We start from the raw sequence: 72089 nt of genomic DNA, 5'->3' as shown, positions 1-72089 counted from the left end.
AGCTACGCTCCAAATTAAAATTAACGTTGTTAATTTTCATGAGATCAAGGAGGACCGACACATAATATAAATATATTACATCAGGTAGAGAAAGCAACACCACATGCAGATAATTCAATTGCGTCCTCTAATTGGTGAAACGATGGTAAGGCATTATGATGTTAAGGTGTTGACGGTGGATGACAGTATAGAGACACCTTGCAATGTGACGGCGAGCTATGCGACGGCTTTTTTTTCCATGATTGAAGGGACCAGGGCATTGGACCGAAGCTACAAACATAGTGTGTAGAAGAAACACTCTGCTCCTACCATGATTGCTCTTGTTTACGTGTTGCTGCAAAGATCCTAGCAGGATTTGGAATCTTTAAATCGCCATTATGTGAGTTAGGCAGGCCTGGATATCCTAGGACCTTGGGTGTTTTCAGAAGTGAGAGCACTCACAATATAGGATCTTTTAAGGAATTGTTGCTTCATGAATTTACCCTACAACTAGGAGGAAAATGCACATGAGACTTGCGCCTTTCTTATGCAGAAGAAGTTGCATTAGGCTTTGGGTCAGATCGCTTATGTTTAATGATCATCACGATAGACTTGTTAGGCAAGACATTGTCTTCACAAAAAGTGGTTCTAGAAGCAAAATGATTAGATCAAGTACCCTTTTGGAGGTCCCTGCAAGGCGCCTCTTCAAGCTTTATTTTATCCTTAAATTTGCAATTAGGAGGTCTCAAAGAATTAAGAGGTACTTTAGAAGCGAATGTTGCACAAGCTACCGGTGAACTTAAGCGGGATTAGAACTTTTGGTAATTAGTAAATTGGAGCTTTCCACAACCCTTTTACTACCTCTTATAAAAATACCTTGCCGCTTCGCTTTTGTCTTGGACTCCTTCCCTAAAACATTGTCTAAGACCTCATGCATGTCAGCAGATATGTTCACAAATTCAAAAGACAACAAACAAATCCATGAGAGCTAGACATGTTAACCTCTCAATCAATTTAACTTGCTTGTACAAGCACCTGCTAAATCCTCTAAAATGAACTCCGTTTCACTCAAATTTTCCATCATAACTATGACTATCAATTTCTCTCTCAAGCAAAGATATCAAGTTTTCTTCACAAGTATTACCTTCCAAAGGACCACTCTCAATGTGATGCAACCATTTTGAAAAGAGATGATAACCTTCTATGCTTCCATGGTTGATTTTTTCCCTTTTATGGTCTTGTCCATCTAGACAAACCCCAATTTGCACTTGCAAGCTTCCATTAAAGAATGACACTATCTCTAAATTTTTTTGAGTAAAGGAAACTTTAGGAATCAGCTTTTGTCACGGCTGAGTGAAGCAACAACTAAACATCTACCAGTTTCACATGATCCTCATAGAATGGGCCCTTCTCTTATGTTCTTAGCATATCTTAACATGGATTAAGTGTTAGTCAAGTCTGGTAAAAAGTAGTAGACAAATCAAACCTCAAGAATCTCGTTGAGATGGTCATGAGGCAGTTGGGTATGCTTGAGTTCATCATGCATGCATTGGGCATATCACTTCATCGTTGCCACTTCATACACCATCAATGTAGTTACAGCGGGTGCATCCACAACTTGCTACACTCATTTCCTCCACCATTTTAGTGCCGATTCGACAAGGGGAAAGGGAGGGCAGCTCAAGGATACTAGCTACAGTGCAAAGCTCTGTGTGTGTGTGTGTGTGTGTGTGTGTGTGTGTGTGAGAGAGAGAGAGAGAGAGAGAGAGAGAGAGAGAGAGAGAGAGAGAGAGAGAGGGAGAGATGAAAATTTTGATGATATATTCACCCCGAATTATGAATAAGGAATGGGTGCCGTTTTTACCCTTAGGTGGTCTTGCAATAACAAGAGTATTGGTCATGGTTATTATGGTAATTGAAGTAATGGGCCCTATTTGCTGGATTGGGCCTCTGATTGACTATCCATTGTATCCTTATTCATAGTAATTGGCCGGGTAATTATCAATTCAACCACCAGTATGAATTCTTATTTGAAGACTTCTCCCACTGTCTACATTTCCTTCCTCCCTTTCTTTAAATTTTAGAAAATTTCCAAAAAAATTCACGTGCTACTAAAAATTAAGAATCTAAAACAAATTCAGAGGTTCTTCTTCAGATTCTGAATTAATATCGGGACTAGTGTTGTTGGGGCTTCACTAGGTCTGGCATAATGCAATTTGATTTTGACTCCATTGTAGACCCCTGGCAACAATAACCTTGATAAATCTTTCAATCTAATTGTGCCATTTGAGAAAAACCAATTGATCTGAAAACCCAATTGATCTCATAACGACCTGACCAAGCCACTTTCAGATTAGGTTTCTTTGGGCCTAACTTAGACTGATAGAGCAACATTAAGTCCCCCTTCTTGAACTCTTTGACTTTGATCTTTCTGTCATACAAATCCATTGTAGGCTTTTCAATCTAATTGTGCCATTTGAGAAAACATAATTGATCTCATAATGACTTGACCAAGACACTTTTAGATTAGGTTTCTTTGGGCCTAACTTAGACTGATAGAGGAAAATTAAGTTCCCCTTCTTGAACTCCCTGACTTTGATCTTGATGTCATATGAATGCTTCCTTCTCTACTCAACCAGGTCTTGTTCAAGAATATCTCATTGTCTGATCTCATCCAATCTCAGTAAATCATCTTAGCTGCATGCTTGATTGCTAGTCCGAGATTGGGAATGGAGAACTCCATAGATACCACTATCTTTGTGCCATAGACCATCTTGAAAGGTGTTATTCTAGTGATGAACTTATGAACAATCTAATACGCCCATAATTCTATAGATTTTCATCCATTTATGAGGCTCCTTTTGCACAATCTTTGCCCGTATGGTTCTTATGGTTTTTTTGCTGCTTTCAGCTTGCCCATTGCATCAAGGATAACATAGTGTTGATTTCTTGTGCTTGATTGAGAAAATGTCAGTCATAATTTAACTAGCTTAATTAATGAAATGAGTGCCTTGATTTGACACAGACTCTATCATACATCTAAATCTACAAATGACATGTTCATATAAACACCATGTTGTTGACCTTGCCAATTATTGGGTAATGCCTTGGCCTCTACCCACTTGCTGACAAAACATGTGGCCATCATAATATACTTATTATTTCTAGATGTGACTTTCTTAAATGGACCCATGAAGTCTAGTACCCACTTTATAAATACTCTCACTTGATGAATTGGTGTCGATGGAGTCATATCTACTGCTTTTGGCCTTCCCATCCTTTAACAAATATCACAGGTTTTGCAAAATCTCTTACATTGTCCATCATTATCTGCCATGTAAGACCTTCTTGTATGTGATATCATTGGAGGAAAGTCCTCAAGAGCTCCCACTGTGAGCTTGAATAATGGTGTGTATAATACCTTGCATAGGCACACACCTTTGACGAACTCCATCATTTCCAGTTTGTACAAGGTCCTTCCAATGATGGTGAACTTCTTAATTTTCAAGATCAATTCATTTTTGTTATCGTGGGACCAATCCTCTGGAGATCCTCTATATTGAAGGAAATCATAGATGTCCTCCCGCTTGGGATTTGATCCTCTCTCTACTAAATTATAAAATAATTAAGCATCCATTGGATCATCTCTTCACAAATTGTTTGACTACCCTTCAATGCTTCTTGACAAAAAATCTGCACTGTAATGAGTTTTTCTAGGCTTATGAAATATCTTGAATTCAAACTCCATCCAAAACATCATCCACTTGATCTCTTTGTCTTATATAATGACTTTTTTGATAAAAAACAAGAGAGCCTGATGATCGATGTAGAAGTGAAACATCTTGCCCAACATATAATGTCTAAACTTTGTAGCACTAAAAATTATTCCTAGTGCCTCACGTTCTGTAGTGGAATATCTTTGTTCAGCAATGATGAACCGATGACTAGCAAAGTAAGCTAGGTAGTCTATCTTGCCATCAAGTTGGGCCAATATTGCTCCCATTGCCATACCATATGCATGTACATAAAGATGAAAAATCACATCCCAATCTGACTGGCAAGTATTGGCTTCCTGCTGATTGTCACCTTTAGACACTGAAAGCTAGCTTCACATTCTGGGGTCCAAATAAACTTCTTCTCCTTCTACGTCAACTCATTTAGATGAAGTGCTTTCACTGCAAATATGAATAAATTATTGGTAGAAAATGGTGTACCCCAAGAATGAACTCAATTGAGATACATCAGTAGGTGCTACCGTTATATTATTAAAATCATTGATTATACAAATGTTCATGAGGAGCTACATCACTCCTTTTACAATGAATATTTTATGAGGAGCTACATCACTCCTTTTACAATGAATGTTTTATGAGGAGTTACATTACTCCTATCCTATCAAATACAATAATGAATACAAAGGTTGAATGAAGAGGTGTAAAGGCTATCGATTAGCTCGTAATCAGAAGTGTCTCCAAGAATTTGCTATGTACCTGTCATCACTATCGCATCACCAAACATATCTTCATGTTGTTATCAATATGGCATCACCAAACATGTCTTCATAAATCTTTTATTGGCACCAAGTTTTTCTTCATGAAATCAATTCTTTGATCAATCCTACATAGATCATAAACTAAAAAAAAACATAGTCATGAAAATTATTGGCATCGTTAGAAAAATAATTATGTTCACAATGCCATAAGAGATGGTTCGCGACGCCACTCTTTTCACGACATATATACGCACACCAGCATATGGTACATAAAGTATGAACGTAAAAGTACAAGATGAGTGATTACGTGATGCAAATGATATGTGTATATACTACATAAAACAACATTTATCAACATAGTGATCAATGAATATCATCAAAGTATTAAGAAAACATCATCATTATATCAATAAAAATGAATAAATCATCATGGTATCAATGAAAAGCATCATGATATCACCGAGAAAAATCATTGTATCAACAAAACAACATCATTGCATCATCGAGAATAACCATGGTATCAACGAAACAACATCATGGTATCACCGAGAATAACCATGGTATCAACAAAACAACATCATGGTATCACCGAGAATAACCATGGTATGAACGAGACATCATCATGGTATCAACAAAAATCACCATGGAATTAACGAAATATCATCATGGAATCACCGAGAATAACCATGGTATCAAGGAAACATCATCATGGCATCACCGAGAATAACCATGGTATCAATGAAATATCATCATGGTATCAACGGAAATCACCATGACCAAAGTACTAACAAAACATCATCATGGTACCATCAAAATCACTATGGTATTCACGAGAAATTATCAATAAAACGACGTAAAATATATCTCTAAAAGAATAATTATACGAGAATCAATGAACGAGTATATCATATAACAAAAGATCATGTACCAACAGTAGCTCGATAGAATTTGGACGATCATCAACGGCTTGACTGAATCGGAACGATATGTAACTGGCTTCTGCAGCAAAGTTACGTCAGTAAAAAATATATGATTGATGAAGAAAAAATATAACTGTTTTATGTTTTTAATTTTTCTGCTAATTGAAAACGATTTTGCAGAAACTATCCGTGAACGGAACTGTAATCCGTGTGGTCTACAACTTTGCAAAAGGAACTTTTTTTAAATTTTGTACCGATTTTGAGTTATCGTTCACGGAGTGCGTACATACGTGAAAAGAAAGTTTCGTTTTATGTTTTTGATTTTTCTGCTAATTGAAAACGATTTTTCAAAAACTACCCAAGTGAGGAATCGGAATCAATGTGGTCCACAACTTTGCAGATAAAAGTTTTTTCAAATTTTATATCAATTTTGAGTTATCGTTTGCGGACTACGTACATGTCTAAAAAGCAACTTCGCTTTTTGTTTGTTATTTTTCTCCTGATTGAAAACGATTTTGCAGAAACTTGCCGCTGCAGGCATCAGAATCAATGAGAAACTATTTGCTGAAGCCATCGTAATCGATGTGGTCTATAACTTTGCAGAAGAAAGTTTCTCTAAATTCTACACCGATTTTGGGTTATCATCTTGGACTGCGAATATGTTTGAAAAGCAAAATTTTACTTTTTTCTTTTGATTTTTCTCATAATTGAGAACTTCTAAACTATATTTTTCTTCATCAATCATATATTTGTTACTGACGTAACTTTGCTGCAGAAGCCAGTTACATATCGTTCCGATTCAGTCGAGCCGTTGATGATCGTCCAAATTCTATCGAGCTACTGTTGGTACATGATCTTTTGTTATATGATATACTCGTTCATTAATTCTCGTATAATTATTCTTTTAGAGATATATTTTACGTCGTTTTATTGATAATTTCTCATTGATACCATAGTGATTTTGATGGTACCATGATGATGTTTTGTTAATACTTTGGTCATGGTGATTTGCGTTGATACCATGATGATATTTCATTGATACCATGGTTATTCTCAGTGATGCCATGATGATATTTCGTTGATACCATGGTTATTCTCGGTGATTCCATGATGATATTTTGTTGATTCCATGGTGATTTTTGTTGATACCATGATGATATTTCGTTGATACCATGGATATTCTCAGTGATACCATGATGTTGTTTCGTTGATACCATGGTTATTCTCGGTGATACCATGATGTTGTTTCGTTGATACCATGGTTATTCTCGGTGATGCCATGATGTTGTTTCGTTGATACAATGATTATTCTCGGTGATATCATGATTCTTTTCGTTGATACGATGATGATTTATTCATTTTTATTGATACAATGATGATGTTTTGTTAATACTTTGATGGTATTCACTGATCAATATGTTGATAAATGTTGCTTTATGTAGTATATACACATATCATTTGCATCACGTAATCACACATCTTGTACTTTTACGTTCCGACTTTATGTACCATATGTTGTCGTGCGTATATATGTCGTCAAAAGAGTGGCGTCGCGAACCATCTCTTATGGCATTGTGAACGTAATTATTTCACTAACGATGCTAATAATTTTCATGACTATGTTTTTTTGAGTCTATGATCTATGTAGGATTGATCAAAGAATTGATTTTATGAAGACAAACTTGGTGACAATAAAAGATTTATGAAGATATGTTTGGTGATGCCATATTGATGACAACATGAAGACATGTTTGGTGATGGGTGAAAGCATGTTAACCTGTCATGCTTTTTCATGTCCCGGACAATGCTAACTAGCACAATTTTGACATATGCTAGCTAGTACAATAACTTGAGCTACATCTCCAAGATCTATGACATATGATATATCAATAGAAAGCACTTGAATCAAGGAATCCAAATGTACAACCTCCGACAAATTTTGATATTATTTGTAAAAAATTTATCGGACACCCAACTTTTTGAAGATGTGCTAACTTGAAAATGCTAACTAGCACAAAAAGCGCGATAGGTTAACATGCTTTCACCCTGATGCGATATTGATGACAAACTACACAGCAGATTCACAGAGACACTTTTGATTACAAGCTAATCGATAGCCTTTACACCTCTTTATTGAACCTTTGTATTCATTATTGTATTTGATAGGATAGGAGTAATGTAACTCCTCATAAAACATTCATTGTAAAAGGAGTGATGTAGCTCCTCATAAAATATTCATTGTAAAAGGAGTGATGTAGCTCCTCGTGAACATTTGTATATTCAATGATTTTTATAATATAACGGTGGGTGTATATAGAGCTGTGGGTTTTTCCCTTGATCCCCCAAGGGTTTTTTCATCCACAGTTAGGGACCCTTGTTTGAGCGGGGGTGTTGAGATTATATGTGAATCTACTCAATATATGGCCTCTCTATATATGGCCCCCAGGTCCCCTCTCTATATACATCATCTCATGTGTGTATTCTACACACTTTGGGGTTCTATTTCTGTGCTCTCTCCTTCTCTCTCAACAAAGCTGTCCATAAAAATGACACGGAATTTGTGCAAACATTCAGTGAAAATCTCCATCATACAACTGAAAGGTTGCTAGAGCATTACATAATCCAAATAGCATCGTTGGATACATGAATGCTCCTCATTCAGTGATGATGAATGTCATTTTAGCTCAATCTTCTGGTGCAATCCTCAATTGGTTGTAGCCACTAAAACCATCCATAAATCTATACATTTTTTGGCCATCAATCTCATCCAATAACATATGAGTGAATGGAACTAGAAATGGATCCTTAATGATTTGAGCGTTAAGCTTTCAATAATCCACACATACGCACAACTTCCCATTTATTATTCAGAACCACTACTATTAGAGATACCCACTTGATGCTCGCTACTTCAATAATGAATCTTGATTTCCGTAGATTGTTGATTTCCACTTTGAATTTCTTGGGGGTTCATTTTATACCTCTACCTGTCATACTAGTTTGGCATTTGGTTTCAGTGATATCTAGTGTTGCCACACTTTTGGATCTGCTCCTTTTAGATCCATGTGCTCCTAGAAAAATACATCTTTATTTTTTTGAATCAATGCCCTTGACTTTTCTTTGATCTCTGGCTTTAGATGCTTGTTGATTTTTACCATTCTTAGGTGGTCATCTGTGTTGAGATTCTACTCTTTGACTTCTTGATCATCTAGAAGTCACCAGTTTAGACCACCACCTTTGTGCTTAGCCAATGACTCAGCTTCTTTCTTTGTGAGAATATTGGATGCATACTCATTGAATGGATCACCTAGGTCTGCAAGCCCACGTTCCATCCCGACTCTTTCAGTAGCCTAGTGTGGGTCGTCATTGTTGGTCTAACTAGTGGGTGTTGGTGATCTGAACTCAAACTTCTCTTGATTCATCTAGCTTGCTAAGTACTTTCCCTTCTTGAAGTAGTGAATTCTTATGGGAAATTCTTCAAGACATGGTTGTATACTTTACAATATATACATTGACTACATTCGTTTGACTTGTGATCCCTTGTTTTGCACTTTGAACACCAAGTTCCCAATTTTCCCACAAAGGGTATAGTCTACCAATCTAGAATCTATTAAGGAAGAATAATTTGTTGATAATTACAAGAATGGGCCTCCTACCAAGGGAATTGTAGGAAGGGGAATATATCATAAATTCTTTGAAAGAGGCAAAGGGAGAAGATATTTCAGCAGAAGAGACTTCAATTCTTACAATTGTGGCAAGTATGGAAACTTTTTAGCAAAATGTTCAAGAAATATAAAAAATTGAAGTGGATGAAATAAATATGGCCAAACCAGTACCAATGAGAGTGATCAGTAGGAGCTTTGGTCCCATCACGAGAGGAACCTATCTAGTAAACCAAAGCAAGTGAAGATAGTCAGAATTGGGATAAGTAAAGGGTTATTTGAAAGGCCAAGGGGAGCATTAAAGATGTATATGAATGGTAGGACCATAGGGTTTTGGGTACTCGAATCACATAGGATCTAAAGAGAAGGAAGACAAAAAAACCAGAATGCTCGGAGTCTAGGACCATTCAATTTTTTCTTCTCCATGATGTCCCATGATGTCAACAATCCACACAACACAACTCCCAAAGCCTTTAGTCTAGGTATTAGAATGATGAGAAAGAAGTGTTACAAGTCATATTTGACTTGGTTGAAGTTGAAGTACAAGATTTGGAAACACAAAAACTTCAAAAGGACAAATTAATTTTTCATTTAAAGACCCATCAATAAATAAGTAGAAAAGGAGAGCATAAGGATGGCATAGTAACGATAGTTATTCGTAACAAAGATCTTCTAGTTCTTATACTAGCTCTAAGAATTAAAAAAATAATATATACATGATTTTCTATAAGAGAATTTAGAAACTAGCAATATATTGGATGATATAAGGAAGACCATTCCTAAAGCAAAGGAATATATCAAAAAACATAGGAAGAAGGACTCTAAAGCCCTGCTAGTGGACTGGTCCAACACCAAAGATGATGAAGTACCAGTCATAAAAATCAATTACAAGGTAAGAGAAGTAGTGGAATTCATTATTTGGAGTAATATTTGATTGGGGAGTTGGTGTCAATATCTAGGGGGCACACATTAGACAAAAGCTTGGATTTCACAAAATGAAGCCAACATTGTTTTGAATTAGAATGGTTGATCAAAGAATCATGCAAGCCATTGGATTGATAGACAACCTTCAGAACAAGGTAGGATATAAATTTTTTAAAACTTATCATCATGGATGTACAAGGAGCCTATAGCATGCTACTAGGGAGACCTTCGTTAAGGTGTGCTGGAGCCATTCATGGTTATGCAGGTCAGGCACTTACATTTGAGGAACCATATTAAAGAATTCACATCCAAACTAACAACACTAGACCTTGGTAAAAGGCAATGATACCAAAAGAGTTGTGAAAAAAATATGGAACAAAGAGAATAGAAAAAAATGATTACTTCTATGAACATCTTTCCGATAGCCAAATAGACCTACATTCTGTCCTTTTATATCATAATAGGGTTCAAGAACAACAACAATATCTTGAAAGTTTTACATAAATGAACTAGGGAAGAGATAACTTTGCCTCAATGGTAGATCTTCAAAAGGAGCAAAGAATCAAGCACTAGGAACGTCCAGGTTAAACTATGCTAGCAGGGAATCCAAAAGCTAGAATACCCAATCACCAAAGAAAAATGGTCATTTAGTATCAAAATGAAATCATGTACAAGCAAGTTCAAATTCTCTACTCAATGAATATGAAGATGATTTAAGGACAAAAAAAGAGGAGGAGTCATTAGCCAAAAGAAAGGGACAAGGAAGCTCTAACTAGCTACTACCAAGAAGTCGAAGAATGGAATTTGGGAACTAAAGCAAAACCTAAGATCATTAAAGTCAACAAGCATCTGAAACCAATAGTCAAGATAAAATATAAACCATTGAAACCTAATGCTTGACCATTCACACTACAGAGATACATAGGGAATCCCAATTATGAAAGGAAGATGAAAGAAGAAATTGATAACCTTCTGAAAGACATATTAGACTATCCTGTCAAAAGGTTCAACAAGGTTGATTAGGGATACTCTACCACAGAAAGTGAAGCCTTGCAGATGGTTCTCAGTGCAACCAAGTTCAGACATTATGTGCTTGGCAATTTGTTTCATTTATATGTGGATCATCAAGCCTTGCTATATTTGATCAACAAAATAGTCATCCAAGGAAGTTTAATTAGATGTATGATGTTTCGATTGGAGTTTGAATTCAAACTATTGCATAAGCCTAGAAAAACACATTGTGGGGTTGATTTTCTTTTGAGCAGGTAGCACTAAAAGAATCTCATCAACGTCACTAAGGAGGAACCAATGGAAGTTGAATTATTTCAGACATTAACATCAAAACAACCAGATCCTAAATGGACAGAGATTTATGGTTTCTTGAAATAAGGGAGCCTACTAAAAGAGTGGTCTTAGGACAATAAAATGGAACTTATAATCAAAAATCTAATATTCACACTAATTGGAGGATGTCTCTAGAGATTAAGGAACAAATGGTGTGTTAAGGAGATGCATATCAATCCAAGCCAGAGTGTAGACGATCTGTGAAGATCATATTGGGAGCTCTAGAGAATATTTTTCCACTTTAATAATTCATACAAAAACTCTACAAGCTGGACTATGGTGGTGAAGCATCATGGTAGATGTTCAAAAATTTTGCAAAACATGTGCTATTTGCAAAGGATGGGTAGACCATCTGCAATATGTATGACGTCTTTAACTATCATCCATCCCTTAGAACTATCCATGAAGTGGGGATTAGATTTCATGGGATACTTCAAGAAGGAAACACCTGGAAAGAAAAAGTACATAATCATGGAAACATGCTACATGACCACGTGCATTGAAGCCAACACACTTCCAAATAAAACAACTAAATCCATAGTTTTGTTCATTTATGAATGCATCATCTGGCAAAATGGCTATCCTCTAGAAATATTTTCAAATAAAGGTAGTCACTTTATCAACAATCAAACTTTTCACATTTAACATGCATAATGTATGTCTCGTTGGGATGTTAGAGATGCGTAGGATCATGCATTGATTGTATTATCTATGAAGCACACCACTACTCCTCAAATTAGCTCAACCAACATACCAAACATGCTTGGAATATTCTGGCTAGTCTTTATGCAAGTTGCAATGAGGCTAAAACTACATTGCTGCATAGAGAGCTGGAGTCAAAGATTATGAAAGAGGAAGATGACATGGACACTTTCCTTGCTGGTACCGAGGAAATTAATGAGAAACTCATTTTTGTAGGTGAAGTTATATTTTATAGTTCATTTTTTCAGATTGTTCTTGATGTGTTGCTAGACACGTATCACACTTTTGCTAGTACTTTGAGACTTATGACTCAAAGAGACCCTGAAGTTGTCATTTTGGATGCATTATGAACATTTCTCTTTGGAAGTCTGTTAACTCTTATGGACACCCTATCACGTTCGACAGGCCCCTTATCATTATCTGATTGAGTCATGGACCAGGCTTGTCAGTCCAATAGGTGTGTAGGTGATTGCCGATGAGAGGTGCACCACTTATGTCACCATATGTGTGTGGACTATCGAGCACTAAACCATATCACTATCAAAAACAGACTTCCCGTATCTTGGGTCGAAGGTCTATTTAATAAGCTACAAGGTTCTACCTACTTCAGTAGGATTGACCTTAAAAGTGGCTATCATCAAATAAAGATAGTGGATGAAGATATTCTAAAGATCGCGTTTCGTACAAAATTTGGTCTTTATGAATATCTAGTCATGCCTTACTTCATTAATGCACCAGCCATGTTCAATCATCTAATGGAGAAAATATTTAGACCCTACCAAAAATTCACTGGAGTGCTCTTTGATGATATCATCATCTACTCCAAGTCTTTGGAGGAACACAAGGAACATCTCCAAGTGATTTTCCAAGCAATAAGGAAGAGCAAGCTTTTACTCAACCAAAAGAAAAGTGAATTTTTTCTTCAAGAGATTCAATACTTAGGTCATATTATCTCTCAAGATGGTATCCGTATGGATCCATCAAAGTTAGAGGTAGTAAAAGCATGGCTTAATCCAAGGAATCTACATGATCTAAGAGGCTTTATTAATATGTGTGCATACTATAGACGCTTCATAGAAAAATTTTATCAAATAGGAGGACCATTACATGACTTAACAAAGAAGAACGTTATGTATTTATGGACTGTCAAGGAGAAAAATGATTTTGAAAAGCTCAAAGATAAGATTACCTCCCAGCCAGTCCTCATGGTTCCAGATCTCTCAAAGCCATTTGAGGTCCAATGTGATCCTTGTGGTGATTGCCATGGAACAGTCTTGCTTCAACAAGGGCATGCCATAACATATGAGAGCTGAAGGCTCAATACAGATGAAGGAGCCTTAGGAATTTATAAGAAAGGGCTTTTAGTTGTTCTACATGCCTTAGACACATGGAAGCAATATTTATTGGGGTCTACATTTATTCTACAAACTGACCCACCAAAGTCTCAAGTAATTCATGACGCAAACCAAGCTTTCTGACAAACAAATGAGGTGGGAAAATTTTCTTTTGCAATTTAATTTTCATATTTCTCACATTGTAGGTAAGCACAATCAAGTGGATGATGCACTTTCAAGGATGACCAAAAGTTGATGTAGTGTCTATAGATACATATAGTGGTCTGTCTTCTATAATAGGTGAGTATGCTACTGAGCGTGACTATAGAGGCATAATATCAGCCCTTGGTTTGGGGAAGAAAGAGGAACCATTCTCCTTGCAGGATGGTTATCTTCTCCACGGAAATAGGCTCCGTGTTACCATTCCCTTTGTGATAAAGTTATGTATGAATCATATGCTCCTCCCTATGCGGGGCATAGAGGCATTCAACCTACTCTCCAAGGAGTAGAAACGTACTTCTATTGGCCTACCATGAAAGTGGACATACAAGAGGATGTTTCAAAATGTGTAGTGTGCCAAAAGACCAAGTATGATAGAGGGAAGCAACCTGGATTACTCCAGCCATTGTCTATCCCAAATTCACCATGGGAGAGTATATCCATGGATTAATGTGTAGTGTGCCAAAAGACCAAGTATGATAGAGGGAAGCAACCTGGATTACTCCAGCCATTGTCTATCCCAAATTCACCATGGGAGAGTATATCCATGGATTTCATCTTTGGATTTCCCAAGTCTATCCATGGGAATATGGACAATAGTCGACAGGTTTAGCAAGAAAGCACACTTCATTCCTATCAAAAATACTATTAAGGCACACCAAACGGAAACTCTCTTCATATCACAGATTTTCAAACACCATGGATTACCAACATCCATCATGTCAGATAGAGATCCTAGAATTACCAATAATTTTTGCAAAGGTCTCTTTGGAAATTTAGGAACAAGATTGAATTTGTCTTTGGCCTATCACCCAGAAACGGATGGCCAAAGAGAGACAGCCAATCTTACGATACTCTATTTACTAAAGACTTATGTTATCGAAGTAGATCAACGCTCACAATGGGAAAAGTACTTACCTATTGTAGAGTATACGACAATAATACTGTACATACTTCTACAAAAAATCACCTTTTGAAATCATTGAGAGAAGACCCATCAAAGTCCCTTGCTATTTAAAGTACATGGGAAGATCTTCGCTGCCGATGAGCATAGTCATGACCTACAAGAATCTTTTCAAAAGATTAAGGAAGCTATATCCATCTCTCAACAAAGGCAAGAAGCTGCTACCGACAATCACATAAGGGCCTTAACGTTCAAAGAAAATGATTGGGTCTTGCTTAAGTTTCCTAAGGCTCCATTGAGGCAAACAACGGGCAAAATCCTATGGGCCATCAAAAGTATTATGCTAAACTAGCAAAATGATACTATGGTCCTGTCCAAATCTTGAAGCCCATCAATGAGATCGCTTATCAACTCAAATTTCCCAACAATTGGCTCATACACAATGCTTTTCATGTGAGCCTACTTAAGCCCTACAAAGGAGCCACCAAGTGAACCAATTATTGAAGACCCTCCCAAAATTGAAGAACAAGAAGAGGTGCTACAACCCGAAGCTATCCTTTGGCATGAAGACAAGATACTGCGACATGGTAAGATTATCGGATGGTATCTTATTAAGGTCGAAAATTATCCTTTTGAAGATGCTAGATAGATGCAAGGAATACAACTTAAGGATAGTATGCACCTTGTCAATGCTTACAATGCTACATTAGAGTAAGCAAATGTACAAATTTCTTTCAAATGATGAATGTTTTTGTATTTTAAGACTAATTCTCTTTTTATTGTGCACAAATTTAAGTAGTATGCATGCTTAGAATCATGTTTGTGATGACGAAGTCTCTCAGACACCAAGTAGAATCTGTCACTCTACTTTGGGAGAATGAAATGGAGTAACGAGCAGGCATGCTTATGGTAGCTATGTCTCCCAAGCACCAAATGGTAGTCATCCATCTTGGAAAGATGTTGTAGGGTAAAAAGGGATCCTCTACCCACTAAGAAAGGTTGACTAATGACTAAGGATTTATCTCTTCTACCTCATAGTTGAGGACGACTATGATTTCAAGAGAGAGGTAATGTCATAAAAACTAAATCTAACCAACCCCAATGAATTTTTTTGGGGGGTTCCATCGTTGCTTAGCTCCAATGAGACCAACAAAATTATCAATCCGGAGGGATGGGCTACTCGGCTAGGGCATGGAAACACTCACACGATTAGTGAGCTAATCATGACAACACAAATGGTAACTATATGAGGTGAGATTCTCTTCCTATGGAGGAGATCAGCCACAATGATGGGCAATCTCCACATCCACTTCCCTTCACCTCCAATCAACCCAATCACACACACCAACGATTGCAAGATGCACACAACACTAATGCTATCATGCAACACACTTATCACCAGTACACACATAAAGATCTATCAAGCACCACACTCCAATCAAACCTACATGCACACACAAGCAAAAGAGGAAAATCACACAAGATTAGAGAGGGATCAACCATTAATTAGTTAAGATCTAGCTAATCAAAGCATCATAGGCAATCGCAAGAAGTATGAAAGAGGCATAGTGAAATATAATTAAACATTGATTAGCATTAATCAAGTCACATGAGAAAGGAGAAGCTCAAGGACTCCATAGCCACACACCTCATGAGCTCTCATCAAAGAGTGCTCTCAACAAATGAGCTTGAGAACCCTAATTTCTTTTACACACTGCCTTATATACCTAGGGTAAAAATATGCAATGTCCGGGTGCCCAAGGCCTTTAGGGCTCCACCATTTACTGAATCTGAAATCTAAGCACACTAACTGACCTGTTCTTTACAGTTTGGAACTCCCATTGAGCCTGCAACACATTAAAATATGGCTTAAAATAAATTGGGAATTTATAATACATGACCATTTTGGAAAAATAAGAAAAATGTAAATTCCAATCTTTACTGCTTCTTCATGTTGATCTTTGATGTGCATTTGTACGTCTTTGGTCATCAGCATCTTTTGTTAACCAACTTGACCTAGTTAACATTATCCCCTTTCGATTTTAGTGCCCGTTCTTGGGCACTGATGAAAAGTGTCCGTGCAGGCTGTGGAAGATTTTTGATGGTCTGATCGTCTTCATTTGTCGTTGAATTTGTTGATGAGGTTCAATTTTTAGCAGCATCTTGATTGGTTTGAATATGTCTGATGTGAGAGATGATGTTGCATTTGTCCATTGTAATAGCATAATGATGAGACTGCTGTTTATTTATGAAAATTATGTACAAGGGAAGTAGAATGATGAGGTTCTAAATTAGGGTCTACTACTTGGATGACCAAAGGGAAAAAAACCTAGTGGAAAAAAAGTGCCTTTGGGATACGTGCATTATTGGGGTGCTTATTAGCATTGGAAATATTAATAAAGTAACTCAAGGGATTATTTGCTGGTAGATATGGAATTAAACAATGTGATATCCGTGGATGTTTACTGGGCCGAAGCCAAGTTGACAAGGCCAACACCGAGCAATGGGGAGCATTGGGAAGTCACCAAGCCTCCTATTTGCTCGGTGCTGACTCCACGTCGCATGTAATGATTTTAACACCAAGGTCAGCACCAAGCGATAGGGAGCGTTGGCATTCCCCAAGCTTCCTATTTGCCCAGTATTGACTCCACTCTATGACTTGTCTTTCCGTTGTCAGTTATCATGCCCCAAGGTTTTTGCTATCACTTGTAATGGATTTAACACCAAGGTCAACACCAAGCCATAGGGAGCGTTGGGAAGTCCCCAAGCTTCCTATTTGCCCATTATTGACTCCACTGCATGACTTGTCGGTTAGCATGACATTGGTTTGCCTGTTGTAGTCCACTCAAGGTGCATAGGTGGTAGCAAAAAGAGTGTCTAATGCATATGTCCAATAATGGGACATCCTATTTAAGCATACACAAAAATGCATGGGAAACAATATGTTGTGCAAGAAGGATTTAGAGGGATTCTTCAAAAAGATGGTGTAGCTATAAAATCATATGACATGGCTTTGCAAGATGGCACCCCTTTAAGAATGGTTTTTGTTGATGAGGATATGTGATTTACTCTTACTGTGCACTATGCACGAGTGTTGGACTCTACGACACTCCACCAATTGGAAGTTAATAGACTCTGACGCTTATGCTCATCTCATGCAGCATGAGCAACATGATTTAGATATGCTAAACTCTTCTAGCTTGAGCGTAAACCTAATAACTACAACTCTTAGCATAGAGTTTAATATGACTTGAAGCTTTGGGACTAATGCTTTGCTCATTTTATGGCTGGGCAGCCCGACTCTGACTATGCCAAAGAGTGTTTTTTGCACCCTGGAAACTTGACTTTTTACATTATTATGCTTATAACAAACATTTCTTTAGGTAAAAAGTAATCTTGAATCATCAAAAAGAGGATTAGTGAAGGACCAAGTTGGCATTGAAGGTTTCTTTTGCCATACCTATTTTATCATCCTTGAATCTGCATTTGTGTTGGTTGGGTTGTCCTTCTTTGACTGTGAAGACTCCATTATTTGTTTGATTCTCCAATTGGGCCTGTTGATAGTAGTCTTTGATGTTTTTGTAGGCCTCTGTTCACTTTTGTCATTTGAATTTTGACTAGAAGCATTGGAAGACTTGGGAATCCAAATATTTTGAGGACCTTTGTAACTCCTTTGTTGATGTTGTTGAGCTCTAGGTCTTGCTGAGCTCTTGAGATCTTCATGCAAGTTTGGTGTAGTTGCAGTTGGCTTGTGATTGACTGGTAGCCAAACCCTATGTAGAATCCTTGCCTAAGAGGAAAATTCTTTGAGATCCGTCTTTTTTCTGTATCCTCTCCATGAGTTGTGGTATACTTTAGCATCTTTCGATGTTGTTCGGTTGTACACCTGCTTCTTAGGTATCCTAGGATATTATCAATGTTGATACCTTGTGGGATTTATTTCTTGGAAGGGTCTTGATATTTTTCTGTTACCTCTATAGTACTCTTGTTCTTTTAAGCTTCATTGAGGATGCTATCCATCCCATGTGTTTGTCTTTTTGTGTTGATCTCCTGTCTTTAATCCAAACCAAATCATTGACTTTGACTAAACTGCTTGGAACAAACACTTGCTTTACTTTTTTATGATTTCTTGAGTACTTTGGCTGATATATCTTGATCATATGCTTTTGTTGATGTTGGCTCCATTGGCTGTAATATTGCACTTTTTGGTTGCAAGTATTGATAATTTTATGTCTGCATTTGGGTAAACCTTGATCTTATCGATCCATTGTACTTTTTGATAGAATCTTTCTCTTTGGAGGAGATTTTGGTGGTGACCTTTGTATAGCCTCCTGGACTTTAGCTTTCATTGATTTTGAATTTTCTGTCACCTATTCTAGCAGCTTGAGGCTTTGCATCATCTTCAGATACTCTTTGACTTCAGGTTTAGCATCCAAAAGAGTTTGTACAAGGTCATGAACCTGCTAGTATTCATTACCATGTGCATCTTGATATGCATATGTGAGCTTGCTTACATATAACTGTTTGAACACTATTGGATTTGTTAGCTTTTGACTTTGACTTGTGGAGATCAATTGAAACTTTTTTCCCTGATGATCTTCATAGAGGCATTTATCTTTAGACTCTGATGGAATCTAGGTCAATTGGAAATTTCCAACAACCATATGATCTTTCAATGGTTTTTTCTTTGAAGGGGTCTGTTCGATAGAGGCTGTAGGGCTTCTAACTGCTATTGGGGTTTCTGGTACATAAGTTGAGCTTGATGGATTTATAGCTCGCCCCTTACTAGGGTGATCACTATAAACTGCTTCATTGTAAGAGTTCAAAATTGTTTGGCTCTGGTTTAGTCTCACCTTCTGGGACTGTGAAAGTACACTTAGGATAGAACTGTTGATGTTTGGCATTTGTAAACTTTCTGCATAGTTTCCTATGTATCTCCTTGAAACATGAGAAATTATTCCCCAAGTCAAGTTGTAGATAGCATTATCTTTGCCCTGATATTGTCTATCCCATGGGTCTCCTATAATATGAGCCTATGTGGTTTCAAGACTCAAGGCATCATAGATGCTAGACTCCCATCTATATCTACGACTATTTTGGTCAAAGTATATGCTCGTTTTTACAACATCAAATCTTGACTTTTGATAGAGGAGAGTTTGGCTCTAAACAAATTTATGGCTTCACTCGGGTAATATCCTTCAACTCTAGAGAGGATGGCCTATAATAGATTATTTCCTCTGAAATGAACCATCCTTATTTATCTATCACTGGACGCACTTCTATGAGCTTGTATGTGCGTCGTTCGAACACTGGTTGATCCTTTTTGTACAGTTTCCCTTTTTGGTCTACATAGTGTGCATATGAATTATGGGTGCCATACAAAGCTAACATCATTCTGTTTGATGTGTCCATTAGACTCGTGACTAATTGCACACTTGTGGTAGTGGATGCAGAATCATTTGCAAATCTAACAGTCTTTTCAACCTTCAGCAATATCTGGACACCTTGCCCAAAATTCGTGTAGAATTTGTTATTAAAAGTGTCATAATAACTAATATCTAATTCTCCTAAATCATTTTCTCATGTTAAACTGATCATTTAATATGGGGAAGTACCAGGGGAGAAAAAGCTAGAATATTGATTAAGCTGGCAGACCAACCACCACAGTAGGGATCCAAAGGAGGGAAAATAGGGATCCAAAGGGAGGACCATCTGCAAAAGAGCAATGTGCAACAATGGGCTTCAAAGACCCTAAGGTTCATCCCATTAAGACTTCCAAAATGCTAAGGTTCCAATTTTCAATGTAAAGTCCAATGGTCAAACTTTAGGGATATTGGATGCTTTGTAAGTGTACAAAAACATCTTCCTAGATCCCTACATAAGAGGGGGCGATCCCTTTTATTAGGGGATGAGAGCAAAACACACAGACACACACACACACAGAGTCATGCAAGCCCCTTTACACAAAGGGCATAGTGGACACACGTCAGCTCCCTAGCCTAGTTGCCCCCAAGGTGTACTCAAATCCTATAGGATGGCCGTAGAGGTGGACCAATGAGAATTAGGCTAGGGTAAATCTAATTTAATTCACTTAAAAACACTTGATAAAAGAACCGATAAGAATTAAGCTCTCTAGAAGACTATTGGACAGTCTCCCAAGGGGTCCACTGAGCATTCAACAACACATTGGCTTGCCTGCTTCCTATTGGCCAGAAGACAAAGGGGTCCAATGAGAGTTTGGTTGCATTATTTAATTACCTAAAGCTCTCACAAAAGGGGAAAGGGGAACACAAGTCAGAAGGCTATCACTTATGCTTCTTAGTTTTCTTTGGCTAAGCTTTGCACGATCCAATGGGGTGTTAGCATGAGTATTTTGCAGGAGGGGTCAACCAAGAGAGAGAGGGGGTTGAATTTGACAAGGCATTATCACACACACACTCACACAAGCTCATGTGTGCAGCAAGAAGATTCTCATCTCCTTCTCAAGCTTTTATGGAAAGCTTATCACCTACTCCAAGCTCGTGAGAAGGGAGTCCTACACCAACAACTCTTGGCTTTGTGATGCAAATCCAACCAAGAGCCAAGCTTCAATGGATGCTCATCTTCTCTGCCATGCTAATTACTAAGCTATGCTATGATAATATGAGTGATTATGTGAGGAGATATACTTCTTTCTCGTAAGACTACTCCTTCTTCCTCTCAATCTACTCTCATACCCCGCTAGCTCTCACCATCTTCAAAGGTGTGTGAGGTCTTGGGTCTGAGACCGTGAGGGAATTAACGTTTTGTTTTAAAGTGTTTGTTAGTGCTTTAAGCGTCCATATTCATTGCACTAGCTATTGAAGGAACACGAAGAATTGTATTGTAAAATGTCGTCCTGCTTGGCTAGTATAGGATGCTCACATTTAGATCGGTGGGGCATCAAAATGCGAGGGTCTTAGAAATGAAGATTGCATCCTAGTGTATTCAGTAGATGACCACCACTACATAAAGGAACCATTTCTAGAGGAGTTTTTGAACCCCTTGGATGGAAAAAAATATTGGCGACTCTTGATCTGTGTGTAAACAAGGTGATTAATACTACATTCTACGACAAAAATGATTATGATATCACACCCTTTCTAATGGTATCTATTGTCCATGAAACCGAGAACATTTTTGAAACAATTGAGATTGAACAAACAAGTGATTGCAAATGAATTGTGGATGTAGTTTCCATGCGGGACCTTTCACAAGATGACAAGGATGAATACCATGATTTGAGGAGCAATGATTTAAGAAAGGATACGGGAGATGAACTCTCAAGTGGTTCTAAAGACAAAAATTCAAAAGAACAAACAAAGTTAGCTTTTTATGAGTTTCCTAACCAAAAAATGCCATTAGGAAGAGAATGCAGTCTAGGAGGGCCTCTTTATTTGAAATTTAAGGGAGTCAAACCTTTAGTATTAAGAAAGAAATCAAAGGACGGCTTTTTAATTCAAACAAGCAAAACGGCTAGTTTATTTGAATTCAAATTTTCCCCCGAGAATGAAATTTAAAATCTAGTGGGTACAAAAGTATATCATGTATCATATATATGGAAAGAGCTTGGAGTGTAGATTCCAAATGTATTGTCTCCACTCAAATTGGAGATCATATGCAGGAGTTATGGAAGGTTAAAAATCTTAAAATTGTTCATCTCCTTTTTCGGGGAAAAACTGCATCTTTTGACCACACTTACACATGTTGTGCTCAATGCGAAAGCCGATAGCCTCATGAACAAACAAAGCCATGGAGAGGAGCATTTTTAGAGAAGTTTTTTGCTCTCTCTAATGCAATATCATCGAAAAACAAAGAAAAATCCCTCTTGTGGTCCTCAAATGAATAAACTCTAAACTACAAAGTTTTTTGTCTCGTCATTTCTATAGAAAAGCCTTTTCTTTTGAGTTATTCTAAAAATGCTCACCCTAGGTCCAAAAAAAATAATTTTCTATTTCCAGAGCTACTCCTGTCACCTTTATTTTTCATGGGAGACATGTGGACCACATCCCTTATCTCCACATAGTTTTAGGTTGGCAAGTGTGGATAAGAACACATTGGCTCCCATTCCCATCTTTTGGTTATCCTTCTCACTAATATTGGAGGCTTTCAAAATCCATTTTGTAAGTATCTTTTGTACTTGCTAATATACTTTCTTTTCCCCATAAGATCCTCATTGAATCCATATCAAATTTTGTTGGTACTTGTAAAGAATGCATTCAGAGTTTGGAACTCTCTAGTTCACAAACACGTTTCTCTATCCATTGTACATAATTGGCCCTTCTACTAATTTAATTATCTCTCACTAGAATGGCCAAATTCAGCAAGAGAAAATCATTTTAGTAGACATAAAATGAAATTTGGTGGCACTTACTTGTAAAGAAATCCGTCTTCTTATCAATAAGGATGCAATGAAGAAGCAAAACATGGAAGATCCTGACATAGGAAATACCTATTTATTGTTTTTTAATGGCTCTTACATGAAAGATCATGTGAAGCTTGAGAAGATTTTGTAATTTGTGATCCTCAAGGCACGTTGATAACTTAAAGGAGTTTGAAGCTTATAGCACAAAGAAAAAATGCATCTGAGTATGCTACTTTGGAGACATGACTCAACCTTTGCCTTGAGCTTGACATCCATCGTGTGACTGTAAGAGGTGATGCTCTTTTGGTGGTTATGCAAGTACTTGGGGTATGGAAAAGTAAGAGTCGAAGGCTAAAAGTATTTGTTTTCAAGTGAAGAATCTCCTTAAGCATTTTGAAGCTTGGAGTTTAAGGCATGTGGACAAGTTTTAGAATGAAGAAGCACATGGTGCGGCACAAGCTTCAATTGGCCAATTGCATGTGGTAAGTATTGATTCTCCCGTTTATTTAGGAAGGGAATATTTGCAAATGGAAGAAAATATTCTACAATTATGTATGCTTCCATCAAAGTTGGAGAAATCAAATAAGTATGCCTTCCTTTGTTGTGATGAGAAGGGTTCTATAGAAAGAGGAAATTTACAAAATTTTATAGGAGAATCATGATAGTTCTTGTTGTGGTTAGTTTGCTTTAAATATCACTTTGCATAAAATCTTGCAGGAAGGGTACGTGTGGCCAATAATCCAACGAGATGTTCATCATTGGTGCAAGTCTTGTAAAGAGTGCCAAAGCATGTTTTAGAAGTGGATCATTGATGCGATAGGCCCTTTACCTATAATTGTGAGAGGAAAATTCTACATACTTATTGTTGTTATTGACTATCTATTTAGGTGGGTCAAAGCAAAGATGGTAATAAAATCACAAGAAAATATGTTTTCCATTTGGTAAATGAAGACATTTGTTGCAGTTTCAACATGCCATTGGAGCTACTTTCATACAAGGGTCCCAATTTTAGGGAGAGATGGTGGATTATCTATGCAAGAAGCTTCATGTGCATCACACATTTAGTACTTTCTACTATCCCCAAAGTAATGGAATGAATGAGATGTTTAATGGATAGCTCATAATAATTCTTACAAACATGAAAAGAAATAATGTGAAGACTTGGGATATAGAGCTATCTTGTGCTCTATGGGCCTACATGATTTCCATCAAGTCAGGTGGTGGTTTCTCTCCCTTCCACCTATTTTTTGGCAAAGAGGATTTGCTTTGTTTTGAGTTAAAGATACCAAAATTGAGGATGATGTTAATCTCAAAGATGAGCCTAATTATGCACTTGAAGAAGGGCTTCTTTTTTAATGTGAAAAATCGGATAGTTTTCTTGCTTTTGAGCATCATGAACATGTATTGAAGCACAATCCAACAAGGACAAATGAGAAGGTGAAGGACAAAGACATTAAGAAGGGTGACATGGTTCTTCATCACAATGGTTCAACATGCTTGGGTGTGGCAAACTATGTTCTGTGCATTTTGAACACCTCATTTTATGTAAATTTTCACATATGGACATGATACCATGTGTCAAAAGGGCACGTGGATTTATTTTTGTGGGTTTTTAGCTTTGCTTTAGAAAACACATGTATGTGAAGTGCAAGTCACTTGACTAGCACCAGCTGGCGGGTTGTCACAAGTGCCTGTTAGTAGGTTTTTTCAAGTATGACTTGTATATAGCTAAAACTCATGTAAAAACATAAAAAGGTTCATAAAAAAAAAATTTATTTTAGTTTTGAGGCTGTATGGTGCCCTTTGTCTCTGTATTCTTTATTTGTGCACTCACCTTGCCTTCTCTATGTGTACTCGTATCAAAGAAACTCTCTATTTGCACAAAATTTGCACATAGCAGCATTTTAAGAAATGTGGAACAAAATAAGATCTTGTGCAAGGAGAGTAGAGAGATATGATGCAAAGAAAATTATTGGAAAATAAAAAATTTAGATTGGCACTACTACAAACTGACGACATCATCCACACATGCGCTCTCAAGGTAGAGCTTAGATGGTGATATAGGAAACTAGAGCAAGTAGGCAGGAATGCAAGGGGATAATGTGAAATGGTTCAAGGAGAAGGTCTCCCTATATCAAGGAGCCTCTATGGATTTTCCTCTCTTGTGAGAGATAGCCATCCATGTGTAGTCAAGACCACTTAGAAGTCGGCTATCAATGGCTATTAAATGCCACCCACCTACAAACAAAGGCCACGGCCATTAACCTATGGCCTCATTCACCATTTTTTTTATCACTTTCCAACAATATTCTAGCCAGGGTATTTTGGTGAGAAGGCCTATTCTTGAATTTGCTCCATACCATCCACAATCACAAATAAAAACCTCATTAATGTGCAAGTTGAGTCCACCAAATATAAATGCACGATTGGCTTCTCCTCATATGGGGGCCTTACAAACTATACAACATCCATTGTGGTGGGAAAATTTGATAGGTGGGCATTGTAGGTATACTAACATCCCCCTCAATGCATAAACACCCGAAGATGCTTTATGTCGGCCATGCACCAACTCCGAGTTGGTGAAGGTGTTGAAGTAGCTTGTATTTCCCAATCATAATACGCTAGCTCCACAGTCTCATCCTCAAAAATATCTCAAACATAATGATATTGAACCTCAATATGCTTTGTATATGCCACTCTAGTTGTCACATTGAAGTGTTGTTATTGAATCAACAAGAATATCTAGGTCTATGAGAATCTCCTAAGCCAAACTACTTCACAAGCTTCTAAAAAAGGAGATTTATACTCTGCTTTTGTTGAATCAAGAGAAACTATTGGCTACTTCTTGCTAATCCAAGGAAACACTCTAGAACCAAGTGAGAAACAATATCCAAAATTGACTTTCTAGAATGGCAGTCTCCTGCCCAATCACAGTCACAGTACTCACTTAGTATTTTTGTGCCAATGCTAAAGAAAATTTGAGGGCCCATAATACCTCTAATATACTTTGGAACAAGCATGTTTTCCTTGCAATGGCATTCCCTAGGCTGGTTAGAAAACTTGCTCAAAAGACTAACTGCAAAACAAGTGTTTTGTCTATTATTACACAAGAAAATCAAACTTCACACAAGCTTCCTGTACTTCTTTATGTCAACTAAGGGAGAAGAATTCTCTATTCAGAGAGTTTCACATTCACCTCCATTGGAGTGCTCACAAGATTACAATCCATCATCACAAATGCTTTGAGAATTTATGCAGCATACTCTAGTATCCTCGAGGGTCTCTCCACATATCCATCTACGATTGGCAAGTCTTTTCCCATTTCTCCAAATTTTCTTCATAGCAATGGCTAGTCTAGCCCCACAATCAAGTATGGCTACTATTTTTACTCCTTTGTACTCTAGTGGTAAGGTGGTGTTCGTTTCTTCCCCTTTGCAATAGTCACCCACCTTATTCACTGATACAAGCTTTGCTTTTGATCTGTAGGAGTTTTACCCATGTTTTTCTCTAAGCAGGTGTCTAGATGAGGAATCTTCACTCCCATTCTCTCAAATTGTTTTCCATCTGGCCCTATAAATGCGGTCTAATTTTCAACAACTCTAAGAGAGTAATCTTGCATTGTATAGGAGAAGATATCAATGCATGCAAGCTTTTAGTATCCATCATCTTTGGTGTGGCTCTCCACTAGAAAGGTACCACTCTAACCTCAAATTCTGTTTCATGCTCTCTTATAAAACATGGCGAAGTTTGTAGAGAGTGTTATAGATATCGTATATCTCCAAGGTAGAACTCCTGATCCATGTTGATCTTAGGGATAGGTGAGGACTGTAAAGCAGCACTACCATATTTTTGGTTTTTGATTTTTTCCAATAAGGATTGTGGCAAGGACTTGTCTACTTCAAGGATTTGTTGCATCTCATGATACTTTGTGCATCCATAGTATTTGCCACTACCCTCGTACCCAATGGCTTTTCATTCCCCGTTTTGGTTGGTTCATCCATTCTGTTTTCTTTTAGTGTGTTGTTGTCCTTTCTTTCAAGTATAGGCACTACTTGTTCAGGAGCTTGGACTACCTCTATGAGCCTTCTGCACATTTCCATTTGCTTGGTTTTAACTTTTCGATGTGTTTAGCTTCTCATTAACTTTTTCTACCAAGACCGAACCTCTTGATGAAATTTTGGATGATTTTTATTTTTTTTCGTTCCCTATTTTCCTTTTCTTGCGGCAGCTCACTCTCCAAGGCCCTTTTCTACTTCAATATTTTTGCTTTCATTTTTTTTCTTTTTTCTTTCCATGATTTTTTTCCAATTCTCACCGATATGTTCTCAACTTTTGTCTAAATAGGCATTATGTTTTCCTCCTCAATGGGTGTGTTTTTGGTAGCTTCTTGAGCTTGAGCTCTTGTCACCGCATGTACTGGAACTATTGGTTCTTTCTTAGATCTACTTGAAGAAGGCATCACTCTAACAAGGTTCATTAATTCATTTTTTCTTGTTGTTTGGGTGTTTTTGACAATCAAGAATCAGGTGTGTAACAACACATTTTGGACAATATTTCTACGTCTTTTTGCTTGTTGTTTGGGTGTTTTGGACAATCAAGAATTAGGTGTGTAACAACACATTTTGGACAATTTTCTACGTTTTTCGCATGATGGAGACAATTTCTTTGCCAATGATTTTCTCCACACTTGTAGCATGGTCATATTTGTTGCGTAGCTAGTGGTGTAGCCAATGGTTGTTGTTGCATGGTAAGAATGGTCTTTGAACCATACTCTTGATTGTCTATGAATATTAAGGTGTTCTTGTCCATGGAAAACTAATTTTTTGTCGGTTGTGGAACATAAGATGGTTGAGTATAGTTGACTCTACCATCATTCAAAAGAGGTGATTGTTTCCCTAACATACGTTGCAGTCTCAATTGGGTGCTACACCATGGGGTGGGATGATCTCCTCCACATGTGTCACATCTCCTCGATTGTGGTATTTGTACATTCGGGTTTTTTCTATAGATTTGGTGTATTTTCTTACCAATTTATCAATACTTGGCATCGTAGGGGTTTGAACTTCCAGCTTTTTTGTAGGTTAGCTCATTGTGGAAAAGGTGCTTCTCATCGCGTTGTTTGCATCATCCGTCACCTCTACGTAAGCCATACAATTTTCAACTAGATAAAGGGCTTCTCTAGTGACTTTCTCAAACATCGTAAATGCTTTCAAATGTAGGTCCTTTTTGAGATTCTCGTTCTTCAAGCCCTCTATGAAGAGAAATGATAATCACTCATCTTGCGGTAGCTCTCATACAATGAACCTCTCTATGTATTGTTTGAAGCAAAGCAAAGCTTCCTTGATTTGTTTATTCTCTGTTTGTTTGAAAGCGTAGATTTGTGACACTATGTTGTGCTTCGTTACCCTCTTAGAGAAATACTCTATAAATTCATGCAAGAGTCATTCTATGTGTGAAAAAACATCTTTGTTCAGTGATTGGAATCAAGTCAAGGTTGTTCCTTTCAATGTCAACCCAAATCGCTCGTACTGAGTATGGAAATCTACAATTTGTTCAGCTCTCCAAACTTGTTTGAAGAGTGAGACATGAGCATATGGATCCCTCCACCCATTTTACTTTGTCTTCACACATTGGACTACTTGATATAGTCTTAGTCATTGTGGTCCAATCACCAATCTAACCAGTTCATGGTTTCTGGCAAGGACGTCTCTTGCTCTCTCTTCTCGTCTTGGAGAAAATCCTGGTGGAATCATCTCTAATGTGTTTCCTGACATCGCTTTTGGTTGAAAGTAAGTAGAGATTGGAGTACCCTTGTATGTGTATCATTCTAGGTCAATTGGATCGACAAGTTTATAATCTCGTCCATACTTATCTATCATCAATACTTGCATTCCATGGGCATATTATATGCGAATGAATAGAGATTATTATGGTCTGTCAACTCTCTTGCATTGGGTTCTACACACTTGTAGAAGGTATGTGGATCCCCATTTGTGAATATATATAAGCCCTCATGAGTGTAATCCATCATAAGTCTCATGGCTTCATTGGTTTTGATGAATCTCACTTTCCGTTTGTTGATTAGAGGATGCCTCTGCTCCAGGCCTTCTCCAAATCCTATTGTCAAAGTTGTTGTAGTGTTTCTTGCAATTTTCATGTCTCTGAGTGGAGTAGAATACCCTGGTGGTGGTGGATGATTTTTCATGATAAAGGCTCACTCAAAACTCTCAAGATAGTCTTTGACAAGCCCACCTTGGCTTAGTGCAACTTATTCTCCCAAAGGTCAGGTCATTGTGAATCCTAAAATTTTGCAGTTAGGAAAGTTGGAAAAATTTTGCTTCGGTCAAGATGTTTCCTATTGCTTACAAGTTTTCTACTTGGCTATGCTTGACTCAATTTGGAATTGTGTATCAAAATTTAGAGCAACTCTAGTGAATTACACTTGAAGCAGCACTCAAAATAGACTCAAGACTAGGACACAAGAACTTTGGCTTGTATCTTGTCTCTTCAAGGTATTTTTAGTTCAAAATTGAGATTTGAGATATACTCACATATATCTACAAGATCATTGAGTCAAATGCCACCACTATGAAAAGGTACACGGATCACGATCCATGATCCCCTGTCAATTTTTCACTTCAAATTTTGAAAGTAACTAGACAAGGTTATATGCAGACCTTGTGCCAATTTTCATCAAATTCTGGAGGTTGGGGGACATGCATCACGATCCATGTTCAACCACATCTAGACTTGATCTCTTGGAAGCTTGTTACTCACTATGTCCACAAGCCAAATCTCAAATCTTTTTTAATTTGGACTTAGTTTGATAGGTAAAATGCCCAACACACTTCGGGATATGTTTTCTTGTATATGTACTATAGATCTGGAAATTTTCAAGTCAAGATGTCACCATGGATACATGGATTTTGATCCATGTGCGGAGGCCAAATTGACTTTTCTTGGTACCATTAGGTTCAGCATGATTAATAGATGCTATAGTATTAAAAAAAAAATGGATTTGGACCTCCAAGTTGAAATTTAGGTCAAATCTTGTACTTTCTTAGAGTGCTTGACAGTTCTGGGATTTAGACTTGGGTTTTGATGTCCAAGTACAGTTTTGAAAAGATCACTAGGCTCCTTGTGACCTGCTTCAACTATGGTACAAGTTTGGTCTCAGTGTGTGAAAGGGGGACATGCATCGTGATCCGTGTACCCTTGTATCAGAATGCACTAAAACTTGGCACACAACAACTTGTCATTGGTCCCTTGATGCTAGCTATATGGTCTACTCCACTACTTAGTTTTGGATTTGGAAAACTTTTTGTCAGTAAAAAGAAAAAAATTTGTCTCTTTTTTTGTCTCCTGGCAAGTTTTGACCAGTTTTTGATGTTTGGCTATTTTCTTGCAATTTTTTAGCATGGTGCCCTTGAGAAAAGTGCTTCCAAACGGTATCAGCTACCTACTACCTAAATCTCAGCTCCATATGATAAAAGGGGACATGGATCATGATTCATTTTTCACCACACCTAAACATGAAATTTGGTCAGTTGTACGCCTACAATCTGTGGACATCAAATTTTTCTTTATTTGCGGATTTAAATTTCAAAAAGTTAAAAAAGGCTCAAATTTTTGTCAATTTCCAAGTTTTTTGTATCTTTTTGCCCATTTCTTGATTTGAGTGAGTTTTCAGTGTCAATTTCTCACCGAAAAGTATATTCAATGATTTGGAACTACACCAGACTCATGGTATACATGGATCGCGATCCATGTTCCTGCACCAAATTGCATGAAACTTTCTAGATTGACTCTTTGTGGTTTATTTATCCCCTTTTTGCACTTATTTTTGGGTTTAGATCATCTTTTAAGTCTCTACCATCAAATTTTTAGTTGTTCAGAGTTATGGCCGTTTTTACCAAAATGTGTTTTTCATCCTTTTTTTTGCTAATATTTTCAACCCAATTTGATGGTTGTAGTTTCTACTTACCCTATTCCTAGGTACTGAAATAAGACTACCAACAAAAACAAACAAAACAGTACAAAATAAAATCAAAATATAGACAGAGTAGCACTCTGAAAGAAAGGAGAGAAGCGAATAATGAAATTCTTTGGGCTATCTCACTCACAACTCTCTTTACCTCTCAAGAATAGATCTAGCAAGTTTCCGACTTCTAGACTCTATCAAGCACTAACCCGTGTGTCTAGTTGCTTCACTGCTGCTACGCTGTAAATGGAATGGAAAGGTAAATATTTCAAAAAGAATGCCTTAAATACGCACTAGGTCACTCACCATCTAAGGATCATTCCCCTGCTACAATGATGCCAATGTTAGTGGGTTACCGTGATCGAACGTTGATAGACCGCTTTTGGCGTGTACAAAGTAGCTTTTATATGCATGTTCATATGTACAAAAATATGTGAATACATGCATTTGGGAGCTTTGCAAAGTGGTTTCAAGCTCAAAAAAAGATGCAACGTGTACACATTGTGAATAGTCAGGTTCAAAAAAAGATGCAACGTGTACACATTGTGAATAGTCAGGTTCGTGCGCTAGCAGTCGGACACATGTACATGCCCGTATAGGGTATCAGGGACTTGGATATGGTTTTAGGTGGCTTATTTTGGTTCTATATAATTTTTTTGAGTTTTCTAGAATGTAAATAGTGCAAGTGACAAGTGTGGTACTCTCATCCCGCTCGAGAAGTTTGACACATGCGATAACTGTCTATTTGCGGCGCCTGATCTGCGGTGATACGTGCATCGCCCTAGAAGTGGTCAAAAATGGAATGTGGGGATGTGGAAATGTGATTTGGGTATTGAGGATCAATCGTGAGAAATTTGGTGAATTTTGGAGTCCGTTTGGGGTTTTTCTTGCGAAAAATGCCCGTCGGGGGTCAAAACTGGCCAAAACTGGGCCAAAAAAGGTCAAATAAGGTGTGAAATGGCTTCAAATTGCCACATCACTCACGGTGCCGTGAGTGTTCCAGCTGAGGGAGGAATTTTGAAGAGCAATATCAACACTTTCACCCCTCTGTGTGTGGGAGGAAGCACGGTGCCTACAGGTGGTCTAGTGTAGTTCCGTTGCGTTCCCGTCCTGTTTTCGAGTGTGTGGAGGAGTGAATGAGAGCTTTCTCTCTTCAATTTTGCACTTGGGAGAGTCTATGGGAGTTATGAGGTTTCCATGGATGTGTGTGTGCAACGAATTGAGGGAAGAAGGTGCGGCTTTCTGCAAGACTATGTGACCCTGTATCGGTGCCATTAGGGTTGGCGCTACTCCAAAGAGTCCAACAGAGTGGAGTTTGGTGAAGCTTTTGCAATGGTTTGAGAGTGGCCTTTTGTGTCTGGAGTTTTTGGTTTTTGGATGGTTTTTCTTGTATATTTTGGTCAGCATCAAGCATGATTTCAAGTGTTGATCACCTCGACTCACCTTGTAGTGTCTGCGGGCAAGCAAGGGCTTGTAGGTCGAGGCGTTTGGAGTTTGAATTGAGCTTGTGGGTAGAGTTTTTAGGGAGCTTTTAAGAGGTATTGAGTGAGGTGAGGAATTCAAGTAAATTCCTTGTGTTGTGTTGATTTGTCTGGGTGTGTGAGTGTGCACACGACATCTTTTTCTCCATCATCCTTTGGCGATCCCGTTGGAGAGCGGAAATTTGCCGGTTGTGCACCCAGGTGAAGCGGTTTTGCTGTGAAGTTCGAGCTTCATTGAAGGAAAGTGGTGGTTTGGTTAAAGTTCAAGACTTGAAATTTTGTGGAATTACTCACGCAAGGGAGACGGGAGTTCAAAGGGATGGCGTATAGTCGGCCAGTGTTTACAGGGAAGGAGGATGTGAAGGACTGGATTGCGGACTTAGAATGGCATACGCTTGGTATGCACATTGTGAATGATGAAGCAAAGATTCATGTATTTCCTCTTGCACTCAAAGGAGAAGCTCGTGAGTGGTTTGAAGGTTTAGAGGAAGACAAACAGCAAACATGAAAGCAGGTGAAGCTGGCAATTTTTGACAGGTTTGGGAAGAAACTAACCGCAACAGAAGCAACAACAAAATTGAGAGGTTTGCAGCAAGATGTTCATGCTAACTTTAAAGAGTTTTTGAAACACTTCAAAGGGCTTTGGGTTTAATTAGAGACGGCATCCCAAGTACCTCCAGGGGATTTCTTTAAAGTGCATCAGTTTATGGATTGTCTCTATCCAAGTGTAAGGGAGAAGGTCGATCAAGATGAGCCTGCTACATTTTAAAGAGCCTCAGTTTATGGAATGTCTCCATCCAAGTTTATGGATTGTCTCCATCCAAGTGTAAGGGAGAAGGTCGATCAAGATGAGCCTGCTACATTTGAAAGAGCTGTGGAAATTGCCGAGGCCAAGAGTAAGAAGATCAAGAGAAGGTGGGAGCAAGGCCTGACACATACTGAGCCAGTTGTGGTGCAACCAATGGTCCCTGTGACAACAGATGATAGAGTGGAGCGAGTGGTTCAAGGTCCATATCCTGTTACGGCCCGGGTTTTGCATGATCTTGCTGGTCAGTTGCAAGAATTAAGAATTAACATAATAAATAGGAACCAAAGAGAGGAGCGGCCAGCTGGGAGAGGCAAGGGACGAAGGTTACAAGGTAGATGCTACAATTGTGATGAAGAGGGTCATTATGCCCTTGATTTTCCTGAACCACAAAGAGAGAGAGGAGGGATATACCCCCTATATGGACGTGGTCAAGGAAGAATAGAAGAAAATCATCAAGAGCGGGCACTAGAAGCACCGCCGCCACAACAACCACCACAAGTATTGCCTAGAAATGGAGAAGGTAGGGCTATCAACATCATTACCCTTGAGCATCAAGATGTAGATGTTTTGGCAAATAAGAGAGCTAGGAATGATAGGGAGAAAGAGACAGAAGAAGAGAGGGAAGCAAGAGCAAGGAAAGGAAAGGCTAAGGTAGAAGACAAACCAAAAAGTAGCAAGAGGCGGCGAAGAAGGAAAATTGGTCCAGAGGACTACCTCCTTGGCCAAGGTATTGAAGACTATGATATTGTCGATGACATACAAAATCAAAAGGAAAATATATGTTGTGGTCAGTTGGTGGCTTTGAATGCTAAGTTGAGGAGGCAGTGGACCAAGTGTGTGAATACGCGGGCCCCTTCCAAGAAGGAAAAGCGTCAAAGCATGGTGTCATCTTTGAGGGTTGGTCACCCAGCGGATATGGTGCCAATAGTTGAAGCTATTCTGGGAAAGAAGACGGAAGTGCAAGCATATGTGGATGGTGGTGCCCAGGTGTGTGTCATGATCGAGGCTATCATGAAGGAAGCAGGCGTTAAGATGTTAGTGAATGCTTCGAACCGTATGAGGATGGCCAACCACAAAAAGGCAAGGTGTCTTGGAATAGCTGAAGATGTGAAGATAAAAGTCTTGGGGATTGAGTGCTTGGTTGATTTCTACGTGATGCAAGCAGGTGAGAATGCGTATCCAATCATTTTAGGGAGGCCATGGCTTATAACCCTTGGTGCTAAGCAGGATTGGGGCACGGGCTTGATCACCATCCCCGACAAAGAGAAAGGAAGGACCATTGTCTACAACATGAAGACACACAAGAGCCGTACACAGGGGCCTAGTGGAGATGCAAGATATAGATTCGACGGAAACCACATCATACGATAGTGATGCTTCGTCTACATCATCAGAAGAAAGTGTAGAGGAAGGCTTGATGCAATTATGTCCTGATCTTTTTGGGATAAGTGTTGAAAAGGAAGCATCAATGCATGATGTGAAGGTCAAGGAGGAGAAGGATAGTCCAAAAGCAATTGTAGAGCCTGCCAAAGTGAATGTAAGGAGCATGCTAGGAGAGGACTTGACAGAAAAAGAAAAAAAGGAGTATGAAGACATGTTCAAGGAATTTCCAAAGCTATTCGCCACTGAATATACAGAGTTGCAAGGAGCTAAAGGAGTCGATCATAGAATCAATCTAAAAGAAGGTGCCAAGACAAAGGTTCAAAAGATTAGGAGGTTGGGGGTCATTCATGAGAAGGCACTTCATGAAGAGGTGACGAAGCTTTTGGAAGCAGATTTCATCTTTCAAGTGGAGGAGTCCAAGTGGGTCTCTCCAGTTGTTATTGTGCCCAAGAAGAACGGAAGATTTCGGATATGTATCGATTTCAAACCTTTGAATGCTGCCACAAAAAGGAATCATTATCCACTACCCTTTCTAGATGAGATCCTCAATCAGGTTGCAGGTCGTGAACATTACACAATCATGGATGGATTTTGTGGCTACTTTCAGATCTTGATAGCGATTGAAGATCGATTCAAGACGACCTTAATTACTCCTTGGGGTTGTTTTGCCTACAAAAGAATGCCTTTTGGGCTGGTTAATGCATATGCTACCTTCCAAGGATGGATGAATAGAGTGTTTGGTCCCTACTTGGGTAAGTTCATTCGCATTTTCATGGATGACATTGGGTGTTATAGCTCAAGGGTCACACATTTGGAGAAGTTGAGGTTGAGTTTTGAAAGGCTTCAACAAGAGGGTGGGCAACTCAACCCAAAGAAGTGTAAGTTTTCTCATGCCAGAGTACATATTCTAGGACATGTGGTTTCCCAAAATGGAATAGAGGCTGACCCAGAGAAAGTTAAGGCTTTATTGCTTATGGATCCGCCCAGCAACACAAAGGATTTGGCATCATTTGTGCATAAGCTCAGGTACTTGTCACGTTTTTTCTGGATGCTATGTCCACTATGTGTATCCTCTCCAGAAATTGAGTCAAAGAGTTCAAGGGTTTGAATGGAATGAAGACATGCAACAGGCTTTTGATGGCATCAAGGAGGTATTGTGTGGTTTACCAATAGTGAGTCCTCCCGACTTGGAGTCGATTTTCTATGTATCTATTAGTGTGGGGTCAATAGCTTTTGGGTCGGTTCTCTTACAAAATCAAGGAAGTAACTTCAAGCCAGTTTATTTTGAGAGCAAGATGAAGAATGTAAGCAAGTTCTCCTACACGGAAATGGAACAGTGGGTATTCGCCTTGGTTCTTGCTTGTCATAGGTTTAAAACCTATTTGTTGCCCCAAAAGTTCTATGTGCTCACCACATCGAATCTTTTGCCGGATGTAGTACAACATTTGAAGCCTAGCAAGCGCATCTTAAAGTGGAATTTGGAGCTTCAAGAGTATGAGTTTGAGTTTAAAGTGGATCATTCTGTTAAAGCTCACTTGGTAGACATAGTCGTACATAAGGGGGGAGAGCTTCCATCTTACCCAAGGGTTGACAAGGATGATCATGAAGAGGAAGTAGATATTACAGATGCGTATACAATGATGTTTGATGGTGCATACAGGAAAGTTCTTCAAAAGGCAAGTGGCGGGGTAGTCATTAAGAAACCAAAAGGCGATGTAATCTTTTCTAGAGCTTACGATCTTGATGAAGCTGAAAGTAACAATGAGGCCGAGTACCTCACGCTTTTCCTTGGGTTGAAGCAGTGTGTTGAGTTTGGACTGAAGAGGGTCATTGCAAAAGGGGATGCATTGCTAGTCATGAATCAGTTGCTTGGTTTGTGGAATGTTAAGAAAGACAATTTGAAGAAGTGGTTCTATGGCATCAAGAAGCTTTTGCATGAGTTTGAGAAGATACATTTTAAGCATGCTCCTCGTGAGCAGAATAAAGAAGCTGATGAGTTGGCTAGGGACAAGTTGGATGCCTTGGTAGCTCCTTTAAAGGTCAAGGAAGCCTTGTATGCAGGAAGGGAATCATTGCAAGATGTAGAAGTATTTCTTGGTAAAGGGCAATGTCCAAAGGGCATGTCAAAGGTGAGGATCTCATGCTTTATGGCAAGGATATGATTTTTGAGGTAGGTGAGGATCTCATGCTTTATGGCAAGGATAGCATTTTGAGAAAAGTGCCGTACAAAGAAGAGATAGGCTTGATTTTGGAGCACTGCCATGAAGAAATAGGCCATCAAGGCAAGGATCAGGTTGTCTTTCATGTTTTGAGAGCAGGTTACTGTTGGCCCTCTATGATGAGAGATGCTTATTTTTGGTGCAAGTCATGCCATGAATGCCAAGTGTTTGCAAATCGGAAGCTTTTGGCTGAGCCTCAGAAAGCTATAATGTCTTTTGATGCATTTGCAAAATGGGGAGTAGATGCTGTAGGTCCAATGCCAAGGACCAACAATGGTAAAAGATATATCCTTGTGGCTGTGGACTATTTGACAAAATGGGTGGAGGCAAGAGCAGTAAATGATGTAACAGTAGGAAGAGTGGCCTCTTTTTTATATGAACATGTGTGTTGCAGGTTTGGAGCTCCTATGGTTATCATTTCTGATTGTGGACCAGGGTTTAGGGGAAAACTTGTTGCTGCTCTCATGGAGAAATTGAAAATTCAGCATACACGTTCTTCTCCTTACTACCCACAATGCAATGGATTGGTTGAGAACTGCAATGGTCAAATTGTGAGGATGCTATCAAAGTACGCTAGAGAGCATCCTAAAGAGTGGGACTTGGACTTGGAAAAGTGTTTGTGGGCTTATAGAACTGTGTATAGAGTGTCAACAGAGTTTACACCATATGAGCTTGTTTATGGAAAAGAAGCTCTTATGCCCATACAAGTGCAGTTGGATGCCTTGAAGTTGTTGTGCAGAATGCAAGGTGAGCATAGTGACAAGCTGCAAGAAAGAATTCTTTCTCTAGAGTTGTTGCGAATGAATAGAGAGAAAGCCAGTGATTATTATCTTCAACAATCAGAGACAAGGATGGAGAAAATGAATAAGAGGCTGCCAGAGAAAGAAATCAAAGAGGGAGATCTGGTGATGAAGTATGATTCTCGCTTGGATTTTACTTTTCAAAAGAAGTTGAGGGACAAATGGTTGGGTCCATACAGAGTGAAGCATATATTTCCTAATGGGACCTATGAGTTGGAAAAATTATCTGGTGAATGTTTGCACTACAGAATAAATGGGTATCTCTTGAAGAAATATTTTGCGAGGGATGTGGTTCCAGATGCAAATAGTCTCTTGGTTGAGCATAAATGCTCTACCTAGAGGGTGGGCAATGATGATAGACCGCTTTTGGCGTGTACAAAGTAGCTTTTATATGCATGGTCATATGTACAAAAATATTTGAATAAATGCATTTGGGAGCTTTGAAAAGTGGTTTTAAGTTCAAAAAAAGATGCAACGTGTACACATTGTGAATAGTCTGGTTCGTGCGCTAGCAGTCAGACACATGTACATGCCCGTATAGGGTATCGGGGCCTTGGATATGGTTTTAGGTGGCTTATTTTGGTTCTAGATAATGTGTTTGAGTTTTCTAGAATGTAAATAATTCAAGTGACAAGTGTGGTACTCTCATCCCGCTCGAGAAGTTTGACACATGCGGTAATTGTCTATTTGCGGCGCCTGATCTGCGGGGGTGATACGTGCATCACCCTAGAAGTGGTCAAAAATGGAATGTGCAGATGTGGAAATGTGATTTCGGTATTGAGGATCAAGCGTGCAAAATTTGGGGAATTTTGGAGTCCGTTTGGGGTTTTTCCTGCGAAAAATGCCCGCAGGGGGTCAAAACTGGGCCAAAAAAGGTCAAAAAATGGTCAAAAAAGGTGTGAAATGGCTTCCAATTTCCACATCACCCTCTGTGCCATGAGTGTTCCAGCCGAGGGAGGACTTTTGAAGAGCAATATCAACACTTTCACCCCTCTGTGTGTGGGAGGAAGCAGGGTTCCTACAGGCAGGCTAGTGCGTTCCCGTCCTGTTTTCGAGTGTGTGGAGGAGTGAATGAGAGATTTCTCTCTTCAATTTTACACTTGGGAGAGTCTATCATATTTTTGAGGTTTCCATGGATGTGTGTGTGCAAGGAATTGAGGGAAGAAGGTGCGACTTTCTGCAAGACTATGTGACCCTGTATCGGTGCCATTAGGGTTGGCACTACTCCAAAGAGTCCAACAGAGTGGAGATTGGTGAAGCTTTTGAAATGGTTTTAGAGTGGCCTTTTGTGGCTGGAGTTTTTGGTTTTTTTGATGGTTTTTCTTGTATATTTTGGTCACCATCAAGCGTGATTTCAAGTGTTGATCACCTCGACTCACCTTGTAGTGTCTGCGGGAAGGCAAGGGCTTGTAGGTCGAGGCGTTTGGAGTTTGAATTGAGCTTGTGGGTAGAGTTTTTAGGGAGATTTTGAGAGGTAGTGAGTGAGGTGAGACATTCCAGTAAATTCCTTGTGTTGTGTTGAGTTGTCTGGGTGTGTGAGTGTGCGCATGACATCTTTTGCTCCATCAACGTCTACAATATTGCTTTCTAACACTAACATAATGTCAATACTCAGGGAAGCAACTTGGATGGGGCACAAAGACTATTTGAGGTTGCCAATATCAAGAAGTGAATCTAACAAGCAAACACTCCAACTAAACAAGAAAACCACCACTAAATGATAAAAAAATCCACCTATGTCCTTTCTCATCACTCTAGGTCATCGCGCAATTGTGTCACGTACTCAAACAAAATCAAAATGCAATGAGACTTTAGGAGGAGGTCGAAGACACCTAGGGTCACTATCCTACCAATTTTGGTTGCAATACGGAAAGGTATCAAAATCACGGTCCATAATGACCAAGGTCCTAAAAACTACAACAAAACTATCCAGAAAGATCGCCCTATGGTCTAGAAACACTCTCCTATGGTCAAAACATAAAAAAACAGTGATTTAAGAAATTTGAAGATTAATCTCACTAACAAGTAGTTGCAAGTCACAATAGAATTAACAATGATTACACTCAATTGAAAGAGCAAAGAAAGGGAAACACGATGCAAGTCTCGGAATTGAAATTTATTACCCAATCATTAAGTTATGATGATTACAAGTTGGAGCAGCTTGACCGCTTCAGCGTACATACAACAAAGTTCTTTTCTCTTCCAAAGATAAGCCTCCTTTCACATTAAGGTTATTGACTTTTACACCTAGGGCTTACTAAATGGATAGTGGTTGATCCACATGGGCCTTTACAATCATCATGACAAAATTACAACTCAAAGAATTGACCTGCTATTCTGTAATCATGGGCACCCATTCAATTAATCCATCAACACATATATGTTTGAGGGGTTCAAGAGTGTAAGTTTCAAGGAGGAAACCAAAATGGGAGTGGGACAATTACAAACAACACCAAACATGAAGCTTTTACACCTACAATACCAGTTTAAAAATGAACAGGGTGCTAAAATCTACAAAGATGGTAACGATTCATACCATCTATAAAGATGGTATGGGTCGTTGTTGTGTGAAAATTGAGGAGATATATAGTGAGCTCAAGATCATAGTGCAAGTCGATTATAGTGGGGATGAGTAAGGAAACATGTACTTAGTTGTGAACAATGTCTTTATTGTATATAAGTGGGGATTGACAGGCAAAAGGAGAAGGTTGATGTCGAGCTTGAAGAGAAGCCACCAAATCTAGACTTTTGTAATGCAAAGCTTAGGTAATTGAAAGTGGCTACTCACTTCAACACGATACATATGTGATGAACCCAATGTGAGAGAGTTAATGGAGCAGAGATGCTTACATGTGTTCACATACAAAGTAGAGAGATACTCTTGTAATCATGCCGGACAAGTATGGCCAAAGGTATTTAGTGGTAGACCGCAAATATCTTGAGGGATATAAGTACTTCGGAGTGCCACTCTACCAGTGAGGCTCCAGACACAATTTACACTATTAGGGTGCATGAGACAAGAACTGATGATAGAGACGCAAATGAGAAAGTAGCTGGCCAAAACTCTTCAGAATACCTATCAATGGGTATCAGGTGGTAGGTGTTGTAGTAAGAGATCCTAGAATGATGATAATGGTGTCAGAAATGCAAAGAATTCCATTTTGGGTAAGCGTAGATGAAGCTACAAGACCTTCATTTGTGTCTCAAACAGTAGTCCATAAAAGGGACGGGAAAATTGAGCACAAAGGAGATGAAACAAATGATCACACAAGACCCAAGACAGAAACACCATTGGAAAATAGGGTAGTGGCTAACATCACAAATGACTCAAAAGTCATAAGTGATGATGCCAATTCTTGAAGTGGAAGAGCCATGGCCACAAGCCTTATGGAAAATGATACGAAACAAGAAGGATGGAAGTGAAACTCACTAGATCATGAGTTTTACCTAGGAGATATACAATCTCTATATGGTAGTGCATGAATTGAAGCATCCACGGAGAGTAAAATTGAAACAGTAAAGACTTTGTTGTCATTTAGAGGATAATACAAAATTAAATCAAAGGTTACGGTAGTGACCTCACAATGGAAGCCAATTCCAAAGATGATGGACACTAAAAGCCTACATGAACTAATGTCAACTCTTATACATTGTATGATAACTCTCTATGAGGTGTTATAGATTAGACCACATCCATGGGTGAAGTGTGAAAAAACTTAGAGACGATGGGTTGAAAATTCCTCTTCAAGACATTTTGTTAGATAAGCAAATGGGTAAAATGTTACAAAATAGACCAAAGGCAAAACCAATACCTTCTAGAACAAGGTGGTTGATTATTGTGAAGGATAAGAAGGTAATACAGCCTTACCAATGAAACATAAAGGGATAAAAATGATTGCTATACTTGATAGCTGGGCTAGAGTGGCCATTTCCACAAAAGAGATATGGGAAAAGTGGGGAAGACTAGGTCTGAGGAAAACAAGGATGAAGCTACATCTTGCAGATGGTTACATTTAGAGACTTATAGATATGTTGGAACAAATTATAGTGACCTCTTGTGGGTTAGAGTAGGAACACTCTTGTGGGTTAGTGGATTTTGGCAAGAGAAACAACTTTGATGTCAATTTAGGGAGACCATTTATGCGTCAACTTAAAATGGTACAAGATTGGGGCTACGACCACATCTACTTGATGCAAAAAGAGATTACTACAAGGATCCGTGTAAAAGGCCATAGCTACATAGATGTTAGTCAAGCTCTTGTAGAGGAATTCAACTCAAGAAAGGTCAATGGGCAAGAGACACCTACATGGTTAAAGACTAAAGCACATCTATGGATGTGTGCATCTTTTGAGTGTGAGAGCTTGGAAAGAGAAGATTTTATCCTAAAGAGACCAGCAAAGGATAAGAACTAAATTTTGAAAGCATTTCCTGAGGAATTGTTTGAAACTTTTGGATGGAATTAGACACTGGCTATTCTAGACGTATGTGTGAATGAGGTAACCCCAACAAAGTTTTTTGATGAAGAGGTCTATGATATAGTACCCTTCCAAGTGGTGAGTGTTATCTTGGAACCAAGGTCAATGACGGAGCACGTAGATACATAGGATTTATTGTTGATGTATTAGTGATTGCAGGTTCAAGTAATATCATTTTCCACTAACCATTGAAATGCTGGAAAAGATCCACAAATTACTTGAAAGGAAGAAGAAATCCCAAGCTAATAAAGGCTTGGGAGGAAGCTAAGTTGCAGATTCTAAAGTGCAAAGAACACGAAAACAATGCACAATTGCCGCCACAACCAACAATGTCACCTACTCATATTGAAGCAATTTAGATGAATCATAAATGGTTTGGAGGGGTGGATGTATGCATCAACATACAACTTCCAAATGGATCAACAAAGCAATCTTGTGGACATATGAGCTAGAGCCAATGCCATCAAATATTCTATGTATCTAAAGATGATAGATGTACCACTATTGACAAATCAAATAGAGATAAAGGTTGCAAATCAAGGAAAGATTATAAGCTCAAGATAAGCCAATTTGTGAATCAATGTCGACAGCTATCAATGCCCACATCAATTTCATGTTATGCCAGATACAAATTCCAACAAAAGAGTCATTTTTGGTGCTCCTTGGATGAAAACATACAAAGCAGTTCCACATTGGCAAGATGATGCATTAACACTAGACTTGTAATGAGCCACAAAACTGGCTGAAGCCACAAAAATGGCTCACATCAAGATTCTAGTAAATGAAACATAACTTTTGTATATGAGATCAAAATTTATGAAGCTTCTTAATTACGGGTTCAAGATATAAAAAAGGTTTCTAAATACAAAATTTACATGAAAAGCTCAAAAATAATTAAAAAATACTTTTCTCAAATTACTAAATTTTACGTAAAACTCACTTCAACACTTAACTTGTAGAAGTAAAAAATGTTGGCAGTCTTTGTCTATGGGTTAAAAAATCTTGATACATCTATCACATACCTATTGAGGGATTTCTCAAAGAAGTTTGGGCCTGCTTAACAATGATTTGATTTACTTTCAAAAGAAAATAGAAAAATTTTGTCCATCCGCACAAATTAGTTGTAGAAGATGGCAATGGAAAAACACCTTTAGACCTTCAATTAGCACTGTACTATTTTTTATCAACTCATATTGAGTGCTGGTCATAATTCCCTGAAACCATTTTCTATTTAGATAACTAACATAGTGTTGATATTTTTTTTACAAAAGTCTGAAAAAGCCACAAAAGTGGCTGATTTTTTACAGGACTAGTGTTAATGTTTATACTTAACAATATCTCTTATGTCACTCCACTAGATAAGAGTGATCATATGTGGGAAGTACAACCCATTGTTACAGCTTCACGATAACTGATGACACCTAAACCTATATGATGCTCCAAGGATCAACCAACTTAGATACGTATGGGTAAAAAAGTCACTCATGGCTAACAATTGTAAGGAAATATGGATACTCAAGGCAAAAATTCACAAGGTGACAACAACGAAATAGCATAGTACTCCTACAAATCTCGAAAATCAAATTCCATCGCAAGCCCATCCAAGTATCAATGGATTCCCAAGAAACCTCAAGCCCAATCCCAACTGGTGAAAATAACTTGGCAATGGAGACCAAATCTACCGACTCGACACCCGACTCAATAGTTCCCACAAACTACAACCAAGTACAAGTGGATACAAAAGAAGCCACAGAAGATGGAAATCACAACACAAGTACTTCAAAAGCCCACTATCAAAGAAAGAGTGTGACATCTTCAAACATTTTTGTTCGGACAACATAGTATAGATGGAGCCCCAACAACAAAAACCACTGAAAAAATAGTTTAGTACCCACATCTTGCATAGCATATCGTTACCCCATGTATTTCTTCCATTGCAATAATAGGGCCACATTACATGGACATAGCATTGTCACCCATGCACATTACACAACCTTTCGTTCGAGATGACTCAGAATGGGAAGAAATTATTAGCATACAACAACTGCAAGATGAGAATAATTCATGTGTCTAGTGGATAATAAAGAGTTTTTTATTGCTTGATTTCCTTTACTTGCTTTTTTTTTTTAGTTTGGTTTTTACCTCTTACTAGGCATATTAATGAGCCATACTGAAAATTTTTTGATAGTCATGATCCATCAAGTGAAAGTATGTATATATAAATGTGAGGAATAATTTCCGCTAATTTTTGGCTAAGTAATAATAATTTTTAGTCAGTTTCTTTCATTTTTAGCTAATAAAGATAAGAAAAAAATAAAATGACCTAGGAGACCTGAAAATGAGTTTTGAGTGCAAACCCCAAATTAGTAGAGCGAGAGCTTCAAGAATAATAAGTTTCAAAAGGTTTGGTACAAGCTGAATTTTTGGTCAACTTACGACTGATGAAATATGCAAAATCGAGGGCAAATAGTGACAAGATGCCCAAAGAAAAAGCCGTCTGAGCCGCAGGTAATGTGGAGTGAGCAATCAAGGCAAAGGAGGTAAAAATATGCTTGGGGTTCCCAGTAAGTCGGATACATATATCCAAGTAGGGAAAAATAGGCCTCATTTGCATTTGTGTGTGTGTGTGTGTGTGTGTGTGTGTGAGAGAGAGAGAGAGAGAGAGAGAGAGAGAGAGAGAGAGAGTTGCAACATGGATCATCATCCATGTCCCGGCTCTCTCAGAATTGGATCGGAAGTTGGAGCAATTACATCATAGCCTTGGGAGACCATTCCTAAAATTTGAGTCAATTTGGACACAATTTGTCCTAAAAACCCAAAATTCTCAGAAAATCAAACTCCAGATGGTCGTTTTGACCTAGGCCAAGGATGATTGGTGCAAAACCCCAAAAGTTGGTGATGAATCACTATAGAAACATGGAAAAATGCTATCATACAGATCTTGTATGATTTGCCTTCCAGACATGGATTGCAATCCATATCCCCTAGAGGCCGACATAGCCAGTATTGGTCCATAGGTGTCTTGGAGTGTCAGAGGCATCAAGAGAGTGAGGAAACTCTAAAATCTTGGACAAAATTCAAGACTTAGTACATTCAGAGCCTCTAAGTGCCAGGAGTTAGGGTCTTTGGGAGAAACCCTTAAATTGAGAATATAGAAAGGTTTTGCGTGTTCAAAAAGTCAACTTGTAACCAGATAATTCTTAGAAGGAGCAAAAAAATTGACAGCAAGGAGAAAAGGACCCATCAGAGTCAGATTGAGGTGAAACCTGAATGACAAGTGGACATTGAGGTGTTATTAATCATCAAAGCAACCAATCATGGAAAACTCTCACCTACTAACCACAAGATTGTAGCAAAGACAATAAAACAAGGCCATAAATTAGAATATTGGGTTAACTTAGTAAATGTACGTCTGAATTCAAAAAGACTACATCAGTGTGCTATGATTAGTTACTAGGACACACTCCCAAAGTGTTAGCCCAATTTGTGACAAAAAATGGATAGCAATCCATGTACCTATCCCATTTTTTTGAACCAATCCCTAGCCATCTTAACTACATGCCATTTGTAGTATAATCCCAGATTTTCAAGTCATTTGAAAACCAAAATCCTTGCGAGAATCCCAAATTTCTCCAAGTCTGTGAAAAAAAAGTAAAAGTTGACTTGATGTACCAACCAATGATCCAAATCAAAAATATTATTACCATAGCATCCCTTAATCATGTTGAATTAGGTGGTACCAAGAAAAACTAATTTGGTTACTAAACATGGATTGCAATCCATTTACCTCTAGCCCAAAATTGACCTGAATCAGCTTTTCCTAGTGCTTATAGTTTTCTTAGACACAATGGTGAAGCTAGTTTAGTCAAATTTGGACCTCATTTGCTTAAGTTATGCGCGTTTTTTAGTTTATGGTCAAGTTTGTGCTAAGGCGTATTTTTCTACAAGTTTTTGACCAAATTATTGGCACTAAAATGATAAATTTTGTTAGCACAATGCCTCACAAATGTGCACCAAATACGTGGGGAGCTAGTATGTTTGAAGTTGTCGACATCTCATCCAATGAGAAGGTCCATTTCATAGATGAGGATTTGGAACAAATTCCTACAAACATATCAATTGGGAAGTTCTAAGTTGTAGATGGAACTAAAGTGAAGGCAACCATTTTCCCTAAAGAAGTAATTGTGGACACTACATCAGAGGTCTAAATTGATGGATAGTGCCAAGTGCTTGTAGCTCGAGATCTTTTTCCACCTACCACCATGGAACAATTATTCCAGAGAGCACGCAAGCTTATGTCAAGCATTCAGTACAATGGAAATCCATTCTCACCGACAAGGATGGGGCTTTAGTGCAAGTCAAAATCACCAGTGAAATTATTTTCCAAGCACTCCACTTGTCGGTTGTCCATCACAACGTGCTACTCATGACATAAGAAGTTGATAACAACAAGGCCTTCATCGAGCAGCAGGGCCATAATCTTACATTCAAAAAAAATTATCCACTCAAAGAAACAACTCCCTATCCGATTGATCTTGCAGCACCGCAAAGTGCTGGAGCCACCCAAATACACCAAGCCACGATTACACTTGGCAATGGTCATGTCTATCTACTTGTCAAAGCACCACATCATCAAGTTTGCATCGGCAACTACATTTTAGAGAACTTGGTTGAAGAAAATATAAAGAGAAAGGAAAAGAACAAAAGCTATATGAATGTTAGATTGATGCTCGCATGCATATATCTTAATAGGCTTTGGGAATGATTGATGAGCTTCCAAAAGGAGAGTCTTAATTGGATCTTCTATACAAATCAAAGCATAGTGTAAAGGCAGTGGGGAGTACTTTGACAACACCAACAAAGAGAAAAACACATCGATCAAGTTCTCAAGTACCCACCCTAGATAGTGAATCAACGAAGTCTAATATAGAGATCCATGGGGAGATCAAGAGGAAAGAGGACATCCCATCAGAATACGAGACAATTAAAGAGGAAGAAAAGATAGAAATCCCTCTTATCGGAAAAAAGACAAAATGGGAGGAGCATATTTTGTGAATAAAGTGCAAAGGTCGATGAAATCTCTACAGAGGTTGAGAGAGGAATGGATGGCAAAGAAAGTTGAAGAAAAAAAGAAATACATTAAAGGACAACAAGTTTTCTCCTCAGATTCTGATGACTCGCACCTAGATGCCATGCTCCAATTGCTACAAGATAGAGGATTCATAACTAGTTGAATCATAAAGTAGATTAAAGGGAGGAGGAGTCCAAGAGACATCCACTTAGAGAAATCAGACGACAGAGCTAGATTCAATTTTATTTCTCCTCGCAGCCCACCTACACAACATGAAGATACTGTTCTTGAAGTTGAAACCAGTGCCGATGTAGTAGAGGGAACAAGGGAGACAACCTCTCCAAGATCACCTTCTCCACCTTGTACCAATGTGCCTAAAGAAGGAAAGCATCTACTAAGTCTCTCTCTCAAGCTAAAGTCATATTTCAACAAAAAAAATTGTAATCTCAGAATGAACAAAGGATGCAAGGTCAACTTGATGTAGAGATGCTACATCTATAAGAGAAACACCAAACACAAGACGAAGCCACCAACACACAAAGGGCTCTTTCACTAATTGAAGGGGACAAAGATACATCATAGAAAAAGAAAGAGATAATGACAAGAGATGTTCCCTCTCTACATTCAACATATGAGAAAGTGGCTATGCAAATAGTGGACAAGTTTCATCTCCATGAGACATGATAGAAATTCAATTTAATTTTCACAAGATGGTGATTGGCATTTGGATCAACTAAGTGGAAGAGGCTAAAGATGCTACATCACGAGCAATTTAGGAGATAGAACATGTAAAATAGTTAGTGGGAAATCTACAAAAGGACAAAGAGAAGCTACAGAGAGATGCGGACAAGACCAAGAAAGATGAAAAAAGTACCTACAAAGATCTCAAAAGAGAAAGCAAGGTAATAATCAGTTGTAGGTGAAGTAGCAAGCATTAGAAGAGGGTCGGAAAAGAGAGAAGAAGTTAAAAGAGGGTCTGAAAAGAGAGAAAAATAATTACTCAAAGATTTGTGATTCCTATGATGCGCTCAAGCACACTCTCTCAACCCTCCTTGCCAATCAAGACTCAACACAACTAGCCTCAACCTCTCAACCTTCAACAACAAATTCAAAGGAGGTCAAATCACTAAACGCTAAGGTGGAGTGAGAGAAACTGCAAAGACAAATCTTGATGGTTGGCATGTTCACAATTAATGATCAAAAGGAGGAATGAATTAAAGAACTGCAAGAACAAATTGCTAAAGAAAAAGCAAATTTGATTGCCCAAGTTGAAATGCATGCTATAGAGGTAAAGGAAAAAGTTTTAGGCTTGGGTGGCATTTCACAGAAACCTGCACAAGTACCAGTCACCCAGACCACATACATAGAATTTGAAAGTGGTGCTGATCAATTGCCCTTAATAGACCTACTCGGTACTTCAACCATGGGAGGCATTTAAGATGTAGAAGAATACCGACAAGAAGTGGATGCTCGAGCGGAGCTAAAATAGTGGATAACAGACATGCCAAAGGGGGTAACTAAATAATATATGACATCTCAACTCAAAGTTTTGGAGTCTACAGTATTTCTCATGATACAACCAAATGAGTAGAAGAAGAACTTTGGCCACAAAATGTTGGCACCACCCCTAATGAAGCAAAAGGCCATCTTATGGAAAAAAAAGGTGCTTCCTGATTTAGAGCTCAATGCACAGTGAAAGTACGAGGGGGTTGCAATTACCAAAGAACGAGTACTACTCATCCTTGAGAGCTAGCCTTTATGGAAAAAGAAATAGTTTGACAAGTGGCCTCAAGATGAGACTATCCACATAAATGCACCCTATCATTTGAGGATTGACCTCACTTATAGTCCTATCCCAATAAGGAAATCGTGGGAAACATATGTATTGTGGAAGAGTAGGAGACTAATGGTGTTGAATTACCCTATTCTTGACAAACCAGCTGAATCTTATATGCTACACACTCTCATGGCTACAATAAAAATGTTGAAGGATGTGCTAGATTTGACATGCCATATGACCTGCAAGATAGCCAAAATGCTAATCACTTGCATAGAGGCTTTTGATGACATTGATAGAGTCGAGCATCCATGGGAAGTATTCCTAGAAGGAACCAATGGAGTTAATGGACCTGCAAATAGAAGCACCATCGACAAGTGTCATCATGAGTATGTATATTCCATAGTCATGTTACTGCCTTTGCATTACATGCAAACATTTTTGAAATGGATTCTAACATCTTCAACCCAATGACAAAGGAGTTGCAAGCACTCCATATTGCTTACCAAAGCACGTTACTCAGCAATCCACTTGGAGTTTTATAAATCAAGGCAAAAATCATGACAAGAGAAGCCAAGTTCAATAAAGTCCTCAAGTCCTTATAGAATTGACAATTTGATTATTGATGATATTTTGCAACATGTACAAGGACATACATCTGTTAGGAAAAGAGGAGTGTTTTCCAGTCTAGATTACGGTCATCCTCCTAGTCGAACACACATGTAAAAGGCAAATCTTGATGTATTGTATTTTATTTCTTTGGGAACATTCTACATGAGCCATGTAAATTTTGATCCATGAGCTACAAACTTCTGAGATGTAATGTCTAATTATGTACTCAAGGCCCAGAGTAGCCGACCATTGGTCAATTTTGAAAGCCTTAGGTATAAAAGTCAAAAGCATTAGTTTGGAAGGAGGATTCTTTTGGATAAAGAAAGAATCTTTGTTGTACATACTATGAATTAGCTTTTCAGCTCAGAACTCTAATCAAATCTTCTCATGATTGGGTAATCCTATCACGATTCCAAGTGTAAGCATTTCAAGTCCTATCATGGTTTGTGACTTCATGCTCTCGTGATGCGACACGTACATAGTGGGAAGGCATGCTACAAGAGTTATCTTGTATCTTGTTAGATACATAATAATATTTCCTATAATGTACATATGCATATTTAAGCATAATAATATGCTTTCTATCTCATCCTAGCTATTATGTATCTCAAGGGTAATGTATTCTTACGTTACCGTCGTCAAAAAGTACTATGGGAAAAGCGTCAATAGCTCCGTCTCTTTAACTTGGGGCAAAAATCATTGATTTTTTCTTTCTACTATCTCATTATTATCTCACACCCTAGCTAGATCCTATATCTAGGGTAACTTCCAATATATATATATATTCTATGTATTTTTCATATTTTTCTTATATTTCTTTTTAAATAGCTACTAGGAGGGAATCAAATCCTAGTGGGACACTAGGTGGCATGATTTCAAAGATACAATTATTTTAATGCATTATTGCAAGCATGATTACAAAACTTTGTCAATGAGAAATGCCATGCTTTCATATGGCATGAGGTGTCCATTGGAATGAAATAAAAGTCTAGGCTAAGGGGACCACAAGAAGAATTTTGCTGCCAAAAATGTATCCTATTTTGATGATTTTTTTACACAAGGTTCCAATCCGAATTAGAAAAGTATATAAAATGGGAGTCGTAGCTAATGAGCTGAATTTTTTGCCCATATTTTTACTTGTTTATTTGAAGCCATGGTTGAGGAGATATGATCAAAATGCTGGACCCCAGTCTGCCCACATCATACAGGGACAACTCATTTCCAACTTTTCCAATTTCTGTTCACACTGGCTCTTCTCTTTTTGTGTAAACCCTTGGGGGTTCTCTTCACCTATAAAAGGGTACCTCTTCTTCCTTGAAAATTATGGAAGCATTCAAGCCATTCAAGCCATTGATGAGAGGAATTCATGAGGGAATGAGTAGTAATGCTTAATTGTACTTAGCCATTAACATAAGCCTAAGCCTACACTTTCTTCTAGAGGAAGACTAGCCATTCTTGTAATCTATCCTTGGGAGATCAACTCTAATCGAAGGAGGTCTTGGATTTGGTGTATCAATCAAAGTTGAATTCTTTCTTCTTCTTCTTTCTCCATTAAAAATGGGGCCGAAGTGTTTGACAAGTAAGAGGTGTTCTACATTGATATTTTGTTAATCTCTTGTTGTTCTCTTTTTGATCTCTAATCCAACATATATATATCTAATCTCATATCCTTAACCAAACCTATCTCTCTCACTCTTAGAAATTCATCCTCTCTACAAATTCTAGGTTCTTCATGCTACAGGTACATCTCTCCCCGCAGTATCCTTATTGCCTAACGGGCAAGAATAGGGCTTTGTAGGGAAACTTCTCATCTCTTCACTTCTCTCATATCTACATTTCTTACATACTATCCTAGATGAATAATCCACATGATGAGAATTTCTATCGCTTCCACTCTGTGTGATATATTAGAATTAACATATGGATTAGCCGTAAAATACACTTTCAACAACGTATAGTGTTTCTCTTTGGCCCAAAAAGGCTGAATGAAATACTTCTTTCACCAGATCCCATCATACTACCTTTTATAGACTATAGCTTTTCTTTTGACGTAAGTGTAGTTATCTTGCTATGAACCAAGAGAACTTGTACACACAATTAATCCCAATCACTAAGCAAAATATATATATTATGGTAAACACAAAACTACAATTCCAAAGAACAATTCGTAGCCTTTTTGGTCGGCAAAGATTAAACGCCATTAACTCATCTATTAACCCTTTCATATTACCTATGATACATTATGACCATAGCCTTGATGTTTTCATTTTTGTGTTGTTTTGATATTCTCTTGTGTGTTCTTTCTTTGTGTGTGTGAGTACAAGAGAGAAATAATGAAGCTTTGATTGCACTTCCTTTCAAACCCTATACTTCATGGCATCTATGGCTTAACTCCTTCATATAGGTTTTTGGAGTTGTCTCACAAACTCTCACATCCAAAATCTCGGTGCTTTCCTGGCAAGACCGCAAATTTCTCGACAACGTATGTGAGTCTTATCTTCAATTTTGAGTTCTTAAATCATTGTTTTTAATATTTTGACCGTTGGAGAGTGTTATTATACCTTAGGGTGACATGTTTGAACTATTTTGTTGCAGCTTTTATGACCTGGTAAATGATGGATTGTGATTTGGATACCTCATCAAATGCTTCCTGATGCTACCAAACTTTGTACACATGTCCCCTTAGACCTAATAACTCTTCTCTTAGATTTTTGTGGCTATCCAATTTCATTTAGTCATTGAAATGGCGTGATGACACGGAGTGGTGAGATAAGACTAGGCAGCTTTTTGAATTTGAGAGTTGGTGATTTGGTTATTAAGTTTGATATGTTTGCTTGTTAAGTTCACTTCTTGAGGATTGACACCCTCATAGAGTCTCTATGCCCCATTTGGGTCACTTCCCGTAGTATTTGTATGAGTATGTTAGTGCCAAATAGTTATGCTATGGACATTCCTCACGGTGACCCGCTAACATCTACCTATCAAGAGGGAAGGCCATTTATATTGACACCTTATTGACCATTGTACTTGGTTCCTATTATGTTGTACTTCCCACTTACGGTTTGTGGGACTTATTATCATTTTGAATGTGTAGAAGAAGAAGAATCTTCCAGCTAGCATTTCGATTATGTGCTTTCTTGGTTGTGTGTATGTGTGTGCTTGGAAAGCTCAAGCTCTCTCCTTCTCACCTCTTTACACCACTTCACTAGGTCAATCAAAGATTTTCGTATTGTGTTGTAATGATGCTTTGTGTTCATTCTTTTAATTCTAAAACCCACATGTTGAGCCACCTATCAAATATGTCCATTGTGATATTATTGAAATGGCTACACAAAGCACGGGAGCCTTGAGGGGTGTTTAGAGGTCGCCTTTCTTGTTGCCCGCCCTAGACCGCCTCAATTTTGGTGCCCCCACGGAGGAACAGGCTTGTGTATGTTTTGTGAAGGCTCAACCTTTAGCATAATCAAGTAGCTTGCATGAATCACGAGAATTTGTATGATCCCTTCATTCCCATTGCAAGGCAAAAGGTACACATAATTGTCAGTACTAAGTTGCAATTTCAGCGAGTAATTCGTAGAATTTTAGGTCCTCTTAGGTTGGTAGAGATAAACGCATCAGTAAATCCTTTTATTTTGCCTCTCATTAGGTACGACCTTAGTTTGGATGTCTATATTTTTGTTTTGTTTTAAGAATTAGGTCATGCATAGACCATGGATAATGGCCCAGGAATACAGGTTTTTCCCTTTCATTTCACTCCACACATTAGAGTAAACATTGCAATTAGTAGAAAAATCCATTTTCAACAACGTATGGTATTCATGTTTGGTGCCCAAAGAGTAGGAGAAATTCTCGCGTCATCAAACCCTGTCATCCTACCTCTCATTGATTATCATAGGTCATTTGATGTGAATATTTTTATTTTGTTGTAGAATAGATTGCAATTTAGAGAATATTATTGTGTAGATCTTTTAAAGAAAGAAAAAACAAAAACGCGTCATTTTGAAATCAATTCAATGGAGAACCAACGCCAAATGTCTGGATATCCTCTTTTCTTTGGAGAGCCTGGAGAGGATGCAGAATTATTTTTGGCAAATTTCAAGATGTCTTGTCGTATCAAGAGGATAGTAACTGATCAAGAACGTGTAGAAATGTTTGAGGTAGTCCTTAGGAAAGATGCTAGCCCTTGGTTTGACTCTTTGCCTGAGGAAGTTAAAGAAAATTACATGGAAGTTGTCAATCATTTCAAGAGATACTTCTTTGATTCCCAAAACACTCAAAAGCTATGGCAAGACATTGTTTCTCATAAGCAAAAAGACTTAGATGACTACTACTTGTACAAGCAAGAGTTTCTACGTCTTTGGGCTGTATGGGTGAGAAATGTTGCTAACCCTGGTGATGGTGCAGAGTTCCTAAATAAGGAGAGGTTCATAGCCGGACTCTTTCCTGACCTTAAGGTAAAAGTTGAGGCGGCTGCACCTGCTACCTTTGATGCAGCTGAAACTAGGGCTGCTGAGAAATATAGAAAACTCAAGTGCTTAAGGGGAGAGGTTCCAATAGAAGGTCTGAAACCCAAAGGTAAGTCACAAACATCAACATCTAGGGAGCTTCCTGAGGTAATGGCGGAAGTGATTGAGAAGTTAAATGAATCCTTAAGCAGCCTGTCAATTCACCTTGCACAAGCTGTAGGTCCAAAGGGACAAGCAAATAAGTCAGAAGAGCGAGATCCACCACGACCTAGGAGAGTCTTGCAATGCTGGAATTGCGAAGAGTCTGGACATGGGATGTATAATTGTCCTTGGCTCCGTGGGGAGCCAGGCAGACCTAACTTGAATTACCCAGTGATGAATGCAGGTGAAGGAACTAGTGAGCAACCACGGCTTCTACAAAGGCCAAACGAAGCAAGACCACCTCCACAAGGAGTGGAAGGAGTTCCACCTTTGCCAGACCCAAACGTGCATGTGGTAGAGGTGACAAATTCAAGAGAGGTTGACATGGAAGCAAATGGCATTAAGCATGGCCGAGGGAAAGGTAAGGAGAAAGAAGGAGTTACATCACAAAGTGACCATGGACGAGAAAAGAAGGCAAAGGAGACCAAGGAAGCTAAGAGGACTCGACGTCGTATCAACCTCCAAGACTTTCCTCTTGGACATGGAATGGCTCCATACAACCTGTTGGAAGACATGAGAGGTAAGGGTCCTGATATCTCATGGCCTCAATTTCTTGCATTATGTCCACAAGTTAGGAGGGATTTAACAAGGGCAGTTAGCACTAGGAGAAAGGTAAAAGAGAGTGTGCCTGTTGTAAAAATTGCACAAGCTAAAATGAATGAGGACATTACACCTGTGCTAGATTGTTACATAAAAGGGAGATTGGTTAGGAAAGGTCTAGTGGATGGGGGTGCACAAATTTGCATCATGATAGAGGGACTCATGCAAAAACTAGGCATGCACATCCATGAGACACCTGAAATTAAGGTCAAGATGGCAAACAATAGCAAGGCTAGGTGCGTAGGCATTTGTAAAAATGTTTTTGTGGAGGCCTTTGGCATTAAGAAGGCAGTGGATTTCTATGTCATGTCTACCAAAGGAGCAGGCTTTACTCAAGGAGGTAAGAAAGCTTCTAGCAGCAGGTTTCGAATTCATTTATCTAGTGGAGAATTCAAAGTGGGTCTCTCCCGTTGTTGTCACTCCTAAGAAAAACGGAAAGTGGAGGGTGTGTGTGGATTACCGTCCACTCAATGAGGCAACAAAAAGAGATCACTTTCCCCTCCCATTTCAAGATGAGATACTAAATGAGGTAGCTGGTCATGACAAGTACACTGTGTGTGATGGCTACTCAGGCTACTTTCAAATAGGTATCGCATTGGAAGATCAATTGAAAACAACCTTTATCACTCCTTGGGGTTGTTATGCTTTTAGAGTCATGCCATTTGGTCTGACAAATGCTCCTGCAACATTCCAACGTTTCATGAACATGGTGTTTCAAGCATTCTTTGGAAAGTCAATTAGGGTGTTCATTGATGATTTCTGCTTTTATAGCTCAAAATCATTGCATCTACAAAGGGTAGAAGAAGGTTTAAAGAAGCTCTACGACATGGGAGGTCAACTCAACCCCGACAAGTGCCACATAGGTGAGGATAAAGTGATCTTGCTCGGTCACAAGGTTTCCTATAAAGGCATTGAGGTGGATCCTTCAAAGGCAAAGGCTCTTATTGAGCTCCCATCACCGAAGAGTCTTAAGGAGGTCATCTCTTTCATTCAGAAGGTGAAGTATATGTCACACTTCATTCACTTAGCCTCGGAGTTGCTTCATCCTTTGCAAAAGTTGACACAACAAGTAGAATTTGCATGGTCTGATGAGCTTGAAGAGTATTTTTGTAACATTAAAGTCATTTTGTCAGAGCTACCAACACTCATGCCTCCTTGTTGGGAGTACACATTCTTTGTTAGCTCTAGTGTTGGAAGGGAAACAATTGGTGCTGTGTTGCTACAACAAGATCCCCACAGTACAAGGATGCGACCCATCTACTTTGCTAGTAGGGTCATGAATGCTTTGGAGAGAGACTACACAGAAGCAGAACTCATGATGCTTTCTCTCATGTTTGCGGTGAGAAAGTTTAGATCCTACCTGCTACCAAAACCTTTTGTAATTCTCACTGCAGAAAATTTGTTCCGTTGGGTGTCATCTCAAATGAATCTTAGTACTAGGATCTCAAAGTGGATTATGGAGTTTCAAGAGTTCCAATACTCTTTCAAGGTAGAAGATAGTGTGCGTGCACAATTGGGAGGGATTCTCACTTATAGGGTACATGAGAAGGAAATTAAGGTGCCTCAAGTAAAGACCCTACCATTGCCATCACCAAAAAGTATTCCTAATGCTTTTACCTTGTTCTTTGATGGAGCTTTTCGTCGAGCCACAGGAAAAGCAGGGGGAGGGCTAGTGTTGCTCAACCCAAGTGGAGTGGTGGTCATGAAAGAGAAGGTCAATCTACCAGGTTCAACTAGCAACAATGAAGCAGAATACGACACACTACTTCATGGTTTGAAGATGTGCATTGGCCAAGGGATAAAACGTCTCATGGTAAAGGGAGATGCACTTCTCATTGTTAAACAGATTTTAGGCATTTGGGCATGCAAGAATGAAAGCTTAAGGACAAAAGTTCATGCCATTCGTAGGATGTTTAATCAGTTTGAAGAAGTGCAACTATATCATATTCCGAGGAAACAAAATGAAGATGCCTATTTACTTGCACAACAAGCAGTTACATGTGTTGAGAGAGAAGTGCAGGTCATCATGGTGGCAGCAGCTGCCAAGCAACCGAGATACCAGGGATTGGAGTCATTGGCTCCCATTATTGGCTACATTTTGGAGGGTGAGTTTCCACAAGACTTCACGAAGGCTCATAAGAGGAGACTCATGAAGAAGGCAAGTTTCTATCTCTTCCTAGAAGGCTCCCTCTATCAAAGAGGGAAGGATCAAGTGTGCAGAAGAGTACCAACTATCGAGGAAATTCCAGCCATTCTAAAAAGTTTGCATGAAGAGGCATGTGGTGGTCATTTTTCCCAAGAATCAACTGTGAAGAAGATTTTGCTTGCGGGGTATGTTTGGCCAAGCTTGCATGTGGATGTTCAACATTGGTGTAAAAGATGCCACAATTGTCAGATAAATGGAAATAGAAGGTTGGTGCATGGCCCGAGGCAAATTGTGCTTACAAATGGACCCTTTGAAAAGTGGGGCATTGATGCTATGGGTCCTCTGCCTAGGACAAAAAATGGTAAACTCTACATTCTAGTGGCTGTAGACTATATGACTAGGTGGATGGAAGAACAACGTATGGCAAAGGTAAATGAGAGGACAATGAGCAAATTCGTCTACACTCACATTTGTTGTAGATTTAGCACACCTTTGTAGATTGTTTCTGATAATGGTCCAGGGTTTAGAAAGGGATTGCTCACAGAAGTCTGTGAAGAACTTCACATTCTACATCGTCATAGCACACCATACTACCCACAGTCAAATGGTTTGGTGGAGAAGGCTAATGGTGTCATTGCAGGAATCATTAGAAAGATGGTGCAAAACAAGACAAAATTATGGGATGACTTCTTGGATGGTGCCTTGTGGGCATATCGAACCACATATAGGGAAGCCACGGAGTTCACACCATTTCACTTGGTCTATGGTCAAGAGGCTTTGCAGCCTATCGAGCTCAACATTCCAACAATGTGACTTCATGGCAAAGGAGCACAAGATGATCAAGAGGTATGGATGGATCGACTTCTTACGTTAGTGGAGCTTGAGTGGAAAAGAGAAGCAGCATATGAGTGCTATAAGAGGAAAGCCAGACAGACAAAGGAGAAGCTTGACAAGAAACTGAAGGAAAAAGGCATCAATGAAGGAGATCTTGTGCTAAGGTATGACAATCGACTCGATAATCATTTTGATGCCAAATTTGAAACAAGATGGCAGGGGCCATACATAGTCAAGAAGGCTTTCAATTCTAATTACTATCAGCTTATGGACTTGAATGGTAAAGAGCACTCCAGGAAGGTAAACGGGTATCCCTTGAAGACCTATTTGATTCGCCTTCTACCAAAGGATCTACCAAAGATCTGTCCAAAGGCCGCTGTCTCATGTAAGTATTGTTACATGAAGCATGAGTGTAACTCCAGCCAAAATTCTGAGGGGCCAAACAATGAAGATCTCGTCAAGGACTCTGAAGCACTCTCGTTGGAAAAGATTCTCTATGATGGTACATGAATATACCATCATCCTGGGGGAGGGCTAATGATAGCCGTTTTTTGGCTCTCCATAATTGCCATAGTTAGTTACTCCACCCTACCAAATTCACCCAAACGCTATGGCTATCCCTACCATTTCACTGTACATAGGCGTGTGTGAGTAAGGGGGCTTTTCCCATATCTTCTTAAAAACCCTCAGCTAGCTAGTCACTGGGCTAGTTGAGCCAAAAAAAAAAAAAAAAAAAGAAGAAGTATATTATGGCCTCTTTGTGTGTAAATATTTCATTGTATATATGGCCTAAATATAGGGATTTTTTATAATTATTTTGGTATTTTATTTAAATATTCTACTTAGGTGTGTATTTTATTAAACCTATGTACACCTTCTTTCATTCTCTTACACCATAATTATATTTTTTTCCAATATTGTACATACTCTAACCTCATATTTTTCCTTTATACAAATCACTCCCACATTTTCACCCTCACCCTCGTGAAAACAAAAAATTGATTTCTACTCATTGGTTACTTTTATTATATTATTTACTTGCATACCTTTTCTTCTTTCACCCAAAATAATTCAAGGAGGGACCATATCATATGATTCCAATATCTTTCCATATCCATAACTCCATATTTTTATTATTATTTTTACTCATTATTCTAACACCATGTGCTCATTGAGGTAAAGTCCATGAATAGTCCATACACTAGTCCCACCATGTATATATTTCTTTATTCACCAATAATCCTCCTCCATGCATGGGTCAATGGCAACTTGGATGCTTTGTATGACAAAGGAGGGGCTCACTCTTGGATGCATTGTACAAATTCAACAAAGGAGGGGGACACTAAAAGACTTTTGCAAGCATAGAAAATAGGCTTTTTGGTGAGAATTTTGGCACCTATCTTCACTCCGATTTTGGAGCGGTGATCAAAAGAGAAAATGTAGCCCACGCTCTAAATAATCACCTCAAATTTTTTCATGATTTTTGGAGCTACTAGCGGTGAGCTATGATTTTTTGAGTGGTCCCCAGTTTGCTCACTTTTCTCACAAGTAGCTTTTAGTCTTCTCTCACCCTTCCACACACCTACTCACTCTTACACATCCCTCCCTCTCCTTCCCTCACTCAAACCTACAATTTCCATGGCTTCTCCCACCCTCTTCACCATTACCCTTCTCTCTCATCCCTATAGTTCTTTTATGAACCTCTACATACATACACCATCTCTATGCCTCTCTCTATTATCTCCAAAGTACAATTCCATCTTAACCCTTATATATATACATAAATTCAGCATGTGTACCATGATTAGCCTCTGCAAATCAAGAGATCTCATCAACGAAATTACCATTTTCATCACGATAATCAACCTTGGCGGCGGTGGTGTAAAGAAGAGAAGACGAAGAAGAAGATCGATAGTCATTTTGAGAACCTACACAAGTAAGTCCAAAACATCTTCAAGCTTCACCATCACAAGGATTTTCTCACTTCATTCAACCATCCACCTCATTCTACCCATTGTAAATGTAACATTAACTTTCTAGTGATTACTAACCACTAACATACTAACACAAAATAGCCATTGACCTAACCATAAAAGACACCTCGCCTCAAGAAATGTGTATAGTAACTCTCTCTCTCTCTCTTTACTTACTTTCACCTTATCTACCATCAATAATGCTCTCTTTTGAGCCCACACCCATGACTCAAGCAGACAAAGAAGGCCCGCAATGTTTTGATATTCAAAAAAATCATAATCCTGATTTGTTAGCTTGTAAATAAGGATTTCCAATAATCTTAATGAGGGGTCTCCAACCTATAAATAGGCCCCTTTTCTTCTTGTAAAACAACCTCCAACATCTCACATAGCACCCCAACACTCTATGCGTGAGGAGACACTTAGGTGTAGCAACCACTTGTGAGCTTCACTCTTGGTGTGAAAGAAGCCTTCAAGCTACACATTGCAAGTGAGAGAGCGCGAGTTCCACAAATCTCAAAACCACTATTGTATATGCTCCTTCATCATCAATAAATTGAGGTTTGGTGCATCAAAGGCGTGATTCGACGTTCAAATCTTCGTCCTTCCATTTGTGCAATACGGTTTGGTGAATTCAAGGTGACTTGTGTATTTTGAAATTTTATCGGTTGATCTTGATTTTAGTGTGTTTTAGTGTGTTTTTCATTGCCAGTTTTTTGTCCATTGTAAGAGGGTATTGTGGTGAGAGGTCTCCCACACCCTAAGACAGTGTGTGTGTGTGTTTTGGCAATGTTTAGCAATCACTAAGCATTGAGTGAGTTTTGTACAAGTTTTACGATAGTATCATAACAAACCATCTCCATTTGCAAGTCACAAATAAGGTATTACGCAAGATCCTTTCCTCTCTCTCTTCCCCTTGCTCTAGCTCTCTCTGGTCCATTTCATGTGTGTCTTGGTGTGAGGTTTCTTGTGTGTGTGTTGTGTGGTACATCTTCTTGGTTGTGCCAAAATCTCTCTTGCGTCCTAGTTCGCATACCATAACTAGGTGGTGCCCCTATCTTGTTTGGGTTTGGCTGTGGGTTTGTTGTTTTGTTGTGCTTGTGGTTGCCCCAGTCCCAATTGAGCAGCACGGGAGCCTTGAGGGGTGTTTACAGGTCGCCTTTCTTGTTGCCCGCCTCGGACCGCCTCAGTAGGAGTGGCAAAAAAGAGGTTGTGTTTTGGAATTCTTGGTGGGGGTAGCTACTAAAAGTGAGTACACATTATCATGAATACACCCATGCAAAAGGTTTCTTTGGATTTTGTGTACTCAGAATGCACCCTAAGCTCGATCGTGATAATAGATCAGATTCTTGGATACTCGCACATTCGTGGGCCAGCTTTCAAAGTGCATGGATCTCTTTATCGCTTTGTTACAAGAGGAGATCTATGCATCTAAGGAGATAGTGCCTGCTTTAGGGGTCGAACCAAAAAGCTCTTCAATTCTGTTGACCAATGTTTGCTTACCATAACATGGCAGATAGTTTGAATGATGCCTAATGTGTGTGCATGTGACTTGGAAAAACTATATTCGTTGTGCGTCTGGTGATCCCTCACCCATAAGTAGGAAATTTTTTGTCTTGCTTATTATTTTTCTCTATACAATCCATGTAATTTCTAGTTCTCCGCATGTCTCTGATAGGGGCCTCAATTATTAGCATCACCCCTCCCACCTCTGAGGATTGAACCCATAGCTTGGGAAATGAGACACATATTCCCTAACCTTGTTTCCCATGCATGTCTTCATGGAATGTAGGTGTCCTACTTATTTGTTTTGGACTTTTCCCGTGCAAGCGTGTGGCAGGGCTGAAGTAAGTATGCGATACACATTTTGAGAAGTGTTTTGAAGTGACTCTGAGGTGATACTCTCTCGACAACAAACAGAAATGGGAAGGTTGCGTGCAAAGACGATGGGCTATGCTGTACACATTTTGAGAAGCGTTCTTTTGAAGTGAACCTGAGGTGATACTCTCTCGAGAACAAACAAAAATGGGAAGGTTGCGTGCAAAGACGATGGACTAGTAGAGGAAAGCTTCGACGGATATGTGGGTAGCAGCTCGCATGCATTGGTAGTACAGAAGAGGGTACCGAGGGGCGGGGGGCCCTCAAAACTAATTAACATGGTCCTCTTAAGTGGGGATCAATGGTACCCATCAAAAGGCACCATTTGCGCTCATCTACAATGTCTTTTGTGGATGTGCTCGGTTGTGTTAACAGTGTGATCATCTTATGATGTGATCACAATGTGATTTTTCTATGACCAAAATGTGATTGCCATGTGAGCTACACATGTTGTGTGATTCAAATGTGATCCCTTTGTGATCGACAAAACATCCAAATCTGAGGTTTTCTTACTATATTTTATTTATGCACCACATTTCAAGTCGCAACGAATAGCTTATTGGTAAGGCATTGGGTCAACAAGCTTGAGGTGGTGAGTACGAATACTAGCTCTCCACCCACGTGACTTTTTTGTCTTTCTAAGGCTTAGAAGATTTTGTAGATTCTTAAATTATTCTCCTTGCCCATCAGATGACCTTGGATACATATTACGTGCACACCGTTAATCCCCATTGAGAAAAGGGTGTCAATTAGTCTCGTGGGCCGGAGGGGGGGGGGGGGGGGGGGGTTAAAGTGGGGGACATATAGTCTTTAAGTGTGAGCACTTGCCCGGATGGCTTAGTCCTACACTCGTAGAGTTCTGAGCTCAATGCGGTGAGGGTTCGAATCCAAGTATCTTAGTCCTGGATATAGATTTCGTGCACAGAGTTGACCCCCATTGGAAAAAGGGTGTCAATTTGTCTCATGGCACTACAAGAGGTACTTAATAGTAGCGACGCTCGGAGTGCGATGCTCAAATGTGAAAAACCACGGTGTCGCTATAGGCGTCGCTAAATTACAAGTAGCTCAGCGACGCTGTCAAGGCTAAAAAAAAAAACCGAGAGCGTCCGAAAACTCAGATCGCAGATCTAAGTTTTCTGCGCGCGCTCAAGCAAGCAAGGTAACGCACTCTCCCTCTCTCTCTCTCTTTCTTCTCCACACACACACACACACACGAGGAGAGGAAGGAGAGCTAGGTATGCTCCTTCCCTCTCCTCACTCTCATGTTCCCTTCCCCTCTCTCTCTCTCTCCCTCTCTCTCTCTCTCTCTCACACACACACACACACATTGTGTTTTTGAGAGAGAGAGAGAGAGAGAACACAAGCATAAACAAAAAACGCACACACACATGCATAATCAAAGAATGCACACACACATTGAGAGAGGAAAAGAGAGAGAGAGCATGCATAAACCAAAAATGCACACACACATGCATAAACAAAGAATGCACACACACATTGAGAGAGGAAGAGAGAGAGAGAGAGAGAGAGAGAGAGAGAGAGAGAGAGAAGAAGAAGAAGAAGAAGAGAGTTTTAACATCGTAGGAAACTATCCCAAGAGACCTTAAAGATCTAGTCGGACAGGAGTTGAACTCAAGACCTATTATTCATGAGGGAAATGGCATAACCAATCCATCACACTTCGGTGATAGAAAAGTTACACCATTTTTCTCCTTTTTTTATTTGCGTGCACACACACCCACACACACACACACCCGAGAAGAAGAGAGTTTAAGTTAACGTCGTAGGAAACTAATTAAAAAGACCTAAAGATCTAGCCGAGGAGGAGTTGAACTCATGACATGTTATTCAAGAGGGAATTGGCATTACCAATCTACCACACTTGGGTGATAGAAAGGTTATACCATTTTTCTCTTTTTATTGGCACACCCCCCCCCCCCCCCACACACACACACACAAAAAAAAGAGTTTTAACGTCATAGGAAACTATCCCAAAAGATGTTAAAGGTTAGGTTAGATGTAGACTTACGTTAGATTAGATTTAGGTTTATTTAAGTTAAATTAGATTAGATTTAGATTTATTTTTAGTTAGATTTACGTTTGATTAGATTTAGGTTTATTACGTTAGATTTAGATTTACGTTATATTAGATTAGATTTAGGTTAATTTAGGTTTATTTACGTTAGATTTAGATTAAGTTTATTTTATTTACGAGAGAGGTAAGGGGAGAAAACAAAGAGAGAAAGAGATTATGTTAAAATTTAAATTAGATTAGGTTAGATTACATTTAGATTTTTTTTATGTTGAGTTTAAGATTATGTTAGATTTAGATTTACATTATATTAGATTTAGGTTTATTTAGGTTACATTAGATTAGATCTAGGTTTCTTTTGAGTTAGATTTACGTTAGATTAGATTTAGGTTTATTTACGTTAGATTTAGATTTACGTTTAGATTAGATTAGATTTATGTTTATTTTGAGTTTAAAACTAAATTAAATCTAGATTTATGTTCGATGGACTAGCTTTTTTTAGATTTAGGTTAGATATTAGTGCATGTCAATGAAGGTGCGCTCATGATGTTAAGCATTGTATGAAAAACACTTGCTCATATAAAAAACACGAAAAAAGACTCTGTTTTCCTACCTTAGAAAATTTCCTGTGCTCACAGCCTCGACAGTCCATACGGACTAGCAATTCCACTTGCATGTTCGACTGCTACTACCATACAATAAGCCATCATGATCAACCAATGGAAGAGAAAATTCAGCCTTCACAAAAAATAGTGATGCAAGATGACGATTCCAAGGGTCAAACACACACACTACACAACCCGTCAAATCTAGAGTAAGAATTAAGTGCTTTCAGTAGGCATCAGCTACATTGCAAAGAATGGCGTACCTGCATGCTACAGACAAAGATCTACTGTGAAAAGATGTTAAGATGCTGTGAAATGCTACAGCTAGAGAAGAGGCAAAGGGGTTTTGTCCACTACATGCAGTATCATGTAGACGTGGGTGTGTAGATTTCTTGTACCCACAAATATAGGCATTGACTAATAAAGATGAGATTATAACCCGGTGGTTCTGATGCACCTCTAGACCGAGGTGTGCGGGGATTGGACATGACTAGAGAATGTGAGGTAGTTTACAGTGTGAACAAAGAGAGAGAGAGAGAGAGAGAGAGAGAGAGAGAGAGAGAGAGAGAGAGAGAGAGAGAGAGAGAGAGAGAGAGAGAGAGAGAGAGAGAGAAAAGACGAAGAATTCCAATAGAAGATTAAATTTGTTGTCCAGGTTATAAGATTTTTACCCTCATTATGAGTAGTGACGAGGATGTGGGGCCGTCCAGCCGAAACACCTATCTCTCAACGAGGATCTTATGTCCTTGTAATCATTGCAAGCATGCTGTGCGATGGACAAGACGCGTTTCTTTGGAGCATGTTTACGAATTTGGCGAGTTTGATCCATCTATTAAAGATCGAGTTGTTGCCAATTATAACTTGTCGGACTCTGACGCTGGCCAATAGGCAGCAATCTTGCAACCCAAAAGACGTGTTCGCGGACACTTTGGTCAAGCAACATATGTGACGCCACAAGATGTAGCCTCTGATAGCTCGGGGGATGATCATGTAGACCACATTCCCAACGAGGCAATGTTTGAGCCTGATTTTGCATGCTTCACAATCCAGTGATGCAAAAGGGGATTTCACAATATGAGGATGCAAAGCAAGAGTGACAAAGGATACGCAACGAGTGGAGATGAGGAAGACGACCACCGATGCACTATCCGACAGGTCTGGAGAGCCTACCAACATTCATGAGCCTAAGATGGTTGCACAACCAATTGAAAAGCGCACAACAGTGCGGTGAAGAAGTGACTAAGGAAGAGTGGGAGTACTCTCGGAGTTGCGGGACCAAGGTAATTTTGCAATGTACGTTCTAGATGTTTGAACGGCCACTCATAATCTTTGTTGGTTGTAGTATAAGTCATACACAGCAGCATGGTGTAAAGGTCGACATTTTAGGGTGGAACGGATCGACAAAAATCATTTTACTCAAGATTGTGGAATCATGGCAAAATTTGAACAGTCTAGTCGACGATGGTCCTTTGATGCAGATCCTGTGGTGGCGGAACTCACTTACTTCGGCACGCTACAAGGGATTTTGAGGATCGATTATAGAGGATTTTTTGTCGACTTGTTCGACGTGAAATGGTTCAAGATAATCCTGGAGGGTCGCAACACTATTGTGCGTAGAGGAGAGTCTGGTTTTCTTGAGGTGGATTCAACTAAGAAATGGACTGACCTAAGAGACACTTTGGTACTACCCGAGCATTGTGAACAAGTAAGTATGTAAATAGTTAACATCCCATTTTAGAATTTATGTGCTTGGAAGCTCTCATGTAAGTTATGTGGCTCTGACAGGTGATATTTCATCCTACAAAGTCTGCATCAAACTGGTGGTACGTCATAGAGGTAGCCCCTTGTAGTGCATGGACGTAAGAAGGCTACCATGTGCCAATCACAGCGGCATCAATGGAGGATATCGGAGAAGATGCTTAGTCAGAAGCCATTGAGGTGGTGCCAGACAGACATCAAGCTGCTAATCTCTATGGGGTGCATGCAGAGGATCTAAAAAATGAAATAGAGGACATCTATTTAAACGGAGAGCTCTATATAGATATAGGAAGTTATGTTGAGCTATGCGAGGATGAGAGAGAGATCTCTTAAAGCAATAAATATTGTATTTGAGCAATTTTGCTCCGTTTCTTAAAAAGTCTGGCTCTCTAAGTACCTTCCATGTTGTATAACGCTCTTTTGATTTTGCCCTCACATCCTGGGCAATCCATGGCCACATGCAGCTCCACCACCTGGTTTTCCGACTGCAAGATTTGATTGTGTTCTCTCTCTCTCTCTCTCTCTCTCTCTCTCTCTCTCTCTCTCTCTCTCTCTCTCTCTCTCTCTCTCTCTCTCTCTCTCTCTTTCGATTGAAAATTTTGAGTTATCGACTTGCCTCTTCCATCACTTAATTTGAATAGAAGAAGAACGCGTTCTTTTTGCTGCTAGCCTTTGAACATTCCAAAGCTACAAGCACCTTCAAGTTTTATGTCAAAAAAGAAAGAGATAGTGGAAATTCTTGTACGATTCTCCGTTTTGAACAATTTTGCTCCGTTTTGTAAAAACTCTAGCTCTTCAAGTACCTTCCATGTTGTATAACACTCTTTTGATTTTGCGCTCACATCCTGGGCAATCCATGGCCACATGCAGCTCCACCACTTGGTTTTTCGACTGCAAGATTTGATTGTGCGCTCTCTCTCTCTCTCTCTCTCTCTCTCTCTCTCTCTCTCTCTCTCTCTCTCTCTCTCTCTCTCTCTTTCGATTGAAAATTCTGAGTTATCGACTTGCCTCTTCCATCACTCAAGTTGAATAGAAGAAGAACGCTTCATTACGTCATTGTATTTAATGGTCTTTGCATCCACTCCAGGTACATATGCTCTAGGTATGTTCTTACAAGCAGGGACGACGAGCACCTCCTCCTCTCTCTCTCTCTCTCTCTCTCTCTATCTATCTCTATCTATCTACTTGTCCATGTTTTCTATTCCAATCATCCAATATTAAGTTTAAATGTTCGTGTGTTTAATGCAGGTATGGATGATGAGGAGTTTCTTTTTTCTTTGTCACCCCAGCAGAGACAGTGGTACGTGGAGCGTCATCGCTCTGTCGCACCATCGCGCGTTCCTATTTCATCTGCATTTTCCTCTGTTTTGGAGCATTCAGCGCGGTCCGAAGCTTCGGTGTTGACGAGACGATCTTCACACTCATCTAGGCACTGGCGCTCTAGTGGTGGCGGTGGCGGTTGTTCTAGGGATGCCGCCACCGATGCTTCGATACCGCCTCGTGTTCGACAAGGCTCTTTACCCTCCCCTTCTTTGTCCGTCCTGGCACCAGCCACGACAACGCCATCGCCACTAGGTTTTGCGCGGCTGACTGCCATTCCTAGGAGCTACACAGCACTAGCTACTCCTCCAGGAGTCACTCCACTGGACACTCCTCGCTTTGGGGCTCAGACTCCAGTGGAGACACTTGACGTCCGTACCCCCGTTGACACGCCTCTAGAGACCCCTTCCGGGACACCCAGGTTCGCGTGTCAGCAGTGAGAGGGCTTGCCTTACTCCGTCGACTTCAGCAGCGGCATCATCTTGGATGATGAAGGTAAGAAGGTAATTTCGCGCATGCACGGTCTTTGCTCTCAGGTGTTTAGACACTACATACTAGGCATCTGGAGTGAAGTACTGAATGAATTAAAAGACAGATTCATTAGCATGCTTCATGAAGAGTTTCCCGTTCCAACACAGGAGGACCGCTTCAATGAAGACGTGATGAAGGTTCGAATGCGCGAATACTGCAAGCACAAGCGTTCCGAAGTGCAAAAAGCAATCAAGCATGGGTGGAACAGACCAGATTGGCTGGCCAAAGAAGATTGGAAGAATGCGAAGAAAGCAGCGCGCGAGAATCTCGACAAGTGGAAGCAACAAAAGGAGGCAGCCAGAGCGCGAGTAGAGGCAGGGAGCTCGCACCACTTGGGGAGCGGCGGGTGGGCATCATTTGAGGCCGATTTTGTTAGTGTTTTTGCATTGCTCTCTATGTTGATAGGTTAGGGTTTATGGGTTTTTAAATTCTAACATAATGGATTCTTTGTATGTTTTGATAGTGGGCGATGGACAGGACGTGATCCCACACCGTACGAGCGTGAGTACGTAGGCAGGAAGGGCTTAAACGCCTTTATAGACATTCTGAGATTCTCGCGACGGCATGGTTAGTATTAGGGTTTATTCTTTTCTATTTGTTGTATTGTTTTATAAATGTCGCTATATGTTTATACTTACAAAAAGTTGTCTTATTGTTTTTTTTGCACAATCCGACAGATACGACGCTTGGACATGATGAGACGTCTGATTAGACGACGTCAGTTTAGCCATAGCTAGATAACATTAGTTTGTTTTTTTCATAGCTTATGTATCATGAGATGACTTTTATACGTCTTTTTAAAAACCATGTATATTTTTAAAATAATGACAATGGTTTGTAACTACCACATTTGCAAAGTTTAACAATCAAGTGATTTTGCCTATGTATACAATTGTCATTGATTTACTTTCATCAATTCACACTTGTCACTTTGTATTTTTATTTGTCAAAAAATATGTACTATGGATGATGGAGTTAATGGTTATATTGTCTTGTGGGTGACTATTTTGGATCTATATCTACCTTTGCACTTCTTTTCAAAGGTGAAGAATATGTATGAAACATTCAATATGCTTGATGAATGCCCTGCCACCAAAACATTTTCCTCTCGGACGTCGCTATGAACGTCGCTATATAAGGCTCTGCAGCATCGCTATAAGAGTCACTATAGATGGCTCTGCAATGTCTCTATTATCGTCGCTATATAGCGACGTTTATAGCAACGCATATAGCGACTGGCATAGCGACGTCCCCGTATCGACGCTGGTAGCGATGCTCTTAGAAACATCGGGGGTTATAAAAACCCAATGTATTTTCGTCGCTTAAAGTGTCACAAGAGCACACAACCTCTTGTAGTGTGGGTGGGGGATGACTTTTTATAAAAATGAGGGGTGTGTGGGCAAGCCTTGATACGAGGTGAGAGACGAGGGATCGACGGCAAGTGATTTGGGCCGAGGGTTTCTTTCTGTCCTTTCTTGTTTATCTCCAACAATAAACTCACCCAAGCCTACTGTCAAAACCATCACGTTGGTAGCCTTATCTTTGCCGGCTAGCAGCTCGAAGATGTTTGTACCCTAAGCAATCTACCGGTGGCATCCATACCTTGGTGAGAACGCTACTCTTGTGAGAGAGAGAGAGAGAGAGAGAGAGATAACTTCCTATGAAAACTGATAACTACCTCATACCTTGGTGAGAACGCTACTCTTGAGAGAGAGAGAGAGCCGCTTGCAGTGCTAGGCTTCATTATGACTTACTATTACTATTGTGCACTACCTTACTGTTGCCTATTGTTAAGTGATGAGCAATTTAAACTCATGCGAAAGCTCCATTCCATATGTTATGTAATTGAACATGATGATGCCAAAAGAAACTCTACTCATTGTCTAAGTCTCATAAAACAAATGATAAAAAGATTGAACGGACATACTGGCTAAGGGTATTAACCTACTACTACTCGGTCCATATTACATACAATATATAGAATCTCCCCAGATTCGTAGTCAACTCAGCAAGCAAAACTAAAATCTGTGTGCCTGGTCGTCATCGTAGCATTGAAGAGCCTTCCCCTTGCCCCCTTCGCGTTCCCTCGTTGCCAAGCCATCGGCCACTCGCACAACCCCCATACCTGCCCTTGTTCTGCTTCACGTCATTGCTCCTGACCCTAGCCCCCTTCGCCTTCTGCCATCGTCCATACGTGCCCTTCTTCACACAATCCAAGCTCCTGCACAAACAAGAGCCTATGCGGCCTCCCCTGTGCAGAGAAAGGAGACGGATAGAGAGCGAGATGGTGTTGCTGTTATTGAGCCCTGTCTTGGCCCCAAGCGTACCCTGCTTCACTTCCACGCTGCAACAAGGGTTCTCTGTGTGTGTTCCTCGATGCACTGTAGCCACCCTCCACCCCATTCTCTATGTGTGTGCAACGTGCAGACCTGCTGCCATTGGGCCAAAAGGGTGATCTCGCTCATGCACAGAGCATTTAATTCACGGGGTGCAGAGCGTCGTTCATGTGCAAGCGTGTATCTATCACCGTCTTGATTCTTTGCAAGAGAAACCAGAGTGATAGAGATACAGAAATGGTGCCGATGGAGCCCTCCCCGACACCGTGTTGACGTGCTGACGGACGACATGTCTCTACCTCTGTCCTTTCTCTTCAAAGCTCAGGGCATTTTGCCCCACCTACTCAGCAATTCAGCCTCATCCACCATAGTAGCACAGAGAAGCCTCGGGAGCAAGGACAGGGGTTGGACTATCATTGCCAGCTCATCAGATGCAGCATCGCAGGTCTATCCTTTGCATGAAGCACTGTTGTCCTCACCTTTTGCCATGGCTTGAAGCATTTTCTTAATCTACTGGAGTAACAGGACGCAGCTCCTTGAGGTTTTGCAGGCTCTTCCTTCGACATCCCCTTCTGTCTTTGCTTCACCTTTAGGATGTGCTAAGCGGTCAAAATTAGATCTCAATTGTCAAAAAGCGATAAAGATGAGAAAATGCAACACGTGCAACCTTCCTTTTCTTCTCCCCTCCACGTGTCTTCTCCCCCCCCCTTTTTCACTTCAAACCTATGGAAGGCATCTCTCAAGATACCCTTTAATCAACCTCAAACCAAAATTTGGCACGGTCTATTGGCTACAAACTCTGAATTCCGTCAATAGAATGGGTTACAAAACTCTGAATTTTTAAAGCAAAACAACCAACAAACATACTCGATGCCCATAGACAACTTAACTAGCAGGGGGTACCCAGCTGTAAAAAATGAGAAAATATCTCATTAAACGAGAATATTTGGTTCAGAGCGCAGAGCGTGAGATAAGGTCGTACAGGGAATTCACAGATGCTGCGGCGGCTATGCTAATCTCAGTCGTTGTTTCTTGCTGCTACTTTTGTTGATAGGGTAAGCACGGGTGGAGTCGCAAGGCACCCGAGATGAGGGATAGGCAATCTGCGGAGCAGCGTCGCCTGCAAGGCATTGGCACAGGGTGCTGCAGGCGACTCCTAGTTGCAACAAGTTGAGGTGGAGGAAAGGGGGGCGGATGGCCTACACGCGTGTGCATCGATTGCAGGTGGGAGATTGTATTTGGTCGCCAGTGTGTAGGAGAATCTTCCAAACAAACTAAATACATATGTAGAGCAATGCATAACACCCTTACGTGGTCAAGTTAATGTGTTACAAACTCTGAATGTTCACAACAAAACAAGAAAATTTTTTTTTCCCAAAGGTACAAACTTTGAATTTTTTAAGCAAAACAAGCAACAAACAAATTCAAAAGTGAGAAACAAATTATCGAAACATGCCTGTGTCTTCTTACTTTCAGAACACCCTAACAAGGTGAAGACTTCACGATGGCCTCAAGAAGGCATCATTTTTTTCTCTAATAAATGATTATTAGAACACATTTGACATGTTAATGAACTTTGTGTTCATGAAAAATGTGTCTCAGCTTAATATTGTGCCGTTTTCAATTTCAAAAATGTCAATTGAGAGTAAGGGGAAAAGGAGAATTTTTGCCCCAAAATAGAGACAAATAATATAAAAACTCAAAAAATAAATCTAATTTTAAAAAAATTCCTCTTAGTAAATTCAAGAAAAGGAGTTTTATATGTCTAAAAAAATGATATTTCTGGAACACTTTAATGGAGAGATGAGAGAGAGAGAGAGAGAGAGAGAGAGAGAGAGAGAGAGATGCACGTGTACACACACACATGCTCATTTTCATAATGAAAATATTCAAATGAATATAGTAAAGCATGAAATGACTTGAAATGTCACCTAGAAA

General features: G+C 39.3%; 1 pseudogene; it reads left to right on the top strand.

Annotated features, from left to right (window-relative positions):
* The first annotated feature begins 21697 nt into the window (after positions 1-21697).
* On the top strand, positions 21698-68552 carry LOC147424756 (uncharacterized; annotated as a pseudogene).
* The last annotated feature ends 3537 nt before the right edge of the window (positions 68553-72089 follow it).

Source organism: Adiantum capillus-veneris, chromosome 25, assembly GCF_014529385.1.
Source record: "Adiantum capillus-veneris isolate H3 chromosome 25, ASM1452938v2, whole genome shotgun sequence".
Lineage (NCBI taxonomy): Eukaryota > Viridiplantae > Streptophyta > Polypodiopsida > Polypodiales > Pteridaceae > Adiantum > Adiantum capillus-veneris.
The sequence above is the reverse complement of the archived record's forward strand: the minus strand, read 5'-3'. Positions and strand labels throughout refer to the sequence as shown.